A 72089-nucleotide genomic window follows, 5' to 3' on the forward strand; every position below is an offset into this window, starting at 1 on the left:
CCTGAACCTGTACCCTAACTTCACACCCCGCCACGGTGATCCACTCTTGCCATCTTTTCAAGCATCAGATGTCTTTATTTCTCATTATTCATTTAAACCCATGCTAATCTCAGCTTTATCATTACGAGTCAAGCTCTGGAGGAAGAGGGTCCGAGTTCTCTTCCAAGCATCGAGCTGCTCTGGATGACCAAAGAGTGAAGACAAAAGTGTATGTTTACAAAAAAACACCGTTTTATTTTAATTAAAATAAAGCAGAACTCACTCATTTATCTTCTGCACTGTATTTACAAACGTATAGTAAATATACCACAAAAACCGTTCATTCATTTTACAGTGATTCACTGAACACAGAGAGTCAGACTGCTGTCCTGCCTGGCACTCAAGAGTCCAGCACCTCATTTAACTCACCTGATTCAACTCAGCACCTAATCAGCAAGAGCTTCAAATTCAGAGGGGGGAACCAGCACGGCTGTAATCCTATATTCTTGTTTCTGAATTTGCACAGCATTAAGAAAAGCTCAGAAATTTCATTAATACATTTTTAAAAAATCTCCTTTTTCATTATTATTATTATTTTATATGACTGCTAGAATTAGTTAACATCTGTTCGTAGTAATGAACTGCGAAATATTGGGAAAATAAATGAAACGAGGGGAAAATAATCAGTGAGTGCGTTTTACTTGCACTTCAGGGGGAACTCTTGTTTTTCAAAATACGTGTTGTCCTATAATTCAGTGGTTACTATGGGAACAAAGTCGTTCAGGTTGTTTTGGTGTGAAATGCTCCGTCCTAGAGAAACTTTCAGGCTCAGATTTCCTTACTGATGGTGAAATAGTGGAAAATCTAGAAACAAAAACGTTTTATTGGGGACTAGCTTGGGTTAGAACACCCTACATGTATCCCTCCGCTGTGAACAGATTAAAGTAAATTGATTACAAAACGTTTAGTCCAAACATTCATCACTAAACTGTCGTAAAACAGCGTCTCAGTCATCAGGCAGTGAATTCAGAACCAGCTCATGGAGGAACTTTCTGTGAGGAGCTTTTAGAGGGACGTCTGGTTCCCATCACCACCACTGTGAGCAGCTCTGACTTGGTACGTTTCTCTGGAACAGAGTTTCACACCAAACCGCCCTGATTACATCTCAACCGTTTAACTTTGCAGAAAAAAAGATGGAATTGAAATCTCTGTCTCGTGAAACCGACTCATAATTAATTAAAAACACATTTCTAAATAAGTTTGGTGCTCCTAGTCCAATATACAGCAAATCAAAGTCAGAAATATCGAGAAATATCAGGCAGGATGGACTGATGGCAAACTGAATTCTACAAATGCTGAACTTGAGTTTCATCATCATTTACAAAGCTGTTCATAAACCACTGTGTTATATATTGTATTTGTACAAATAACAGACTTATTCAAATTTCTTTGATTTCTTCTACATTAATTACTTGATGAGTGCTGGATGAGGGAGTTACTGGCAGTAGAAGGTGAGGACATTCTGCTGGTTTCCTCTAATCAGCAGGATGGGGCAGTGCAGTCCACAGCTCAGTGCGTCCAGCCAAGCCATGTAGAGAGAGCTGGGGCAGCCGCCCTGAGGGACAGGTACCGACCTGACATAGACAGAGACAAAGTAACGTCCACTGTTTCTGCTCACTGATCTTCAGTTTGGTCTTGAGCTGAATACTGAACAGAATTCTTACGACGTTCAGCTGTTAATGAGTATGAACTGGGATCAGGACTCACACTAAGACCAGAGCAGCGTGTTTGGAATTTCTCCTGATGATCTCATTCAGCCTCACCTTTCTCTCAGACTGCAAGACAGAAAGTCCACAAGGAGAGCAACGTTCAAAAGAGGGGAAAGTACTGATAGCCACCACGGTGTGGACACAGGGTCCCTCGCTAGAGAGAGGAACCCGTGCCAAATAAAAAGCGCTCACTATTATTTTTCCGCAGTGGCGTGCAGAAGCCAAACGAGCCAAAACGAAAAACAGAATCTCTACCACAGGGTTTTCACATCGCTTGACTACTGAAAAATGAGACTGAACTCTTGTCTGAATTGAATACACTCGGCCTTTAAATGTAACAAAGGAACAACTACACTGCTTCTCACCGTAAATCAGCGTAATCCGTTTTTACTTTTCATTTAAAAGCGCTGCATTTCACGGTTTTTGTTGCTTTTCTATGTGTTTGCTGCAAATGTTTGAAGTATGAAAAGGAGGCCAAGCAACATGAAAACGGTGTATTAGGGGTTTTACTTTGCATTTTGGTACATATTCCACATGTCACCTGTAGAAAAGTACAGTGGTGTGCCTAATGTATTTCGTTGTTTTCACTATTATGCCTGCATTTCAATGAGAATCTGCTTAAAGTACTGCACCGTGGAAAGCAGTATAGCCATGTCTTCAGTGTTTTTCAATGTGGAATGGACTCAGTTGTCATTTTTAAGTGTAAATCCTCAAGCATTGTTTTTCAGTACAGAATTAAAGCCTAATAGAGGGTCTGTTTTCCATCCCGGCTCGTCTCCTGTAAGTCATGATGGAGCAGTAATGTCATGCATGCGTTTGTCCGCCGTAGCGACTGCTTTTCAGTTTGCCACAAATTCCTCTTCATACTCTTATTCACACAGAGAAACACAAACGAACCTTGAGTCTGAATGCATCCATCTGCTTGTCTGAAATTTTCCAAGGACCCTCCGTCCTTTCCTGATGCGCTGGCCCCTCTGCCTGCTGTCCTTCTCGGAGCCTGAAGCCGGCTATAGAGTCCTCAAAGCGATTCAAGCTGCACAAAGTGAAGAAATGTATTTTGGTTAAAGAAATTGTTCAGCAAAAGATCAAATTACAGTGTTTCACACAGATTTGAAACATGCTTTGATGTTTTACGTCTTCTACTTTGAGCACAAGTGGTGTATTTTTGCTCTGTGAAACTACATACAGTCATATAGATATATATATATATATATATAAAAACGCATGGTTTCGTTAGTACTGTAAAAGATTATTTAGATGTTCTTCTGAGCCTCTAATCTACAATATGTCACTAACAGTAGGCTGAGAGTCAAGCTAGCTTAAAGGGAAGGCCCTGCATAATGAAACTGAGATGTAAACCGAGCGGTTCTGAGCGGTTTGCTGTGAAACTCTCTGTTCTAGATAAACTGATCGAGTCAGAACCGTCCACAGTGGTGGTGATGGGAACCAGACGTCCCTCTAAAAGCTCCTACAGAAAGTTCCTACATGAACTGGTTCTGAATTCACTGTCTGATGACTGAGACGCTGTTTTATGAGAGTTTTTAGATTTGGTTCATTTAGATTAAAATTCATTCATGGTGCTAAAAGAGATCAAGAAAAGGATTTCCAGATTTTCCACTGTTTTCCATCATCATCATTCCATATAAACTCTGAAGACTCGTGTGTGTTCACTGGTGGTTTTGATAGTAAATAAAATGTCTATGTGTGTTGTCATGGCGATGCCTGGTTCCCATCACCTCCACTGGGGGAAAAAAAAAAAAAAAGTCATTTCACATCAAACCTCTCAGAATCACTCTACATCTCAAAAATGTGAAAAATCAGTGAAACTCTCCTTTGTAAAGCGGTTCTCTGTGAATCTGCAGATGCCTGAGCTACAAGTCGGTGCTCCTCCTCAAGCAGCTTCTTGTTAAATTAATATTCTCAACACTTGTCTGGTGAGTAAATATTAGATAAATCACTATCAGTGCATCCCTTAAAATGAAGAGAAAGCAAATGGCTTTGAATAAAATCTTTTTCCACTAACTTGCATTGAAAGTGAAGAATGTTTTGCCCTCTCCTGTAAAGTTACTGTTTTGGAGATACTTGTTTCTTTGCTTTGCTTCTTTGGACAGCAACGATTTGTGTGAACCTACGTGTGGGAAACGGTGAAAGCACACAATTTCCCACTTACTCCAGGAGGTTGTCCTGATTTGGTGTGACTATTGACTTCTAGTGTTTGTTTGCAACGTTAGGGTTGTAGCTCCAATTTAAAACTTTAGAAGCCAAATTTGGGTGCCAAATATTTCTCAGCTGATTGACTACAAGAGTGAAAAGTCGTGTATGTTTTATTCATCACAGAACCAGAAACGTACACCTTAACAGTATCCTACTGTCACGATTGGCCCCTCCCAGTCCGGTCCATGTGCTTTTTGTTTTGATCCAAGTCTGGCCCCTTGTTTGGTTACTCCGCCCCTAATTGTTCCCACCTGTCCCTTGTTTACCCTGTATTTTCCCCTGTGTGTTAGCAGGTCTTTGTTTGAGATGTTTGTTAGATGTTTGGCTGTTTGGTGTTTGTTCGGCTTGTTCTGTTCAAATTTGGATTTTGGTGTTCTTAGTTATGTCTGTCCACCCTAAGCTCGGTATCGATTATTGGAACCTGGACTGGCTCAACCACGACCCTGGATTTGCCCATAATAAAAGTCGCTCATCTCAGCACATGCGTCCGCCTCCTCGCTCCCGGGCGTTACACCTACCTTAAATTTCACCTCTTATGCAAATTGATACACGTGGACATGGTACTGAATACAATTTTATAATTGTCTCTGACTCTCTGACTGATGAAGGCTCATGCTGAAACGCATTGGGAGATTTTTTTGGTCCATAGCCATGTCATAGTAAAGGCTTCTGAAATCAATGTATGCCTTGTATCACAGTTTTATGATTGCAGATGTATTGACTAAATGCGGACTAATGCCTCTGGCTTTGAAGTCTGAGCTGAACTTCTTACTTTTTGGAAAAAGGTGGCCGTTCGCTGTCTGTTATCACGATGACATCATGGACATCCAGTCGAAATCTCCGTAGTAAAACCATCATCCTGAGGACAGAGACACATTTGTGGTCATGACCAATACAGCCCGTTTCTATAAAAGGCCAGTAAACACCTCAAACTGAACAGAAATGTACTCTGTGCGTTCATCCTCCTTGGTCTGCTGCTGGCCAATGACAAAGACTCGAACTTTGCTCCTCCTCCAGCGCTTCCTCCTCGTCAGCAGATAGGGGACCAGCAGCGTCAGGCCTGAGATGGAGAAGAAAGAGGAGGACTGAATGTGTTTGTAGGCACTCAGTACAACAGAAATGTAGATTTTCATTACTTTAAGCTCAAATCCTACCACCATCATCAGAGATCCAGTAGACGTCTATGTTCTTCTTCCCTTGTTTGTTCTGAAAAACCGTCCGGATCTCATCGTTTATGATGTGGTTTGTGTTTTCCTCTTCTGGAGAAAAAGCAGAGGAAAAACGACAGCAAACCCGTGGAATTATGATAATATACTGACAATATTATTACTCAGTAGAAACATTTTTAATAACATTCAAGCAAAAGGTTTTCAGCTCTCAAGACAGATATCACAGTAAACAGGTGTTGGGTGACCTCAGCAAAAGTGGACCACTGGACCCTTATAAAATCTACACTTTTTGGCTGGTGTGAAGTTTTTTATCCCAGGCAGGTAGAAGCACACCTGATTCCACTTGTTTAATCAGTTGGTCTCAGTCTTCAAACAACAGATCATGTGAGCTCCTGCTTGTTTGCCACGAAAACCTGCAGCCACACCGGCCCTCTGAGGACAACACTGGACACCCCGGCTATCATGAAGACAGTTCATTTTTTAATTTTATTTAGGTTTTGGCACAAAAAAGGAGGTACAGTACAGAGAAATCCTGTAGAGCAACAAAACACTGATTCACAAAAACAATGAACTGAACTGGCTTAATATTTTAAACAGGGTGGACGTTTGGCATGTTAGAAGGAACCACCCATAAGGCTTCCTCTCAGACTCAACCTGCTCTTTTTGTTCAATATTCCTTTCATTCCGTCTTCTCTCCATTGGTCCATCTTCAGAAAAAGCTCCACTCATTTAAAAAACTGCTTAATTCATTTGTTGACTTGTGAACAGCCATTCAGAGCAGTTGGGTATGTTGTGATTATGCAAATATAGCCAGTTTACTTTCCATCACAGCCACTGAACCATCACAGTCTTCTGAGCTTGTAAATGTAATGCTGATGACGTAAAATGGTGTTATTGCGCTTAACAACACCCTGCATGTACCTGTCTGCCATAAACGTGCTTTCGAAAAGGTCAAAGTTTAATTTAGGCCAAAGTTTTGTTGTCTGTCATAAAACTAGCATGTCTCAGTCATCAGGCATTCATAACCATCTCATGTAGGAATTTTCTGTGCAGGAGATTTTAGAGGTGGACGTCTTGTTCCCATCACCTCCACTGTGAGCAATTCTGAACAACAAGGTATAAAATTTTCTAACAGATCCGTCTATGAGCTTGGTGCAATCATTAGCCACGCCCATAATGATTAAATTTACGGCATTTGGCTGACGCTCTCATCCAGAGCGACTTACAATTTGATCATTTTACACAGGGAGGCCAAGATGGTGTTAGGAGTCTTGCCCAAGGACTCATAGGTATAGTGGTTACTCAGGTGGGGATTGAACCCCAGTCTACAGTGCAGAAGGCAGAGGTGTTACCCACTACACCAACCAACCACCACTTGCCATGATAATGCTATGATATGTAATGATACGTAATGGGTACTTTTGATTGGCTCGTATCATTGAAAAAGAAACGCCCACTTTAGCTGAACTCATCCTGGCTAAACCTTGTGTAGATTCAGAAAGGTGAGGTGCTCATGCCGCAAGGTTTCTCTGCACTACTGACCAAGAGCATCTTTACCTGATTCCCCCTCTGAATTTTCGCTGTGGTCTGAATTGATTGCCTCATCACTCTCAAACGCCTGGTTTGCTGTCACATAAACAGAGCAGAGCAGTTACTGGGTGAAGAACTCTTACCCATCTTTCCAAGGAAAAGCCTAGAACATTCCATGCGCACACACCTTCACACTGCAGCTCCTCTGTAATGTCAAGGCCGTCCATCATCCGGAGAATACACACTCCATAGTTGGAGTCGAAGGTGTCACTAAGAAAGAAAAAAAGAGGTTTATTTAAGTCAAATGCTTTACTTTTAATTTTACAGCCCATTACATCCCATTCTGTGAATGACTGAAGTACAAATCAACACACATGCAGGGAAATTCTACACAAATCAATCACTGATGACGATGTTGCTCAGAGTAGTTCGATGTTAAGTTGTACACTGCGACTGTTTACAGGAAGCAGGGGTCACGGTGTGCAGCGCAGATATCGCCTTTCTACTTTAATGTCTTTTGATTTTTATCCATAATGTGGATCATTTAAAAAAAATTGCCATGGATGGCTTCTACAAATGCATATTAAGACAAATATTCGTATCATAAATAGTTTCAGAGGCATCAGGCATCATATTTATACCCATTTCGTGTTACAGCCCTCTTTGCTTTTAGAGGCAGTAAATGCTCCAGTCGTTTGGGCCGTATAACAGAAACTTATCATCAGTGCCAAGTTAAGATCTAACAAGGTCAAGATAAGATCAGAAGCCAATCCTATCTTTATTATTATCTTACAACTACTTATCTCACGTAAGGAAAGCCTAATCCACTCAATAGAGGTCTATAATTGAATGGGAAGATCTGTTACCAAGCAACCGATGATCTTTCATCTACATTAACAGATGCAGGTAAAAAGAGGGAATCAGACAGCAGCCAGTCTGGGTTTTATTTTAAATCAGTCAATTGAAATCTGCATTTGAAATCTGCCCATCACGGCTACCTAGAACCGATAACACTCTTCTCAATAGAACAGCTAACAGCAGAAACCAAAGCTTAGAACAGACGTTATGACACTGTTGGGGTTTATCCTAAAGTAAGGACAGTATGTAGGAAATTTTGCATAGTTATAAGGGGGGGGGGGGACTCTAATCTTAGACGCGTGGCGATGCGCACGTGAACGATTCTGAATCGATTCACAAATATCAAAAACAGACGTTCTATATTTTAATTAATAGCGTAACGTGGACGGAACGTAAACGGCAGAACTTGGAAGCGTGAAGCTGCAGCGCCTGGACCGTGTGCGAGAAATCCGACCGGCTCCCTCTGCGTTAAAAGCCAGGTTAGTTCAGGAGTCAAAACCCAAATGTTAGAGCCTTTTTGTTCTTTCAACACAAATCAAACCACCTTGGGAGCCACAACATTTCATGTCCAGTATGTCTCAGAACGCGCTGATGTCCCAGTATAGGCTAAAAAATATAAACGAGAGTGCAGGTTTACTTTGCTCTGCTTTAAGCTTTATAGGCACTTTTCTCACCTTCTCACAACAGTTTCTTGTGAAATGTCAACGTTCGACTGGCTACGAGGCCGAAGTTGCTTCTCATTCACCAGCTTCTTGTTAGAATTTTCCCGTTCCACCTTAAATGGTGCCTGAGGTGCCAGGATGTAAATGCTGCAACATTTAACTTCACCTTCAGAACTTTTTAGTGTCTGCCCGTTTCTCACTGCAGATGTGATGTATCCTGAAACCATCTGCGGCGCTTCTATATGCGAATAAGTCCCATTCGTCTCCAAATGTTCAAGCAAGCGATGTCAGAGCTTCCACCCAAACTGGAAGTGAATTACAAACTCTGAAGGATCGGGTCTATTCTGTGTCATTGAGAACCAGGGCTTTCACGCTCAATCCAGTCCAGTCTCTACAGCGGAACCAAAACGGAAAAAGCACGCATTTAAACGGGTCGGATGGCTGTAACATGCGGCGCGAACATCCACCGTGTTTCACCGTTACTGCACATTTCATCACAGACGAGCGGCAGCAGTGTCTTCTGTGCTCCAAACAAGAGCAGTGAATGAGAGCCTTCCAGTTCACTCACCACCACATCAATTCCTTTTATTAATACAACGCATTGGAAGTAAATTCATTATGGTCTATTACAAATACTTTGCTTTAAAACGACAAAGTTTCACAGCGACAAAAAAATTCTGTATAGAAAAAAATCGTTTTCTAGCCGCATCACAGCCTCTGAATCGCAGTCGAGATGTCCACCCCTAACAGTTACGGTGCTTTATTAATACCGTTTTCTGATCTTGGGCTGAGATCATTAGATTTAAAACACGGTATTCTGTCGCAGCTACTGTAATAATTTCAGTCTTAACTTAAATTTGAAATCACCACCACTATGAAACATTTTCTACAGAGTGGTACATTTCACATCAAAGCACTTCATTTATTAAGAAATTAAGAAAAATTGGTGAAATTCCCCTATTAACATGTCTAGTGCTGACTGTACTCACTATATAGTGTTAACATAGTTCTCCACACTGGAGGGGGAGCACTCCTGCCAGTTAGTCTTGAAGCCCATGACCAGCGTATTAGGCTTCATCTTTCCCAGACCGGCAGCCTTTCAATGAATTAAAGGAGTTATATTTTTCAAATATGAGCAGAATGGGACAGAAAGCTGAGAGACGGGGGGGAGCATCTCTTAAAGGGGATTACCTGCAAGAGGTGACTAGCCCCCTCTCTTAGACTGTCTCCTTTGAAAGGGGTGTAGAAGGAGCGCACCTTCCTGCGGTTCAGCCATTTGACCAGTTTGTCTGTGTTTCGCTGCGATATGACCGACTTGTCATCGTCCTGAGAGAGACAGACATTTGTTTGAGATAATTTCAGGATATGTGGATGAATGTGGATGCAAAATCATCTTACTCACCATAAGAATGTCGCCACAGATCATCAGACTGACATTCTTAGTGAATGAGCCCACAAAGTCCACCAGAGCTGGACGCAAGTTAGGAGGACCAGTTAGAACCAGACACTGTGGCCTGAAAAGAGAAACAGGGAAATGGTATCAATGAAATTCCACTACGAATACCTACAGATACAAAAAGCAAAGTTTATTACATTAAAATTCTAATTACACCGGTCAGCCGTAACACTCTGACCACCTCCTCGTTTCTACGCTCACTGTCCATCTTATCAGCTCCACTTACTGTATAGCTGCACTTTGTAGTTCTACAGTTACAGACTGTAGTCCATCTGTTTCTCTGATACTCTGTTACCCTGTTCTTCAGTGGTCAGGACCCCCATGGACCCTCACAGAGCAGGTACTGTTTGGGTGGTGGGTCATTCTCAGCACTGCAGTAACACTGACATGGTGGTGGTGTGTTAGTGTGTGTTGTGCTGGTCTGAGTGGATCAGACACAGCAGTTCTGCTGGAGTTTTTAAACACTGTGTCCACTCACTGTCCACTCTATTAGACACTCCTACCTTGTCGGTCCACCTTGTAGATGTAAAGTCAGAGACGACAGCTCATCTGCTGCTGCGCAGTTTGTGTTGGTCATCATCTAGACCTTCATCAGTGGTCACAGGACGCTGCCCACAGGACGCTGCCCACAGGACGCTGCCCACAGGACGCTGTTGGCTGGATATTTTTGGTTGGTGGACTATTCTCAGTCCAGCAGCAACACTGAGGTGTTTAAAAACTCCAGCAGCACTGCTGTGTCTGATCCACTCAGACCAGCGCAACACACACTGACACACCACCACCACGTCAGTGTTACTGCAGTGCTGAGAATGACCCACCACCCAAATAGTACCTGCTCTGTGAGGGTCCATGGGGGTCCTGTCCACTGAAGAACAGGGTAACAGAGTATCAGAGAAACAGATGGACTACAGTCTGTAACTGTAGAACTACAGAGAGCAGCTATACGGTCAGTGGAGCTGATAAAGTGGACAATGAGTGTAGAAACATGGAGGTGGTCAGAATGTTATGCCTGACCAGCGTAAGTAGTAATGTGAAGTTTTAAAAAGTTTGTTTTTTAATTTTACCTGAAATTTTTGACATGGTCCGCTACACTAGAGAGAGACACTGAATAGGACAGAGCCATGTTGTAGGTTCCAGCCTGAACTGACGAGCCCCAGTTGACCTCTAGAATATATAAGAATACATGACTGTCATGGTCCCTGGTCACAAAACACTATATCCCAAAAGCATGTGGACACTCCTCACAACTGATGAGTTTGTGTGGTTCAGCTACTTCCATTGCTAACAGGTCTATAAAATGAAGCACATAGCCATGCAGCCTCCGTAGACAAACACTGGCAGTAGAGGGTCATACTGACAAGCTCAGTGACTTTGACCTGGCTCTGTCATAGGACATCACCTTTTCAATAAGTAAGTTTGAGAACTTTCTGCCCTGCTAGATCTGCCCCAGACAACAGTAAGTGCTACTACTGTGAAATGGAAGCAGCTACAGGCAACAACAGCTCAGCCACGAAGCGGTAGACCAAACAAACTCAGTCGGGTCGCTGGGTGCTGAAACATAAATGTCCTCTGCTGCATCTCTCACTAGAGTTCCAAACTGCCTCCGGAAGCAACATCAGCACAAGAACTGTGTATCAGGAGCTTCATGAAATGGGTTTTCATGGCTGAGCAGCTGCACACAAGCCTAAGATCACTATGTGCATTGCCAAGTGTCGGCTGGAGGTGTGTAAAGCGCCGTCACTGGACTCTGGAGCAGTGGAAACGTGTTCTGTGGAGTGATGAATGAGCTTCTCTATCTGGCCATCTGATGAAGAATCTGGACTTGATGGATGCCAGGACAACACTGCCTACTGGAACGCACAGTGCCAACTGTAAAGTTTGGTGGAGGAGGGATAATCGGCTGGGGCTGGTTTTCAGAGTTTGGGCCCCTTAGTTCTAGTGAAGGGTGATGTTGATGCTACAGCACACAAAACATTCTCTTCAGCAATAGTTTATCCCCAGCAATTTAGCCAAGATAGCAATATTATCTATTACCTTTGTTTATGTACCTTAATCTGTTTGTTCTGTGACAAAGTCAATATTAAAAAGTTTTCAACTATATTGTCATAACATTTATCCTTTTGTTTAGTGGGAATCTGGGTTTGGAAGAAAGAACCAGACCATCTCGTTCATCGTTAGTGGCTGAACTCATGGGTACAAATTACTACAGACCCACTCCAAAATCTTGTGGCGAGCCTTCCCAGAAGAGCGAAGGCAACTCCATATTACATTTACAACATGTGGCAGATGCTCTTGACCAGATCCACCTTGCAATTTGATCATTTTTACACAGGTAGGTGAAGGTGGTGTTAGGAGTCTTGCCCAAGGACTCTTATTGGTATAGTGTAGGGGGCTTCTCCAGGCGGGGGATTGAACCCCAGTCTACAGCATAGAAGGCAGTGGTGTGATGCTCTACACTAAACCAACCATTTTAATGCCCATGTTTTGGAATGGGATATCCAGAAAGCTCATATGGCTGTAACGTCTAGGTGTCCACAGAGTTTTGACCATATAGTGCATCTTTCAGTGTATTTTCCAGTGATGTAAATGTGGGTCAGACAATACTATCATACCTGGTTTCTTGTATGTAACATATCCAAACAGGAAGAGGATAATGCCAAATGTAATGAGGGCTGCCCACCAGGTGAGCAGGAACATCAGCACCACAGAGATGATGGACCCAAACAGAGCAGTCCATTTGCTGTAGTATTTGAATGATGGCCTCCAACCTACAGTGTAGAAATGGTACAGTCAAAACATAATGAAGAGAACTGAACTCACAAACGTATAAACCCGTCCACTTGAACTGAAGTTATAAGAAGGGCTTCAGCCTGGACGGCTTTTTAAGAAAGGCACAATACAGGACAGCCAATCAGAACTGAGATCATTTCCATGTGGCAGTCTTAAAGACAGTAACAAAACCAGGCTGTTTCATTCTAGAGGATAAAGAAAGGTTCACTGAGTCTTTAATGATATTCTGCACCGTAGACGATGAAAAGCAGAAGCTCTTTGCTGTTTTATGTTGAGATCGTTCTTCTTGAGTTGTTGATCTATTTGATGGTCCAGTCTTTCTCAGAGTGGTGACCCCTCCTCCTCTTTACTTCTGAAAGACTCCGCCTCTCTGAGACGCTCATTTATACCCAATCATGTTACTGACCTGCTGCCAATCAACCACCAGGTGTTTTTTTTCAGCATTACACAACTTTACCTGCCATTTGTTCCCCCGCCCCAACTTGGTATCAAATTCAAAATTGTCAAAGATTTTTCAAAAAACAATAACAGTTCTCAGTTTCAACATCTGACATGTTGTGTTCGCACTATTTTCAATAAAATATAGGGTTTAAATGATTTGCACATCATAGCATTTTGTTTTTATTTACATTTTGCACAGCGTCCCAACATTTTTGGAAATGGGGTTGCACTTTGTGGAGATATAATATCAATTTGATATCCAGTTTCATTTACAAAACATGTACAGCACAGAGAAAATGATGACCACAATGATTGGTGACCTTCTCATGTGAAGAGTGAAGACAGTAAGACATCAAACTGCAAGTCTGTGTTAAATCAAATATAAAGAGAAGACCTGTGGAGTTTCACGGCGGAGGTGTCTGCTCACCTGGGGAGTTGGTGATGGACGCATGGAAGCAGCTGAAGTTGATGAGGGCGTAGGAACATAGAAAGAAATTGGAGATCAGAGGCGCGATGACGTTCAACTGGGCTGAAAAGACAAGAGATACACAAGGAAATGTAAATAACAGGAACTGCTGGATCAGAAGTTATAATAGATAACAGTTGATGATAAAGTACATGGATGAGGAGACGCCAAACTGTTTATGTAGAATTAAAAAAAAATGGTCAAGGTTAATCATCAATAAGTAAATTAGCCATACACCAGCACAATGACTATAGGAAGAGTATGGTAATCTTTAGTAAGCGCCTCAAAATGGATCTTTCTGCTCCGTCGTTTAAGCTTTTCTCTCATTTAGCCTCCCGCCTATTTACGCTGAAGTGTTTAAGCCTAGATTGCTTTCTAAATGAGGCACAATGCAAGAATCGGAATTGAGGTCAGTCTTAAAACAGTACCAAATTAAGTCTGCTTAATTTGAATAAAATTTACATTTTAAAGTTTACTGGAAAATGTAAGGTCCATAAATATTTTGACATTATTATGTTACTGTTGTAAACACCCTCAAATTAAACCTCATATTTATTATTCAATTCACAAAATCTTTGCCAACGTCCAAAGATTAATAAACTCGACTGAGGTAACTATGAAAGTTATTGATACTAACCACATCAATATCATAAACGGACCTTGACAAAAAAATTTAAATACGAGAAAAGTGTAGGGCAGGGGTGCCCAATCCTGCTCCTAGAGATCTACCACCTTGCAGAGTTTAGCTTCAACTCTAATCAACCAAATGAAGACAATGAAGGCTTTCAGGACCACCATATCAGGGCCAGGTGTGCTGGATCTAAACTGTCCAGGGTGCTAAATCTCCATGAACAGGACCGGGCTCCCTGATGAAGGATTTATCCCTTGAATTGTCAAAGCATAGCTTGAATACTCACCAATCAGAATAAATGCCAGTGCGATGAAGTAAGTGAGGATGTAGGCACGCAGCGGCTCATCGTTCTTCCCGTAGCCCTTACCGAAGAAGCCTATGTAAGGGTAAATGTTGTCCCTGCAGAGACACTAAGAGAACAATGGACAATAGATAAGTTTACAAAATGTGCCCCTAGATCAATAAAGTCCAGTTAGAGAAAATTCTCTCAAGCGAAGGTCCAGAACATCATAACGTCCAACTTGCATCATGACTCAGTGCCACATACTGTTTACGTAAGCAGCCGAGGAGGAATATCAGCATCTTATACAGTCAAACTGAACATGAGATCAAATAAAGTCCAGTTCGGTCAGATTTCACCAACATTTACTGAACATGAGATCAAATAAAGTCCAGTTCGGTCAGATTTCACCAACATTTACTGAACATGAGATCAAATGAAGTCCAGTTCGGTCAGATTTCACCAACATTTACTGAACATCGGATCAAATAAAGTCCAGTTCGGTCAGATTTCACCAACATTTACTGAACATCGGATCAAATAAAGTCCAGTTCGGTCAGATTTCACCAACATTTACTGAACATCGGATCAAATAAAGTCCAGTTCGGTCAGATTTCACCAACATTTACTGAACATCGGATCAAATAAAGTGCAGTTCGGTCAGATTTCACCAACATTTACTGAACATCGGATCAAATAAAGTGCAGTTCGGTCAGATTTCACCAACATTTACTGAACATGAGATCAAATGAAGTCCAGTTCGGTCAGATTTCACCAACATTTACTGACCATCGGATCAAATAAAGTCCAGTTCGGTCAGATTTCACCAACATTTACTGAACATCGGATCAAATGAAGTCCAGTTCGGTCAGATTTCACCAACATTTACTGAACATCGGATCAAATAAAGTGCAGTTCGGTCAGATTTCACCAACATTTACTGAACATCGGATCAAATAAAGTGCAGTTCGGTCAGATTTCACCAACATTTACTGAACATCGGATCAAATAAAGTGCAGTTCGGTCAGATTTCACCAACATTTACTGAACATCGGATCAAATAAAGTCCAGTTCGGTCAGATTTCACCAACATTTACTGAACATCGGATCAAATAAAGTCCAGTTCGGTCAGATTTCACCAACATTTACTGAACATCGGATCAAATAAAGTCCAGTTCGGTCAGATTTCACCAACATTTACTGAACATCGGATCAAATAAAGTCCAGTTCGGTCAGATTTCACCAACATTTACTGAACATCGGATCAAATAAAGTCCAGTTCGGTCAGATTTCACCAACATTTACTGAACATCGGATCAAATAAAGTGCAGTTCGGTCAGATTTCACCAACATTTACTGAACATCGGATCAAATAAAGTGCAGTTCGGTCAGATTTCACCAACATTTACTGACCATCGGATCAAATAAAGTGCAGTTCGGTCAGATTTCACCAACATTTACTGAACATCAGATCAAATAAAGTCCAGTTCGGTCAGATTTCACCAACATTTACTGAACATCAGATCAAATAAAGTCCAGTTCGGTCAGATTACCTGGAATACTTTGGGGGCAGAGACGAGGAAGGCGAGGGCGGATGACAGGCTGGCAGCAAACAAGCCAGCAGTGATAAGAGGACCGAAGCCTGAGATCAAGTTGAGCACCTTAAAAAACAAACGTCTTATATCAAAGTGTGCATTTCATCATCCTGAAGCCCCTGACCTGTCACTTTGTTCCATTCCATGGTTTTACAACGCCGCTGAGGCATTAATATTAAAACATTGTTGAATATGGGCATTAAATCGAATTCAGCAGCTTTGGCCAGTGTAGTTTCCATGTCCTGGAGGATTTCTGAGGCACATCTAAAATGCATATTTTACCGTTTTTAAAAAGTTTAATATAGTTTAACTCGGGCTTTGTATGACGTGTTTTAAAGGACATTTCCTGGGTGCTGATTTCGAGCACTCAGCTTGGGGGCACAGGCGGAGTCGGAGGTTAAGTAAAAGTGATACTTTTATTAGTCCCACAAACGGGGAAATTCCACCTCCACATTAACCCATCCATGAAGTGAAACACCACATACACACTAGTGAATACACACACACTAGGGGGCAGTGAGCACACTTGCCCGGAGTGGTGGGCAGCCCTATCCATGGTGCCCGGGGAGCAGTTGGGGGTTAGGTGTCTTGCGCAAGGACACCTCAGTCATGGACTGTCGGCACTGGGGATTGAACCGGCAACCGTCTGGTCACAGGGCCAGGTCCCTAACCTCCAGCCCACGACTGCCCAATAATGACCAAGGTGTGGTCATTGTCGTGCTGTAGAGCTCAACAATGGCTGCAGTGGAGCACAGAACAGAGAGAGCAGACACATTCAGCTTAAGCTAGTTTAAACTAAGAGCCAGACACATTCACCAATAACAAGCGTGTCATTACACAGCGATGCTTACAGCAGGAACCTTGTGATTCATGAGTTTTACATTTCTTAGCTGTTCACAGGCATTTAAAGCCCTTCAGAAAGGCCCTTCAAGTTACATATTCTTTAGTTTAGATGTTTCCATTCAGGTGTCGAGTCCTTCATGTCTCCAGATACGCCCAGTTCATTTAGTTATGTGACATCAATAAAGCTGCAGCTGCGATGGTACAAGTATGAAGGCTGGTTGAGTGGGTGTGGCTAAAAGGGAAAATAGCCAAAACGGCAAAGACTCAACGTTCCACAATTTCTCGGACAGCAGATGTATGTGAAGTTATTCCTAACTGGGACGGTAGCATCCCGAGTCTTCGGAGCCAAACGATACGAATTCTCTTCTACTCAGGATTGATTTTACTCTAGTTCAACAGTGAAGTGATGCCCATTGCTCAGAGGCAGGCACTAATGGGAGCTGATTAAAAGTCATACCTGGAAGCTGTTGGACAGGCCGAAGGAGCAGGATTGGCTCTGTTCACACTTTGTGAAGTTCCAGCCTAACTTGCATCCCAGACCCTCACATGGTCCAGAGTAGTTCACTGGCAAACTGTCATTCAGGTTCCCAGAGGCATCGCGCAACACACACGCTCCTAACAGTAATAATCAGTCAATGCAAGAAAGATTCCAAACGTCCAGCTTTTCCAAGACATGTCCTTTCTTACCAACCTAAAACTGCGCATAAGGTATTCACAATTTGGCCTTGTTTTCATATTGACATTTGCATTTTTATAGCCTGCCAAAATATAGTCACCCTAAACAAGCAGAGACATTACAAAGGAGGAGGAGACAGTTCACTAGTTGAAAAGTGAATGGGAAAATTTTTATTGTTCAACATGGCATCTGTTTTTGGGGCAAGTCCCGCCGTTCAGTAAAAAGAGCCAATCGGCTTGCTGGAAAAGCCGTGTGCAGGAAAGTGGCCAAAACCAGCTTGTTATTTGAGCCAAGCGTTATAAAATATTAATGCAAATTTCGTCAGTTTAACACTGATTTGAAATGTGTTTGAAGAGGTAATACAGCTCTTCGTTTCAGGTTTACAGATCTCCCCCCATTGTAACAAGCAGGAGCCTGTCCTTGTATGAGTGGAAATAACTGGTGGAGTGGAAAGATGTTCCTATAAGAGCACTGACATAAGCCAGTACTGCCCTGAGATGTCTGGTTCCTATCTATTGTGCTCTCACCTGCAGTGATGGAAATCAATAAATAGCTCATTGTTGTGGAGAAGATGGCCATAATTGTTCCTTTGGGGATGGCAGTCTGTGGATCCTATCAGAAGAACAAATGCAACAGTTCAGTGCATATTTACTTCTGGCACTGCAGATATGGGTTCAGCTCAAGTGACTTCAGTATGTGTGCAGAGTTACCTTCAGGTCTCCTGAGATGTTGGCACCTGCCAGGATGCCGATAGCAGAGGGGAAAAAGATGGCAAACATCTGGAAGAAATTTCCCTCTGACCCTCTCCAGTCAGGTAACAGATTCTCCACAAAAATCTCAACTGAAAATGAGAGTTCCTCAGCTTAAGAGCAGTCCAGATACTTCACAAGCAAATCTGTCATACAAGAATTCTGTTTGGGCCAGCGGGAACTTCAGATCAAGAACGACCTGAAGCGACCTTCTTATAAAATGTATATTATACATTTGGGTTGCTGGTACCTCTGTAGCCGAAGAAACCCTTTGACTGCTTCTGTGGAGTGGCTGGAATGAATGTACCAACAAAATAGTTGGCGAAGGTCACCATCAGCACAAGGAAGAACAGAACCTGGGTCTGGGAAAGAGAGGGAGACCCTTATGCCTCCTCAAAGCCCCCAGAAGATAAAAATGGTACAAGCAATGCCCCCTTAGCCTAATACTTATCTAGTACTCATTTTCTCATTTTAATTACAACAAAAATAGGAATTAACAGCAAACAGAATCTTTCAACCACTAAATTGTTTACGTAAATAAAATAAATAAGTAATTAAATCAAATAGGTAAATTTGACATCACTGACAAATTACATGTATTATCAATGACAACACTACTAGTACTACTACTAATCATAATAGTAAAACGATATACAGTCATAAAGCCCAGGCAAATAACTTCTCGTAAGGCAACAACAAGTAAATACAAAACAAAACACAAACTACAAAATGAGCCATAACCTTAGGTTAGCAAATAAACAGCACTAAAATGTGCAGATGTGTGATCTCTGTGGCCAAATAAACAAAACAAAACACGTCATGTGACTAGGGACACACAGACTGTACAAACCTGTACTAGTGGTGCTCCTCCGGGTCCTAAGGCTGCGTTCACACTACAAGCCTCGCTGCTCAAATCTGATTTTTTGCTCAGATCTGATCTCTCTGACTCAACGGTTCTCACTTGTTTAGGTCAGTGACTCTAATCTGTCGTTAATGTGATGAACCGGCTCCTGAACTGACCCTCATGAGCTCCTCCTACTCAGTGACGTCACGTGACTGAATCACTGCATCATCAGCACAAACTAACGAGCAGAACGAGCTTCGCTGAGAAGATCATTAACTCTGATCAGCTCTCAGCTTCATTATTAGAGCCAGACAGAGGAGAAAAAGGTGAGACGAGCTGCTTTTCCACCGTTTACAGGCTTTAACGGCTGTTCGGCGCTGTTGCCGTGGTAACGGAGAAAAAGCACATGAATTCCGATCTGAGCGCCACATTAAGGTCACATGGCCATGAATCGCATACGTATCTGATCTAGGACCCCATATGAAAGAGGCTCAGGTCGGCTTTGAGAAGATCAGATGTGTGTCCACACGGCCCTGAAAAACACCAGATCTGAGTCACATTAGAGCAGAGAATCGGATTTGTGCTGCTTCCGCCTGGAAATGTGAACGTAGCCTAAGAGACTTCTTCTTACAGCATGAAAAAGCCCTGGATAAAAGTTAACCTATTGCTTCAGCTGGAGCGTTTACCTTTGACTCCCACTCCATTCCAGCCAATGAGATGAGCAGAAGCACAGTGACCGTGATGGTACCTACGATTCGCACATCATTGATTTCATCCACCATGACGGCGTTATACTCCTGCGTCATAAAAACAGTCGGAATTACTACATAAGGGCTCCATTTTCATAGTAACATAATCCTCACTTTGACCTAGAGACTCACAGATGATCTATAACAGGCATAAATTTGGGGCGTCTGAATAGTTTTGCTAGATTTTCTCTGGATCCTATTGATTATGTAATGTAATGTACAGTGAGAGCCACGCATCAACAGTCAGATTCCCATTTAGTAGCCACATTTCACTCAATTGGTTTGGGCAGCTGATTTATATCACCGTGTGGTGACTTAACGTCCACTAGGTCACAAATCCTTATATTGAGTTTTCAACGAGCCCAATATCGACTAGATTGCACTAACTTCACCTGCTAAGGTATTTCTCGCGCGTATAAGAAGGACTATTATAATCTTTTTCTTACAACGAGGAGGTCTCGGACAGACTCCGAAAATCCCACAGTGTTGAGGGCACAGCCCAGAGCATTGGCAAAGGAGAACACCATACCGATGGGGCCCCCCATTTCAGGACCCAGAGTGCGGGAAATCATGAAGTAGCCACCACCTGATGGACAGAAAAGTAGAGAATGAGAATCACAACGGCACGAACAAGGGTGGAGGAGCGGTCGTTTTTCACATTCGTCGCTCACCCGATGAGACCCTTCCATTGGTGGCAATGGCGGACACAGATAATGAAGAAATCGAGGTCACCAGGACGGACATTAAGATGATGACCCAAGTGAGAACTGCAGGAGAAATGGAGAGATAAGCGTACCGGAGAGGGAGAAGCATGAGCACTTGTACTTTGTTACTATACTGAGTCCGATTTTGGAAGATCTGTATTACATCTGAGCATTATTCAAAGAATCAGTGGAGTGCATTTGAGTTCATCGTCTTTATCACCATTATTACAACATACAATCAAATTCACTTCAATGTAAAATTAATCTGCCCACAAACATGCTGACGTGTCTTTGTGGAAGGACTAGCAGCACTGACTGTTCACCTATACCCAACAAAGAATCAAAGAATCCTTCTCATTCATGTCATAATACTTGCTTTTTACTTTTATATACAGTTTTAATGTTAAAAAGTTGAGACATTGTGAAAAATAACATCATAGCAAATGAAAAATCCAGTCCATATATCTAATATTTCTCATTTTGAGACTGTTGTAGGAATAATTCAGCTTGCTTCCAGAATTATTTCTTGAAAGATCAGAATGAGATGATTTCACTAAATATTCTGTAAAAACCTTCAGAACACACGTTGAGCTCCAGTCCTCAGGGGCCAAAGCACTGCAGACAGCACACTGCCTCATTAAACACACCTGATTCAGCTCATCAGCTACTTACTACCTGATCTAGGACGAAATCAAATAATCTCATAATTTTATAACCATTTCAAAAAAGAGAAGTATTGGATACATTGACTACAACCCCATTGGCAAAAAATGTTGGGACGCTGCGCAGAATGTAAATAAAAATAGGTTGCAATCATTTGGAAATCGTGTAAACCATATTTTTGAAGGAAAATGTTACAAAGACAACAATATTAAATGTAGAAACAGAAAAATCTGATTGTTTTTTAAAAATATCTGCCCATTTTGAATTTGAGGCCAACAACACATTCCAAAAAAGCTGGGACGGGAGCCTGTCTGGGAACGGAGGAGACGCTGCTGTAGTTTAGGAAGTCAAATGTTTTCCATTCCTACTTGATCTAGGATTTCAGCTGCGTGAAAGTTCGGGGTCTCCTAGTCATAATTTTCGCTTCATAGTGCTCTAAATGCTTTCAGTGGTGACAGGCCTGGACTGCAGGCAGGTCAGTCTAGCACCCGGCCTCTTTTAAAACAGGTGTTGTTGTTTTTTTGCATTTTCCAGCCTTTTGTTGCCCCCGTCTCAACTTTTTTGGAAAGTGTTGCTGACGTCAAATTCAAAATGGGTAAATATTTTTCAAAAAACAATAAAATTTCTCAGTTTCAACATTTGATATGTTTTTCTTTGTAGTATTTTCAATTAAATAAAGAAATAAATGATTTGCACATCATTGCATTTTGTTGTTTATTTATAGTTTAAGATTAAGTGACCCCAATTAGTCCCACAACAGGGAAATTTCACCTCCACATTTAACCCATCCGTGCAGTGAAACATCACACACACACACTAGTGAGCACACACACACTAGGGGGCAATGAGCACACTTGCCCGGAGTGGTGGGCAGCCCAGTCCGGGGAGCAGTTGGGGCAGCCATGTGCCGTCGCCTCTGGGGATCGAACCGGCTGCCTTCTGGTTACAGAGCCGGTTCCCTTTTTCCAAGAACCACTTAGATTTCTATTTGATTTCTATTAGTGGAGGTTTTACTCACGGATTCCTGCCTGAGATGTAATCCAGGACAATCGCAGGAACAGAATGACTCCCCAGATATTCAACATACAGCGAATCTGTAACCAGTAGACAATGTTAGACAGCCAATACCCAAAAGGTGTGCTCCTGTTTGTGTCCATTCACACTGCCCTCACCATAACGCCCGTGACCCAGCCGAAACGGACCGGTTCAGTCGTCTTCCCCTCAGCGCCATTCTCCTCCTCCCCCTGCTCTGGGACTGTAGACAGGCTTCCGGTTCCCGAGTCTCCCGTATTATTGCACGATTCACCATCCTGAACCGCATTCGGTCACAGAACAACAGACACATCTTATTAAACTAATGCACAGTAATGTTTCTGGCAGCTATTTGTGGTCAGAACACTTGAGCTTATTATCAGAATATTTCAAGAACTGAGCTCAAAGTCAGCCCACCAGAAAGTGACTCCAAACCTCACACCTCTTCATACAATGGGGGAAAAATAAACTTCATTTTTTTATTATGACCCTTTAAAAACAGATTTACATTCACAGCCTATACTGCCTGGTCATTTTGGCCCTAAGCCCACCTCTAACCTTGCAGTTTGGCCCACCAGGATAAAATGTTTGCTACTATTTGTGTAGCACTGCTGTTTCTGATCCACTCAGACCAGCACAACACACACTTACACACCACCACCACGTCAGTGTTACTGCAGTGCTGAGAATGACCCACCACCCAAACAGTACCTGCTCTGTGAGGGTCCATGGGGGTCCTGACCACTGAAGAACAGGGTAACAGAGTATCAGAGAAACAGGTGGACTACAGTCTGTAACTGTAGAACTACAGAGTCCAGCTATACGGTCAGTGGAGCTGATAAGATGGACAGTGAGCGTAGAAACAAGGAGGTGGTCAGAATGTTATGTCTGATTGGTGTATTTCTCCTGTTATTGTCCAGCTCCATCTCAACATCCTGAGAAGTCCTCCTCGTTATCACAAAACTGATGGCACACTCTTTATATGCGTATATTAGCTTGGGACTAACATATTAGGTTGTTGCCTGCACATTATTATTAAATGTTGCACCTTTTTAACGGTGACTGTTCTAATAAACTGAAAGGTGCAGCACTTACCTACGAATCCAAAGCAGATTTCTAGGCACTCCTAATTTCTGCTGCATGGAACTGAGACACCACTGTGTTTGAAATCATGAATCATTACACCCCCACACCATATAACTTTACTTCTGCAGTACGAATATTAAACTCGGAATTTAAGTTGACACCAGTTAGACATTTCTTTAAAACGTATCAAGCTTTAAAATGAGCTATTTTTAATTGAAGTACTTCACTCAAACATCTAAAAGTATGCCATCATGTCGAAATACTCAAAGCTTGCACACCAGGGTTCTCAACCTTTTCCACCGCCTGTTTTTTATATGTCCCACTACAAACTACTGTCTCCCCCAGAGTTCAGGCCTGTGAACCACTAGAGGTTGCCTAAAGCCCACTGGTGGTCTGCAGCCCACAGGTTGAGATACCCTTTTCTACAGCAACACCACAACATAAAGTGAGAATATCACTTTTGATTTGTTTTCAGCTGCTATATTAGCTTGATACCGACAACTATCATTACCGATGAAACATGATATCTACTACTCACCTCAAAAGCCTTGCGGAGAGTCTCCAGGGAAGGTCTGCTGCGCCGTAGCCGGCCTGTAGCGGTGGCGTTGCAGTAGAACTCCAGATGAGGCACCGCATCCATTGTGCTGTAAATGGACGGTCGTCGCCCGTCCTGCCTCGAAGCCCGACGGTCGGACTGCTGTCCTGGGATCGTTTCCATGTTAACGTTGATGTCACGGCTGAGGCTGCTGGCTTGACCGTTTCTGACGGTATCCTGATCCCCTCCACCTGAGTACCGCGGAGGCGCCTCTTCGCTGAAGGAAAAGCGGCCCTGAGGCAAGCTGTCCAGGTCGGACATTCTGCGTCTGGAGAAGCGGTGCCCCATTGATGTGGTTGAAGCCTTGGTGACGACTTGGATTCCTGGAGGGAGAACAATAATCGCAGGTTTTTTAGGATCATGCAATTTCAGACAATCCAGAGCTGTGCTGTCACTCCATGACATTTTTTATGGAATCATCTTCCACCGATGAGAGGTATTTATATGATCTTCAGCAAACTGATTGAGGGCTGATATTTTAAAACCTCTTCACCTCCTTGGAACCAACGGTGGTCCCAAACCGCACTTGGTCATGTTCTCCATAACGTTCATACTCCATAAGCTCCATTCAGAAGCTGGGCGTCGTGTGAGGCTGTAGCTCTTCTCTCCAGTCTAATAGACGGTGATGTCATTTTAAACCCTTATAATAAAAGAAGCTGAACTCCGTTTGTTTTTCTACTGAAAGTCGACCCGTTTTTCCCCAAATCTGGGCTACAAGAAGAGGGGAGCTTTTAAAATAAATAAATAAATAATATAAAACAAAAATCTGCATTTCTTTCATGCAGTTACTGAATAATGTGCCTTATGATTTGGTCACGTAAATTCAGATGGAAAAACCCAAATATACCTTGGAGAATAAGAGGTTAAAGCTTCTTTCTAATACCTGAAGCTAACATTGTTTGGGTCAAATGGACACATGAAACACACCATCACCAGAACCCTCAATAAGATTTTCGGTCCTCTCCGAACTGCATGCACTGTGTGGAAGAACATTTTGTAGCATGGGTTGTGCTTCGATCCCCTTTGGATTTGATTAAAAGATCATTAAAAGAGAACTCCGTCTAAACTTGTCGAATGGCGCATCTTCTACGGATGTGAGTGAATTATCTGCCATCAACATCACGTCTTCGTCAGCATAGTGTTGATTCTGAGATCATTTGAGGCCTAAACATCGAGCCGGACCTTCTTTTTAAGCTTGTGTATGTGATATTAATATGTTAAGACGTACAGCGTGGTGTGAAAAGCTCCCGATCCCACGCTTCTGACTTTTAAACGATTATTTCAGGCTTTACAGGCTGACGCAGCAGCATGCTCACCATGTTTTAGCCTGTTTTCATTCTCCTCACTCAGTAATAACACTTCTTACAGTTTTAACAAGAAAAATCAGGCACAGAGCAGCTTTAGTGGGCTAAATGGCATTTTAATCAAAAATTAGTTGCCTATTTAAATAATAAAATCAAATAAAATGCTATTAAGGGCATCGAGTATGTATAACTGAAGAGTTTCATTCCAAATTGCTTGGTTATCCTTTTGTTGCAAGTTTAGATATAAGGACTAACGGAAAAGACGTTTTTATTTCTCTAACAAAGCCGGTTCTAACCATAAAATATCACGGATATTTCATAAATGCATAAAGCTAAAACTTCCAACAGCTCACATCAGGGAATTCCTGAGCGGTCATTAATGTGTTTTACAGTCAATCTCTTCAAATATACTACGTGATGCAGGTGTAGCAGCAGTGCCAGTGCACTAACCTGACTGGTGTTATTTCCAGTATAAACTGCAGCACAGATCGTCCAAAACGGGCGTAATAAGCCGCATGATCTGCACGTGTTTTCAAGCATTCGGGGATGTAAAAACACTCAAGTTAACAGGTTTACATCCCTCTTCATTTTATGTACGGTTGCATCACAACCTGGTCAACAAGCCTTTAAACCTTTCCTTTCCTCCCTGTGAGTGTGTACATTATCACCGTGATGTGTCAAGGTGCAAATGCATCTGTCATCGGTCTGGCAACCGACTATGTGAGATCCATTAGTGCATTTATTTGCCTTGGCTGATACGAGCCTCTGCTCATTCCACACAGTACGTCTACTCAGCCAGTTAATGCGGATAAGTGATGCTGTTTGAATAAGCATCCGGATATTTAAAACAGGAGACAGAATAGCGGGAGAGAAAAAGGACATTCAGAGCTAATTTTATCCTCACTGAATGCAGATCACGCACTTTTGCTTTTAAAATGGGTCTTACTCAACATAAAACGCAGTTTAAAAGAGTCAATCAAGCACTGTTGTTGGTACGAACCCTCCTATCTCTATTTTAGACATAGTTTGAAAAGGCCCATATCCTTTACACTGGGTGTAAATTTTATAAAGAATGGATCGGCCCAAAATCACATAGAAAGACGCCCGGTTCCATTGACCTGCATTATAAGTAGAGTATGTTTTTTCCTCCTTCTGTAAAGTTACCGTTTCCCAGACACGATCTTCTGTCATTTTTGGTGAATTGGTCAAGAACTGGATGTGTGAACTATTCAACAAATAGGCTAAATATACATACAAAGTTAGACTACTGTACAACAAGCAGCCATTTAGATATTTTATCTTAAACAAAGCCTCAAATCTCACCGTTGTATATATGAACCTCAGCTCTTGATCCGAATCTTGAACTCTTTTGAAAACAGTTTCAAAAAGACGCCATTCCCACCTCCAAACTTCTCAAGCTCTCCAAATCTGCCTACTCTTCACGAGTTTCTGCTTTTATCTTATAACTTCACGCCTCCCAGACTTGTGGGCGTGGGCTCTCCTGCAAGTCCCTTATTCACTGATACAGCAGCCATAATCATTTATTCCCTCTTCTTTTCCTCTGTGTTGTGATGACGGTGAGGATGGTCAGGTGTTTTTTAATGCATCCAGATGACCCCAGCATCCATTTAATGCAATCTAAGGTGAAGCACATTCTTCTGTGTGTTTGCCTAAAGGTAAAACCGGTGGCTCGGCTTCGTGTGCTCTGTGTTTAATATGCATCTGTCAATTTTTTGTCCACTTGTCTAATTTTTTTCCTCTCTCTCTTCAACATCGTGGGGTCAGCGTCTGGGTCACCCTTTACATTCAATCATTAACCTCATAACTGCGTTTGACAATGAAGTGGGACAATTATTAAATCACACAGAAGGACAGGAACGCTATAAAGCGGCACAGAAAGGCGTTGCTGCACCTCTTTAAAGTGGCTTCCTCCTCTTTATGAATTTCACAGAAAAGGACGCAAGTCATAATTGTGTCCTTGACAAACGAGAAGCAGGAACAAGAAACAATGCCTTCCATTAAAAACAGCAACTGGGGATGATATACTGGCAAATAAACACCTTGAAACAATGACTGGCATCAGGCTGATGTTTGGATTTGAATTATGCTTCAACTTGATATTTAATGATGACCTCCAGATGAGCAGAAGGTTTAGGTGACTCATTTACTGTATTTGCAAACCAATTTTTGCTGAAGATAAGCTTCCATTTAAATAACTGCGTTTAACAATGTGTTTTTTTTGAAAGGCAAATAAATTGTATTCCACTGTAATGATGACAGAAACAGCTCAGGCTCAATCAAACACTATTCACTGCTGCCATCTAAGTGAGACAGCAGAGAGACGGGCGATACGGCGGAAATCAAATGTCACAATACTTCAAGGAATCTTTACGATACACTATAGATCGCGACATTACATTTCACTGGATTTTAAAAGCCAACAACCAACAGCGACATTTGTTACTCTACATGAAAAAGATCACGCTCCTCCATAACGCTAATACAACCTCATATCATTAAAGACTCTGAAGAATCTGGAGAAATCTCTGTCTGTGAGGGACGAGGCTGAACACCAGAAACACTTCTGAAAACCACTGTCTGTGCACACAGTTCATCACTGCCTCCACAAACGCTGTTAAACTCTAAAACACAAAGAAGAACCCAAATATAAACAGGATCCAGAAACACTGCCACCTTCTCTGGGCCTGAGCTCATTTAAAATGCACTGAGGGGAAGTGGAAAAGTGTCCAATCAACAACTGAAATTCCTTTAGGAAATCCTGGACACTGTGTCCTCCAGGCTGAAGACCAGTCAGCTTGTTATCAGTGCTCAGGTCTAAAGCGAGTATTTATGATGGTTTAGGGGGCATTAGTGCACATGGCCTGGGTGACCTGCTGTGAAGGCTCCATTAAAGCTGAATGATATAAACATGTTTTATCAACATCTGCTGCCGTCCAGACGACGTCTTTTTCAGGGAAGGCCTTGATTTTTTTTTTTTTTAATGTTGCACCTTCATGCCGAAGCAAATTCCTAGTCTGTGAATCCTGTTCATTGACAATGGCAATAAAACTTCTTCTGATTCTGATTCTTCTTCTGATTTCAGCAAGACGACGTCAAACCAGATTCTGTATGTATTACAGCAGCATTGTTATGTCATTATTATTCCAGATTTTTGTATTTTTCTATTTGTATATATGTCTGTAGATAGGATTTTTTATATTTCTCCTTCCTGCTATGTTGTTTTCACCTTTATTACTATACTGTTGTGTCGTGTGAGTGCTACTGGCTATCTATCTATCTATCCATCCATCCATCCATCCATCCATCCATCCATCCATCCATCCATCCATCTATCTATCTATCTATCTATCTATCTTAAAAGAGTCTGGGTGCTAAACTGACCTGCCTGCAGTCCAGACCGGTCACCATTTGCCACATTATGAAATGACAGATAAGATAAATGAGACCCTAAACTGATGAGCAGCTGAAATCCTGTATCAAACTTTCAAAACTACAGCAGCGTCTCCTCAGTTCCCAAACGCTCATAGAGTGCTGTTAAAAAAGAGGTGATCATACACAGCGGTAAACAGACCACCGTCCCAACTTTTTTGTAACGTGTTGTTGGCATCAAATTCAAAATGGTCAGATATTTTTCAAAAAACAGTCAAATTTCTCAGTTTCAACATTTGATTTGTTGTCTTTGTGGTATTTTCCTTTAATGTAATTTAAATGTGGTTTTCATGACTTTGGAAACGGGGATATATATGTTTCAAATATAGTTAAATACAGAAAAGACGGCTCTTCAAGGGTAATTTAGTAAAGAAAATGTTTTTATAAAGAACAATGAACACTACATAACCCCTTGCCTGGTGAAACAGTTCTTCAGAAATATGTTGTACATCAAATAAACCAAATAAAATTCTTCTATTGTACAGTACTACGCGAAAGTCTTGGGCACCCAAGACACATTTTCAAAATCTATTTGTGTAGTTTGTGTTTATTTGCTGAGAAACGTGTTAATATTTGAATAAACAAAATGTATAGAATATTAATTAATAATGATTTTATACACACACACATATAACTGATAACTGGCTATCTACTTATCCATCTATCTGTATTAAAAGAGTCTGGGTGCTAAACTGATATATATTGGAAATTGGAAATATATTTATTAATAAATATATATATTCCATTTCCAATTTCCAAGCCTCTCCTCGAGGAAGCCCAGCATTATATGTAGTTAAAAAGCAGCTCCTGGTTTGACCAATCAGTGCTCAGTAAATTGAGCTCATGATGTAATTGATGATATTAACGAGTCTCTGTAGCGGCTGTGAAGGTGTCCAGGAAAAATATGGACCCGAGAAATTCTCGTTACTGTTTATAGTTTTTCTGTTTATTTGAATTATGAATATGACTTTATTCTAATGTATATTGGGATAAACTCACTGCTGAGGGAAGCTGGTTAAACATTCGCTTAGATGCCTAAAACTTTCCCACAGTGCTGCGTACAAGCTTTACGTCGTAACAATGGAAGAGCACTTTCTTAAAACACATTCTCCACCAATATAAAGAGAACCATTTTCTTTACTAAAGAACCACTGAAGAACTTTTTTTTGACATGTAGTTAGGTTGTTTACTTAAGACTCAGTCTAGCAAATAATCAAACCAATCGACCAATACGAGCCTTTAACAGCACCGTGCAAAAGTCAGAGATCACCCTTCTGTTTATTGGATTTACAGATAAAATAGCTATTAAGACAGTCTGAGTGGAAAAAGCAGGATACATATCACTGCTGTCAGGAGAAAACCTCGCATAGTTTTTGACATAATTTGAAAATGCCTGTTATTCTTTACACTGTGTGTAAATTTCATGAAGAACGGACTAAACAAAATGACCCAAAATGACTTGGAAAGACGTCTGGTTCCACTGACTTACATTGAAAGTCAAGCATGTTTTTACCTTCTCCTCCTGTAAAGTTACCATGTTGGAGATCAGGTTTTCTTCTGACAGCAACGAAACATTAAACCGAAAATTACGCCTTTTGAAAGATAAATGAATAATAAAGCCTCAAGAATAATCAGTCTATCAGTATTTCATTTGTTCACGCTTTACTTTTAGCCCTCTACTCACACTCTAACACTTCCATCCTTCCAATCTTAAAGCCAACCAGTTGCAGCGGCAACAAAAGCTGCTCCTGAACATCTCACTGACATTCTGTTGCCCTCCAAAGACGAACATTCACACAAACAGCTACCCAAACTCACCTCAGCTGCCTCGCAGGTTTATTTCTCATGCACATCTAACATGGCTAAAGGTGATGATTATGAGGACATTTCTGATGCTGTGGGGGTTCTCAACCTTTCCTACCTCATGGTCCACCTATCTCTAGTTTTAGTCTGGGTGCCATAATATGCTATGTATTTCACTGAACATGAAATATCATCAAATTAGTTGAACATAAGCTTGTTTTTAGCTGAAATGAGGCAGAATGGTGGCAAAACATTTTGCTCACAAGAGGTTGTTTATTTGATGTTCTTTGTTAATCTTATATACCATTTGAAAAACATTTTACATTTCTCTCCTATTATTAACTCAAATATTTTTTCGACTACGGACCACTGACTTTCCCTTATCGTTGCAGCGCTTCCCCTTGTGGTCAAGAAACCCTGAGAAAACCCACTGGACCTACTGTTGGGAGGTTGCAAGTTCACTGCTTGGCAATAATGTTGCACTTTCCAACTGAAGCGCAAAAGCTGAGTAAATGCTCCAAAGAAAATTGGGCTCCTAACAACCACCTGGAACCCCTGGTAGACCCCCAAAACTGCCCCATCAGATAAACAGCACTGAAAGCTCTGATCTCTGAGAGAGAGGAGAAGATCAAGCTGCTTCAGATCGGAAAACATCCACAGGTGTTTCTGTCCGTCCTTCCACTGTGAGAAGACTACTCAGCGCTGTGGGTCTGAAAGGACGTGTAGCTGATCAAGAAGAACCTCACTGAGAAAAGGAGACGGACACATCAAACAAAGAAGCTGAACGATGGACTGACCACCCCAGAGTCCAGAACTCAACACCACCGAATGGGTTTGATCACCAACCAGCTTCTAAGCCTGAGCTTTAGAGGCGTGTCTGCAGGTTCTTTGAGGAGCTAAATGCCAGGCTCCTGAAGAGAATGGAAGCTGGAATGAAGGCATGGGCAAAAATGAGGTTTCTGTGTAACTTTCTGTTAAATTTGTAACTTGTATTGAGTGGCTGTTTTGACTGGAAGTGAAATTAATGAAAGGGTGGTCACTCTGACTGTGGTACTGTATTTTATAATGATTTAACGGCTCACCATTGTTTGAGAGCGGTGTCATTATCACTGGTTTGCTCATATCTCAGATTTAATATCATTAGACTGTTTTACCAGATTGCACAACCAGCACACTGTACAGACTGCGTGACAAAAGCACACTGCTCACCGGACAGTATGTGCAGCATGTCCACTCAAGGTCAATTAGCAATGCTAAAACAAACCCATCTATAAGGAAGTTTGCTCTGGTGCATTTACACGATCTTTCACCTAAAGAATGACACGCGTTTATATACGCACCTCGTGGAATAATGACCGCGGCTGTATTTACGAGCGCCATGCGCAAATAAGCGATGCAGTCTTCATGGAAAAAGTCTGTTTACCAAGATTCAAGGAAAAGAAAAAAAACGACTGAGGCCTTTTTTTACTGGAATATTCTTATCAATGAACTGAAGAAAGCAGCACTTGAACCTGTGTGTGTGTGTGTGTGTGTGTGTGTGTGTGTGTGTGTGTGTGAGACGTTTCTGTAACTGAGTCACCTGCATTGATTCACGAACAACTAACCAACATATCAGGAGAACACAATGTGCAAACCCTCATTTTATGAAGCTGAGCAAATAAACTGAAAGAACTGGCACAGGCAGAAGAATCAATATCTTATCCTATTTTTAAAGAAGCAGTTTTAAAGTTTGTTTATCATGTTTCAGGTGCTTTTCCTTCACCTGTTAAAAGCTTAGGGAATAAAGACCAACAGGGTTTGGTTTAAGGAAAATGACATTATGCACATAAATATTTGTTACAAGTAATAACATACCTCCACCCAATTTTTCAAAATTTCTGCATAATTAAACGGTTGAGATGTAACCAGAGTCGATCAGGGTGGTTTGGTTCGTTCTAGAGAAACTTACCGAGTCAGAACTGTTCACAGTGGTGGTGATAGGAACCAGACGTCCCCCTCTAAAAGCTCCTTATAGAATAGCTTTGAAATGGTTATTCATACACTGCCTGATGCCTGACACATTGATTTGTGTTATTGTGTTTTTTTAAATAGTTTTGTCTTAAAATGTATTTTTTTATGTAATTCATGGTGGAGGGATACACGCAGCGCATTGAGAGACAAAATAGTCCCCAAAGAAAACTATTTGTTTCTCTCCATCATCAACAGTCCATATAAGCTCAGAAGACTCGTGCAGGTTCTCTGGTGGTTCTGGATGGTAAATAAAGTGTCTATATCTGTGTTGTAGTCATGGCGATCCTTGGTTCCCATCACCACCACCGTAAAGACATCCGAGTGTCTACAGTGCACCAGTGTAGAGAAACACACCACACCACTCTAAATGGCTCTGTTTACATCTCATTAATTGCATTATGCAGAAACTGTGAATGTTCATGTTTACATTTATGGCATTTGGCTGATGCTCTTTTCCAGAGCGACTTACAATCTGATCATTTTACACAGGTAGGCGAAGGTGGTGTTAGGAGTCTTGCCCAAGGACTCTTATTGGTATAGAGTAGGGTGCTTGCCAGGGATTGAACCCCAGTCTACAGCTTAGACGGCAGAGGTGCTACCCACTACACTATCCAACCATAGCCTTAGCTGGCACATTTCTTACTTAAACATTTATGAATTATTCAGTCATTATGAGTGGCTTGGTGTGAAATGGCTGCCTGTAGAACTCAGACGTCTTTATAGTGGTGGTGATAGGAACCAGGCGTCGCCATGACTTCAACATAGATAAAAACATTTTATTTACCATCCAGAACCACCAAAGAACCTACACAGTGTTTATATGGACGATGATGGTAAAATCTGGAATAATACGCTTTTTCTTTGGGCACGACTTTGCCTCAAAAACCCTGCATGTACTTCTCCACCAAAAGATGAAATAAAAACCATTTTAGGCCGAAGTTTATCTACTATCTACTGCCAAGTGGGTTCATTCACATTTCTATGAAGTAGTATTTTTTTATAATGGGTTTGAATGGGAAGGAAACATCTTAAGCCTTAAGCTTATTACATGTTTTACAGTGTTTGGGGTTTTTTTTTCTGATAGTACACAACACTAATGACCAGTAAAGGCTTATAACATTACAAATATAGCTAATTATCTATAATTAGGAAGCTGCAGCACCTCAGACCGGAGGGTCACCGTTACTGAGGACTAGTTAGGTTAACTTTATAGACAGCGTTATATTTTAAAGCTGAATTACACAAATATCGCAAAGAACATCAGAAAGACACGGTTCGTTGTGTATAGTGAACAGAAAATGGGTGTCAGAGGCGAGTTTTCGCCCTTTTAACCAGGCAAAAGGCGTCAGAAGGCCTGAGGTAAACTGAGGTAACGAGCGTTAGGATGGCTAACCTGCATAGCTAGCTGGCTAACCTACCTTGCTAACTTTAGCTTGTAGCATGTCGTCTTCCTCCGCCGAGTCACTCCTGGGTTCGAGTCTGAGGAAACCCATCCTCTCCTCTGTAAAGGTGATATGAAGACAGTCAGGTTAGTTACTACAGTGGTGATACGACTGAAACAAGACATTCAGATTCCTCTCAGAGACGTTAGCTAGTTAGCTATCCGTCTAATGTCATTAGCTGGTCAGCTACGCCTAAAAATACACGCCTAAACATTCCGACGTAGCAAACAGCGGATTTTATGGTGGTTTATTGCTTCAATTTGGCCGCTTAAACCTGGTCATTCATCGTGATTATCTGTCAATTATAGGTTCAACGTCCAAACTACTCATTTACTGAATCGTTAGTGATGGGGAGTCGATTCCAAAAAGAGTCGATTCTTCGACTCCAACGCGACTAGCAATCGGGGTCGACTCTTGGCCAGTTGAGACTCGAAATTCATGACGGCGACTCTTTGATTTATCGACTCTACGTTTTATAATCCTAATCTGCTCGAGTGACAGTTTGACGTAGTGGTGGGGAGTCGATTCCAAAAGAATCGAACCGATTCATCGACTCCAGCGAAATGCTTCGTGTTTTTTCATGGGCGTCGGCTCAGGGGACATACATCCATATATAGGGACATCACACCTACAGGAGCTTTTGCGAATCCCATTCTAAATCCATAGGCATTAATATGGAGCTGGTCCCACTTTGGAGCTCTAACAGCTTCCACTTCTGGGAATCTTTCTACAAGATGTTGGAGAGCGTCTGTGGGAATTTCTGCCCATTTATCCAGGAGAGTATTTGTGAGGTCAGACTCTGATAATAGATGAGAGGGTCTGGCTCACAGTCTCCGTTCTAGATCATCCCAAAGGTGTTGGATGGGGCTGAGGTCAGGACTCTGTGAGGGCCAGTCAAGATCGTCCACACCAAACTCACCCAGTCAGGCCTTTATGGAGCTGCTTTGGTCACTGGGGCTCAGTCATGCTGGAACAGGAAAGGTTCTTCCCCAAACTGTTCCCACAAAGTTAAAAATGTCTATTATATTGTCTTTTATTACAATAATCCCACAGCAATCTCCAAATGAGAAATATTAGATATAACGGATTAAAAATGGATTTACGATGATTTCACCTGCCAAAACCGTTCACCAACCGTTCTTAACACACACTTACACAGATGATTCTTCACCAGTGTTTTCTTATTTGGCATTTGTTCTTTGGTAAGAAATGATTCTACGCACACTCAATAGCACAAAGGTGAGAAACGTTTTGTGCTTTAAAGAAACATCTCATGGCTTTTTCTGAGGACTTTTCTCAAAAACACATTTAAGAAGAAACTTAGGAAGATATGGTGCACAAGGCCCAATGATTTCAGTAGTTGCGCTTATTTAAAATGTACATCCATTCCTGTCTTTTGCCCAGGACGCCCAGGATCCCTGAGTCTGCCCATTCCCTGTGAGACACCGTGGTCATTGTCTGGCAGGGTCACTGCTGTGAGATGGAAAGATACACCTCGTGAGTGCCATGTCTATTATTAGTGCACTCGCTCTGTCCTGTGTAAAAAGAAAACGTGTGACAGGTCATCTAGCGCTGTGGAGCGACGAACCAAAGGTAAGCAGGCCTGCTATGCTTTTGCTTTTGAAGGCTGCTGAAGTGTTTTCTTCGGACTAAGATTAGGTTCTGACTGACCGGTGGTAAGTTTGAAATGCTGGATGGTTGTATGCAAATTCTGCACAGATACTAGTTGTAGAGGTGGTCGATATGGCAGATATATAACATCACGATACTTTCATGATACATGATATGCCACACGATTCAATTCTTCAGACATCTGATGAGAGAAAAAAGAGCCAGTAGTGCTACATATGAAAAAATGCTATTCAAAACTGTGAACACTGGTTTTTATTCAGTGTTTTGCACTTAACACAGTTAAATGGGGCTAATTCTGTTCTCTTTTTAATAAAATATGCAGATGATCAGTGTTTTGGAAGTACTGATGATGTACATGATATGATCAGAAAAGCATATTGTGACATAATTTATCACAATAGCAGTATATATTGCCATATCGCCCAGCCCTAATTTGTTACATGGTAATACTAGCCTTGCCCTAAAAAGCCTTGCACTATCAAGCACTGCAGCCTTCTGGTCTCCCTGGGGTCACCTTTGCTGCAGTGCAGTGCATGCCCAGGTCACGCAGTCCTGCTGATTAGTCCCAGCAATTTTCTGAAAAGGCCCAAATGTACACACAGCATGACGGAACAACTTTGGCATCATCCACACAAATTTTAAGGCCTCAAAATTTTGTCTCCTTTGTTGAAGATGATCTCCAGCGTCAGCTCTCCTCCATATCTGTTAGACGGAGTAATGATTTAAAAGCCTGCATAAGGGTCTTAATACAAAAATGCATGCAGTTATTTTAGTAAACAGAACAGCAAAGTCTGCATTTGATCCCATTTGTCTGACCACAGGTCTTTTTCCCCTATGGAAACACGTATTTCACACACTTCACGTACGGAACCGCACGTTCACAAGTAGCTACATGTGAGCATGTTGCCTTTCGAACATGTTTTCAGCTGTGATCACACAGCTGTTTATTGACATGTGGCCTTTCTGTAAGGGTTGTTTTCCGTAGTGGACGCCAGGGAAGCGGGGAGGTTTTTGAAGTTGGCGGCGCTGAAAATATAAGCAGTGTTTATGTGACGTGACCGATGACATCATGCACAGTGATTTGGCCCCCTTTTTTGTTTTATTCACAGTGACGCTCAAATGTTTGGACATCTTCTCATTCAATGTTCGTTCTTTCTTTCTTTCTTTCTTTCTTTCTTTCTTTCTTTCTTTCTTTCTGTCTGTCTGTCTGTCTGTCTGTCTGTCTGTCTGTCTTTCTGTCTTTCTTTCTTTCTACATTGTAGATTAAACTGTGAAGGAACACAGCTCTATACGCACCTATCGACCAGTGTACCAACCCTACATGCACATTAAGAAGGCAAGCAATGCCACAAATCAAGTCTTGACAAGGCACACCTGTTAAATTAAAACCATACCAGGTGATCATCTCATTAAGCTAATTGAGAGAATGCCAAGAGTGTGCAAAGCTGCCATCAAAGCAAACTCCTTTGGGTACTTTGAATTATCTAAAGTATAAAGCATATTCTGGTTTGTCTAACCGTTTGTTTGTTTTTTTCTGTTTATGGAATAATTCTATAAGTGTTCCATCAAAGCTTTGATGTCTTCAATATTAATCTATGAATATTATAAATATTAAGCAATGTAGAAAATAAACAATTAAAGCAAAAACAATTAATGAGATGTGTCCAAACTTTTGGTGCTTTGTTGATGCCAGAGGTGAAAATATAAGCATCTAACTTACGCATCAGACCACTGCTATCTCCGTTTGGACGAACTTTATGCAAATGAGCTGAGCGCCGACCAATCAGACTGTTGATATGTGATGTGGTACCAAAATCATTTTCTTTCATCCCAAAGCTAAATAACCTCAATTTGTCCATTAACATCTCCCGTTATCATACATGCAGAAGGTAGAGCTTCACTCCAAACATCTGTTACAGTCAGTGGTGTCGTATGAATATGGGGCGACTCCGGGGGCGGGTGACTCCAGTGACGGGCGACTCCAGTGGCGGGCTGATTAAAACTGAGGACTCTGTAAACTGGCCGACTCGCTGGCTGATCAGGTCACCTTGTGTATTTAAAATCAGTGATAAAATCATATTTCTGTCATTATTTTGACAAAATTTTTATCACCCAGCCGTTAAAGCTCATAACACCGGTGACGCATAGAAGATAAGAGCTGCCCGATAAACTAAATCACTCATAAATGAATGAAATATAGTGAGCGAGTGTGACTCGCCTCCTCAGGTCTTGAGCTGCTTCCTCTCTGATGAGCCTCGACCCAAAGAGGCAGTTTAATAGAGCTGAAAATACTGGGTTACAATGTAAAATTAGAGTCCTGATAACACCAGAAACCGAAACTGCTCAACTGTGTAAATGTACATACAGACTTTTGAAGCCGTATGTGATGTTTTAAGCATCTTTTAAGCCCTGAAACCTCTGTGACATGGTTTCCCCTCCAAATGGAGAATGACCAAGTAATATTTTAAGTAAAAAAGCAACAGTAGGCTGCTTGTGGACGTGTTTGAGGACACGGCCGCAAAGCGACCAACAGTTTTCGGCTCACTATAATAAAATACGCTTTATAACAAGCAGATAGGATCTATACTATACTCCGATTATTAAACGATTCGGAATGCTTTCATTGTTATTATTATTTTTAACATTTACAATCCTGAAATCAGGAATGCTGCAGCCCCCTCAGCACCCCCACTTCCCACATCCCTCAAACCAAATGAACATCATTAGCTGCTGTTGCAAACTCTCTTAGTCCAGTTTACTCGTCTCTATATTCTCTATATTCTTTTAGTCAGTAGCTAACAGGCTGGTTTGGTGACTTTCATAACTAGACTAGCTCAGGGGTCGGCAACATGCAGCTCTTCTACTGCCCCCTTGTGGCTCCACAGCTGAATCAGATCAGTAGGTAATAATAAAATAATCCTCCTCTACAGTAAAATAAAGCTCTGCTGATCCTTCAACACAGTTTAACAGTAAATGGTCTTAAACGCTGGAGTTAATGTAGAACTGCTGATTCACCCTTTAACCCTGAAGATCAGCGCAGACGGCTGGTCACCATAGCAACACAGACAACAGTCTCGCCGGGGCTAGTAGCTATGAAACGGCAAAGAGAGAGATTTAAGACGAACATCGATAATTTGGAGACGAAAGGACTGATTAGTGCTTATAATCAGTCCAGCTGGTTTCCTGATATGTTTAATCTCACTAGAAAGTCGCGAAGCTGAGGTCAGTTTCTCATTCGCCAGGCTCTCGTTCAAACTCTCTCATTCCACCTTAAACAGTGCAGCATTTACATTGTGGCACCTCAGGCACCATTTAAGGTGGAACGGGAACATTAGAACAAAAAGCTGGTGAATGAGAAGCGACTTCAGCCTCGAACGCTGTCGAAAAAGTCGAATGCTGAGAGACATTTCACAGAAACCGATCTACTCCTGAGGAAACGTTTCCTGCTGGAGATGTGAGAAAAGCAGCTGTAGCTGAGCTGAAGATTAAAGCAGAGCAAAGTAAGAGTTTTTGTTTATATATTTTTTGGTCTATATTAGCACATCAGCACATACTGAGACACATTTAGAAGATGGTAAAATAGATATAAAATGGTGTGGCTCCCAAAGTGGATTGATATTTGTGGGAAGGGCAAAAAGGCTTTTCTCTACCTTTGGGTTGTGACACCTTGGCTAGTCAAACAGTGCAGGGCTGCTTTTAAAAAGCATTGGAAGGTTGCTGCATGAATCATTTCTATGGAAGAACATAGAAATTTAGCTTCACTTTTACGACATAAACAAAACTCAAGCTTCCATAAGTCGACTGGAATCGTCCGTCCTTTATTTTACATTCTGTTAGATCCATGCTATCCCATTAGCTCATGTACGCTGAAATAAGCTGTTCTGTGAGAATCAAGGGGGGGAAATCTCTCATTTTATTATGATGATCACATTTTTTATCTCTTATAACATCTGTGAAGTCTTTCTTTGAAGACACCGTCCACTTTACGCTACCCTGTATATAAGCCTCACGCTCAGGTCCACTGAAAACTCTAATGACGTCATGTATTTGCTGCTGAAGTGCATCTTTAAGTGCAGATCTCATTAAGCAAGAGTTGTATTACATGCAGTCTCCTGCATGATTTTGTTTACCGCTCTTAAAAACTGCACTCACCAGCCACTTTATTAGGTACACCTTTCTAGTAAAAGGCTGGACCCCCTTTCACCTTCAGAACTGTCTTATTTCTTCGTGCCACACTTTCAACAAGGTGTTGGAAACGTTCCTCAGAGATTCTGGTTGGTTATTTGAGTTCCTGCTGTCTTTCTATCATCTGGAACCAGTCTGCCCATTCTCCTCTGACCTCTCACATCAACAAGGCATTTTTATCCACACAACTGACCGCTCACTGGATATTTCCTCTTTTTCGGACCGTTCTCTGAAAACCCTAGAGATGGTTTTGCGTGAAAATCCCAGTATTGTGATTGGCTGATTAGCTATTTGTGTTAACAAGCAATTGAACAGGTGTACCTAATAAAGTGGCTGGGGAGTGTATAAATGGACACTGAAGGTACAAAACCTTGTGTCTCTGAAATGGTGGCTTTACAGGAGAAGGACAAATCGCTCTCAACTTCTAATGTAAGTTAATGTAATAAGGTTTTATTTTGTGTAATCTATCACTGGGTCAGTGCCCCCCTTGTCTCTGGGGAGGTTCCCTCAAGGCTCCATCTTTAGTCAGTCCCTTTAGTCAGGGATCATAACTGAACCATAATCCACTGAAATGATGTGTTCTAAGCTGGACTGACTCCACACACCCCGCCTCGCCTCGCCTCCAGGCTTTTATTCTACTGTTCTGTTTTAAAACATTTGGTTATGAAAAGGAACAAATACCAACTTTTCACCTGGAGAACCTGATTTAAGGTTCACAGTCAGACCTTAGATCCCACTGTAGTACATTTGAGGAAATATTTACGCTGTTTGTATCTTGATGGGGCAGTCATGGGATGGAGGTTAGGGAACCAGCCTCGTGACCGGAAGGTCGCCGGTTCGATCCCCAGAGCCGACAGCGCATGACTGAGGTGTCCTTGAGCAAGACACCTAACCCCCAACTGCACTGCTCCCCGGACGCTGCAGATTGGGCTGCCCACCGCTCCGGGCAAGTGTGCTCACTGCCCCCTAGTGTGTGTGTGTGTTCACTAGTGTGTATGTGGTGTTTCACTTCACGGATGGGTTAAATGCGGAGGTGAAATTTCCCCGTTGTGGGACTAATAAGGGTCACTCAATCTAATTAATTAATGAACAAATAATGTGGAGTCCCCCAGGGGTCAGTCCATCAATGCCATCATCACAACTTGCTGCCTGTCTAGAAGATATTCAGGTGTAGATGGAACACAACTTCCTCCAGTTGAACAGTGTCAAAACAGAGGCAATCATGATTGGCACCCCACATCAGACTCAGTCAACCTCCATAACCAGTATTACATTCTCCGGCCACAACATTCCACTCTCTTCATCAGTCTCCAATCTTGGTGTGAGGTTTAACCCTCAGCTCACTTTCGAGGCCCATATAAAACACCTCTGCAAGATCTCCTGTCACCACCTCAGAAGCATCGCCAAACTTCGCCCCACTCTGACTGTATCTGATGCTGAAAAACTGGTTCATGCTTTCATCTCCTCCAGACTACTGCAGTGCACTTCTCATTGGGATTCCTGGCAAGAGTCTCCAGAGGCTACAACACAGCGCTGCTAGGATCCTGATGAGAGTGTGTAAATATGGACACATCACACCCGTCCTCTGTTCTCTTCACTGGCTTCCTATCTCTACCAGGATCCAATACAAGGTTTCCCTCCTCACCCACCAGTGCATTTACAGCAGTGCCCCTAGATATCTGAAAGAACTCCTCACCCCACTGAGTTCATCACGATCCCTTCGTTCTATGAACACCCCCCCCAGAACTAAACTCCACACCATGGGGTTCCGGGCCTTCTGTTCTGCTGCTCCTCACTTATGGAATGCTCTCCCTGACCATCTGAGGGCACCACAGTCGAGTGAGAGTTAAAACCTTTCTCTTCAGCAGAACTTGCAACCCGTGATCTTCCTATGGAGTCTTGTTTTTGTATGTTTTTGTAGCAGTTCTTTGATTTAATTGAAATGCTTCTACTGTTTAGCACTTTGAGGTGTGCTTAAAATGTAAAGTGTGTTACAAATAAAATTCATTATTATTATTATTATTATTATTATTAATGTACCTGCACAGAACCTTCATTTCTAACAGTGTACAAAACATGTTGTGTAACAGGGAGTGTTCTATCTTTTGCACACAGCTGTACACATTTAAATCAACTCACTGCTTCAGTGTTGAAAATTCAGTGTCTGTGTTAAGTTAAATTGTTTTGTCTTCTCCTCAGAGCAATGTCTCGGCGACAGACCCGCGAGAAGCAGCAAGGGAAACAGTTATCCCTCCGTCAGCAGGTGGCGCTGTTTCAGTCCACCACCCCTACCAATGAAAGAAGAGATGGAGGACATGGTGCAGGTGGGACGCAGAAAGAGAGGATGGAGACAAACGGCTCTGTCTCTTCATCTCGTCCTGTCCAAAGAGAAATCAAAGATGGTAAAGCCAGATCTCCCTCAGGCTTTAGCAGTGCTCCTCAGAGTAAAGCATACACTCCAACTGGGTTTGTTCCACCTTTAGACAGCTGCCACGACCATGAGCTCCGCCCCTTTCTCCTCCCCTCCCACTGTGACTCCCTCTTCACTTCTTTACGTGGCTTAAAAGAGGAGGAGCTACTGCTGGACTGCAGCTTACAACTTCCTAGTTGTTCAATCAAGGCTCACCGATTGGTGCTTGCCGCTGTCAGTCGGAAGGCAGAGGCGTGGCTGCCTTTGGGACAGATGGCGGTAACACAGGTGAATTTATGTGGTGTTGAAGAATCAGAATGTTCTGTATCTCCAGTAGGACTAAAGGCTGTGCTGAACTTTGCTTACTATGGAGAAATGGACGTGACCTGCGCTGAAAGTTTAGATGTGGAGGAGATACTCATGGCTTGCAGGTGTTTAGAGGTGGAGCGGCTGGCGGAGGTGTGCAGGGGTGAAACTCCACCCAGCGGGAGTGCAGAAAGAGGGAGGAGCCTCCAGGTGATCAGTAAGCTGTGGAAGAGGCATGTGGGCTATGATGTCATCATAGAGGCGGAGAGTGGAGAGCACTTCCCTGGTGAGCTCAACTTATTCATGTTTACGTAACCCCTTTATCGCTCTCTCAATTTGTTCATGTCTTCTTCTTTGCTCCCCGTTAAAGGCTCTTCATGTAACAAGATCCTCATGTGTTTAATATCTAAACGCTCCGCTATCTTCATCACTACTTTCCAAACCCACTGCAGCAGCTTCAGCAGCTGGACACTTCCTAACGCTGTTTCACACGAGTCTCTAAAGTGGACTGAACGTGACGGCCGGTCCTTAGTGATTTGCTGAGTGTCCATCGCTCAGGACAGTCAAGTTCTTCCACACCAAACTGGCTCATCCATGTCTTTATGGACCTGCTTTGTGCACTGGTGCTCAGTCATGTTGGAACAGGAAGGGGCCGTCCCCAAACTGTTCCCACAAAGTTGGGAGCATGCAATTGTCCAAAATCTCTTGGTGCTGAAGCTTTAAGAGTTCCTTTCACTGGAACTAAGGGGCCGAGCCCAACTCCTGAGAAACAACCCCACACCATGATCCCCCCTCCACCAAACTTTACACTTGGCACAATGCAGTCAGACAAGTACCGTCTCCTGGCAACCGCCAAATCCAGACTCGTCCATCGGATTTCCAGATGGAGAAGCGTGATTGGTCACTCCAGAGAACACGTCTCCACTGCTCTAGAGTCCAGTGGCGGCGTTTTACACCACTGCATTCCACGCTTTGCATTGCGCTTGGTGATGTAAGGCTTGGATGCAGCTGCTCGGCCATGGAAACCCATTCCATGAAGCTCTCTATGCATCCAATCACGGCACCACGCTGGAATTCACTGAGCTCCTGAGAGCGACCCATTCTTTCACTAATGTCTGTAGAAGCAGTCTGCAGGCCTAGGGGCTCGGCTTTATACACCTGTGGCCATGGAAGTGACTGGAACACCTGAATTCAATAATTTGGATGGGTGAGTGAAAACATTTGGAAATACAGTGTATAGTAATTGAAACATAATTAAAAGAGTTGATTAAAACCGAGCAAAATCGTCTTAACCGGTCATCACATTCACACAAGCACACATAATCTCACATGCAAGACCTTTAACTAAAACAACAGCTTAAAGAAAGAAATCAGCAGAGGTCGAGTAGAGAGAGAGAGAGAGTGGTCGGGTGAGAGCACCCATGGGTGTCTTCACCGTCCAACAAAGACTTGATCAAAACAGATATACCTTTAGGCAAGTTATATGTTAATCAGATGCATACAGTGTCTTCATCTACACATAAAGTTGCTGATTTATCATTACAATTCAAAAGTGCTGTCATGCAGATTGAATTGAATAAAATAATTGAAGGGTTTCTGACTTTTGCACAGGGCTGTGGTTGTTAGCAGCTTTAGCCTCTTGTACTGCCCTGCAGCAGAATTAAAAATAAAATAATCCTCCTCTACAGTAAAATAAAGCTCTGCTGATCCTTCAACACAGTTTAACAGTAAATGGTCTTAAACGCTGGAGTTAATGTAGAACTGCTGATTCACCCTTTAATCCTGAAGATCAGTGCAGATGGCTGGTCACCATAGCAACAAAGATAATGATCTCGCCCAGCTAGTAGCTACGAAACGGCAAAGAGAGAGATTTAAGACGGACATCGATAATTTAGAGACGAACGGACTGATTAGTGTTTATAGGTTACACCAGCTGGTTTCCTGATACGTTTAATCTGCAACCAGAAACTGAAAAAGTCACGAAGATGGTGTCACTTCTCAATCGCCAGATTATCTAATTCTCTTGTTCCACCTTAAATGATGCAGCAGTTATATTCTGCAGCCTCAGGCACCATTTAAGGTGGAACGGGAACATTAGAACAAGAAGCTGGCGAATGAGAAGCGACTTCAACCTCATATTAAATCAAACTTTGAGGGACATTTTACAGAAACTGATCTACTTTTGTGGAAAAGTTTCCTGCTGGAGATGTGAGAAAAGCAGCTGTAGCTGACCCAAAGCTTAAAGCAGAGCAGAGTAAGTCTGAGATTTTTTTGTTTGTATTATATTTTTTATCTTATACTAGGACATCAGCACACACTGAGACAGATTTACAGCCAAGATGGTGAAATGGACATTAAATATCGTGGCTCCCAAGGTGGTTTGATTTTGGTTGAAAGAACAAAATGGCTCTTCTCAGCATTTGGGTTGCGACCCCTGGCACAAATAAGGAAGCACATTTCAGCAGGCATGTCTTGACTGACTGAATACTTTCGGGGCTTGGAGAAAACTACATGTGCCAGCTTAGAAAATTTCCTTTCACATAACCCTCTGACTTACTGGCAGTAACCTTTGTTGCTCTTTCTCTGGCCGTCTTCAGTGTCAAAAGAATGATTAAGCAAAATAGATGTGATTTTTCATAAGTCAGAGGCTCGTGAACCTCTTGCAGTAAAATATTTCTGTTTGATTTTCGGCTTCGTAACAAGCTTGTGAGGCCCTTGAGATCTTCTGCAGGACTCGTATCTTTTTTAATATGTTTAGAAAAGGGCGTGTGTGTCTGTTGTGCTCATGTGATTTTAATTTTAGTGAAGAATTGTATTTCAGTTCCTGGAACATTGAGAATTCTCATGCAGTCAGACACCGCGAGCCAAAATAAATTAAGTGACAATGTCATTGATCTTCTCGAGAAGCATCACTGAGTCACTGACAAGGAAAACGAGGTATAATGTCTGTAAGACTTGGGGACGCTTGCCTATAATTGGATCTCTTGCACAAGGCAGTATAGGGGCTGCCAGTGTAGCAGTGCGTCACTGTAAAAACTGAACCGTTCAGCCTGGTGAAGAGAAAAGGAGGGCCCATATTCTACATTTCTGTTGTATTTTTATCTACTTATGATGCTTTATTTACTGGTGAAGGCCACGTTTGTGTGGGTTTATGTAAAAAAACTCAAATAACTTTACACAACCACTTTCCATCGTCTCCGTTTCGCTTGCAGTCTTAAAAAGTCAAGGGTTCTTTAATAAAGAAAATGGTTGTAAGTAGAATCATGAGTATATAGGGAGTCCGATGTCTTGGACTTCAGGACTTGAATCGAGGCTCGACTGTCTTGGACTTCAGGACTTGAATCAAGGCTCAAGTTTCTTGGACTTCAGGACTTGAATCGAGACTCGACTGTCTTGGACTTCAGGACTTGAATCAAGGCTCAAGTTTCTTGGACTTCAGGACTTGAATCGAGACTCGACTGTCTTGGACTTCAGGACTTGAATCAAGGCTCAGGTTTCTTGGACTTTAGGACTTGAATTGAGACCCTGAGAGAGAAGCGGCTTAGAAAATGGATGGATGGATGAATTCAACTGGTTAAACTGTCAAATTAAAATGAACACATAAAATGAAGTCATTAATAAAGTCTGGGTAAAATAAGAAAGGAAACAAAAAAATGACACTAAAATAAAATAGAAAAGGAGAAAACATGCAGAAAAAAGTGTGAGCAAATTTCCACTTGAAAAGTGTGGGTGACAAAATGTAAAAAATTGAAAGTATGAAAAGATCGCACGTCATTAAGGAGAACAATAAAATGTTTCTAGCTGTGCGGAACCAGAACGGTATTTTGTAAATACCCAGATTTGGTCCTGTATCCACTGTGGGGAGATAGATGGGCGCTCTGCAGTTTGATTGACGGGGTGCATGTGTGTCAGGACCTCTCGACTCTGCTGTCCGTGGTATGTTGTGACGTTTGACCGATGTGTTATGCTGTAATGGTATGATGTAATTTAAGTCATACTTATTAGTCCCACAATGGGGAAATTTCATCTCCGCATTTAACCCATCCGTGACTGTACACTGTATTTCCAAAGGTTTTCACACAAATTCAGGTGTTCCAGTCACTTCCATGGCCACAGGTGTATAAAGCCGAGCCCCTCGGCCTGCAGACTGCTTCTACAGACATTAGTGAAAGAATGGGTCGCTCTCAGGAGCTCAGTGAATTCCAGCTTGGTTCCATGATCGGACGCCACCTGTGCAGCAAGTCCAGTCGGGAAATTTTCTCACTACTAAATATTCCACAGTCCACTGTCAGTGGGATTATAACAAAGTGGAAGCGATTGGGAACAACAGCAACTCAGCCACGAAGTGGTCGGCCACGTAAAATGGCCGAGCGGTCAGCGGATGCTGAGGGGCATAGTGCGCAGAGGCCACCGACTTTCTGCAGAGTCAATCACTACAGACCTCCAAACTTCATGTGGCCTTCAGATCAGCTCAAGAACAGCGTAGAGAGCTTCATGGAATGGGTTTCCATGGCCGAGCAGCTGCATCCAAGCCTTACATCACCAAGCGCAGTGCAAAGCGTGGAATGCAGTGGTGTAAAGCGCCGCCACTGGACTCTAGAGCAGTGGAGACGTGTTCTCTGGAGTGACCAATCACGCTTCTCCGTCTGGAAATCCGATGGACAAGTCTGGGTTTGGCGGTTGCCAGGAGACGGTACTTGTCTGCCTGCATTGTGCCGAGTGTAAAGTTTGGTGGAGGGGGGATCATGGTGTGGGGTGTTTCTCAGGAGTTGGGCTCGGCCCCTTAGTTCCAGTGAAAGGAACTCTTAAAGCTTCAGCACCAAGAGATTCTGGACAATTTCATGCTCCCAACTTTGTGGGAACAGTTTGGGGACGGCCCCTTCCTGTTCCAACATGACTGCGCACCAGTGCACAAAGCAGGTCCATAAAGACACGGATGAGCCAGTTTGGTGTGGAAGAACTTGACTGGCCTGCACAGAGTCCTGACCTCAACCCCATAGAACACCTTTGGGATGAATTAGAGCGGAGACTGTGAGCCAGGCCTTCTCGTCCAACATCAGTGTCTGACCTCACAAATGTGCTTCTGGAAGAACGGTCAGAAATTCCCATAAACACTCCTAACCCTTGTGGAAAGCCTTCCCAGAAGAGCTGAAGCTGTTTTAGCAGCAAAGGGTGGGCCGACATCATATTAAACCCTATGGATTAAGAATGGGATGTCACTCAAGTTCATATGCGTGTGAAGCCAGACGACCGAATACTTTTGGCAGTATAGTGCATATTGTGCAGTTTGATTGACAGGACCATGTGTGTCGGGGCCTCTCAACTCTGCGCTCTGCAGTCTGACTGCTGGAGAAGGACAGTTCACGTCATACTGCTCTACACCCGTCTGCCCCCTTTTCGCCAGACGACACTTGTCTAATGAAAAGGGGGCAGAAGGGCTCAGAGGGGTGCGACCCCCCATTCACCGTCAGGTTTAAAGATTCTACATCCTACTGATGGACATTAAAAGCGTTGTGTTCATAAGAATCGCTAAAAGCTTTGTTAGGAACAAAACCTGTAGCACTGAATTTTGGCATCTGTCCTAAAAACACGCAAACCCCCGCTCCCCCATCACCACCACCACCTCATTTTATTTACATTTTAAGATAAAACGGTAAGTTATTTTAACAGTTACACCTTCTCAAGCCTCAATTTAGCAATATTGGTTTTTAAATCAATCATATAGAATTCCAGTCACCACAGAAGAGCTCGTCCCCACAGTCGTGTGTGAAGGCTGAGGCCGTATTTTGAAGAAAAAAAAAAAAGTCTGCCATTTTAACTGCAATAATCTCTACATGACTGTGGAATATATGAATTAAGTGACATAAAGAAACAAATGCAAAATAAATATTATAAAATATATAATAAAAGTCCCCCAGGAGTCGTGTCTCTGGTGTTACTGCGTTACTAAAAATCTCTTATTTTGAAATAAAAGTCACGCCGATGACGTCACTCGACCTCCTTTGACCTGTTGTCTGAGGATCTATGAAGAGAAGCTCATGGTGAGTCCACTGTGTCTCTCAGTTCTCAGAGATCTTCTCATTCAGCTCATGATCTCATATGAAGCTTTTAGCTGACGTCACTGGTGCGACCAACTTTATTCTGAGGTCACTGTGAAAAAATAGGAACACAAATGGATTAAATTCCATATTTTAGTGGACGTTCCCTGATGGACAGCGTGTGGTTTGATGTTCTGTAAAATGCTTTGATCATCAAAAACGTCTCTGATGTTTCCTTCATTATGAGGAACACCAGTGAGGATCGGTAACACCAGTGACACCTATGGAGAGACAGATAGAGTGGACGTTTCTGTAGAATGACCCAAATATAAGGTTGGATTTTTTTGGATTATAATGGAGTAAATGGGACCGTTGGGTCATTAATGCTGAAGGTGGTGAACATTAAGGCCTGTGGTTACATTTTTGCAACATTCACCAAAAATGACCTCAAATTTGTGTATTTTATTTGTTTGTCATAGTTTTTTATCTTTTCTATATAAATGACGAAACACTTGAATCTGATTGCGCTTGTTTACCTCTTGGGTGCATTTGAATAGATCTGTGAAAGATGTGATTGTGAGAGATCTGAAACAACTGTTTTGTGCTTTAATGGCTGGGTAATTAAAATGAAAATGTCACCTGACCAACAATGAGTCAGCCAATTTACAGAATCCTCAGTTTTACCCAAAATGTCACTGGAGTCACCATCGTTGGTGTTACACTGTATTTATATAACACCAGTGATGTGTAGTGGCACCAGTGACCAGCGGTGGACGAGGTACAGGAGCCATGTACTCGAGTTAAAGTCGAGACCCCCAAGGTAAAATATTCCTCCAGTAAAAGTAGAAGTTCCTCCCTTTAGACCTCCACTTGAGTAAAAGTACTAAAGTATTTCCCTTCAAATGTACTTAAGTATAAAGTAAAAGTACTAAAAGAGTAATTCTGGCTCTGATGTCCTGTTATCATTTTTATAACCAGACTGGCTTCATGAACTCATTTCAGGTGAAAGTCCTCCAGCGTCTCTCTTGGTAAACCAGTCTTTTAATAGAAGGTCATTAATTAGTGACGCTGACGTCTATTAAAATGATCAGAAGCACAAAACACTGAAGGTAAACAGTTTCCATCAGGGAGAACCGAGTGGCTCTGAAATCACTTTTTACACACAAGCAAAGTTTCAGTTTCAGATTTATTTACAACTTAGTTCCAAGTTTAAGTTGAATAAAAACTGGCTTTAAACTCAGGATCACAGATGAGCTCCTTTACTATGTTGATCTGTAGGCGTCTGTTCATAAACATAAACCAGCCCAAACTCATTTACTATAAAATGAAATGGTGTTTGTAGAAATTCAGAAAAAAGCCGCGTCAGTCTCGACTGCATATGTGGACATATTTCTATATTGAGCTCTATTTACACAAAGTTAGGTTAGTTCATCATTTATGTTGAACAGACTCTCCCAAAGTTTTACGCTGCTGCGCTGACGTTGAACCGCGTGCTGCACTGGGTCGGTATGACCGACAGGTCAAAACCAGCTCTGAACAAAGTGACCGCTGGGCCCTGATTGGTGCTCTGGCTTTGCGCTTCTTTCGTTTTGACATGTGACGTTTTTATACACACAGAAACCAAAAGGAACGACAGATTTCTCAAAATGTAGGAGGAAAAAGTCGGATATTAGACTCTGAAATGTAGTGGAGTGAAAGGAGAAAGTCGCCCAGAAATGGAGAAACTTCAGTACAGATACACCAAAAATACTAAAGTACAGAAACTAATTACATTTACTCAGATACTCAGTTACTGTCCACCTGTGCAAATGACTAATGTTAATGTCATCAGTGATCAGAACACTTGAAAAACTTTATCAATATTTAAATCTTTCGTTGCTCATTTGATCATTTTGCTAGCCTGGCTAGATCAGCCAATCAGCTTACTTGGCATAACAACAAGAGACGTGTCCTCCTCAGTCCTGAGAGTTGTGCTCTTTTAAAGAAATATTGGCTGTATTAAAATGATCTTACATAAAATATTACGTCATTTTTGCATTTTTTTATCATGGTAGTTCAATTTCCGTGTTTATTGTACAATTTAATACTATTTTTACAGAACTGCATATGGAGGTATGTTAAAATGGCTAAATAAGATCTATATTTTTACTGCATGTGTATAAAAGAGCTTTGGTAATATGATGTGACAAAGTTTACTGAACCTGCATTTTACAGTAAAATTAAAAATGAAAATATGTTTGGAATTAAACTCCTTTATGCATCTACACTATATTTCCAAAAGTAGTCGCTCGGCTGTCTTCACACACACATGAGCTTGAGTGACTTCCCATTCTTAATCCATAGGTGGAATATTTAGTAGTGAGGAAATTTCACGACTGGACTTGCTGCACAGGTGGCGTCCGATCACGGCACCACGCTGGAATTCACTGAGCTCCTGAGAGCGACCCATTCTTTCACTAATGTCTGTAGAAGCAGTCTGCAGGCCGAGGGGCTCGGCTTTATACACCTGTGGCCATGGAAGTCACTGGAACACCTGAACTCAGTGATCTGGATGGGGGAGTGAAAACTTTTGGAAATACAGTGCATGATAATAGGAGATTTTACTGGAGGTATTAAGACTATCTGCCACTGAGCATCCTTTTCTGGCACGAGTACAAAACTCCTTGTAAACCATGGTCTTCTGGGCTTGTGCAGCGTTTAAGTGTCTGAACTTTGTAAAAACATTAATTTTATTTGTATTTTGTCCATCCTGGCTTCTTTCACACCACAGAGGGTCTCCAGCGCCCCCTCAAGGATGTGCGTTCTGACTCTCCTACTCAAACAGCAATCAATGGGACCTCAATTCTACACAATTCTATATGCACACACCGACAGTGAGTGGACACAGTGTTTAAAAACTCCAGCAGCACTGCTGTGTCTGATCCACTTGCACCAGTGCAACACCCCATGGAGTTTTTTTTTTTGAAGGGGCATATGCTAATCACTGTTGTTGTCCCTCCCTGTCTTAGCCCATCGCGTTATCCTCGCTGCTGGAGGGGACTACTTCCGGGCCCTCTTCTGCGGAGGGTTACGTGAGTCTGAAGAGGAGGTGGTACGTCTGCGAGGCGTTGAAGCCAGCGTGCTGCGATCACTGCTCGAATTCATCTACTCCGGAGAGCTGAAGCTGGGCTGGAAAAATGTGTGGGACCTGGCGGAATCAGCCATGCAGTTTCAGCTGCAGGGGGCGCTCACGCTCTGCCTAAACTTCCTACAGGATTACATGGATGACGGCTCATGTTTGGACGCGCTGTCTCTCGCCGAGACTTACGGTCTGGAGCAGCTGGGTAGGGCAGCAGAGGACTATGCTTTGGCCCACTTTCAGAGGGTCTCAGAGGGGGAGAAGTTCAAGGACCTGTCCTGCTCCCTGCTGGAACGTCTGCTGGAGAGAGATGCACTGAGTGCAGACAGTGAGGTGAGGCCAGAGACCTAAACTTCTGCGTGGCCAGTTTATTAGATACTAGGTACATTTTATTAGATGGGCAATAAGGCAAAAATGTCATATATATTTACAGCATTTGGCAGACACCTTCATCCAGAGCAACTTACAGTTTACATTAGTGGGCCAAGTGTTCGGAGTCTAGCCCAAGGACTCTCTATTGGTATAGCCTCGGGTGTTTGCCCAGGCAGGGCGTCAAACCCTAGGCTACCGCACAGAGGGCAAAGGTCATACCCGCTACACTACAACAACCACATATACCACCATACTTAAAGAACTTTTCACAGCACGCGATATTTAGCATAATATTTTAATACGCAGACACGATTCACCAGTCATGCCACATTAAACACGGACCTCACAAACCCTGGACTCTTGAAAAAGATGGTTCTCCTGGCCATCTTTAGTAAGGAAAATGGTTCTATACAGAACCATGAACACTCAAAGAAGCTTTGCATAATTAAAGGTTTCTTTGCATCATGAGAGACTTCCATTTTCCATTTGCATACATTTTATACATCGGGTTTACCCAGAGAAACGTCTGATTGGGTCTCCAGTCTTATTCACACAGGGCCAAAGCGGCTACAGGTTTCATTCCAAACAAGCTCATGTACACCTGATTCCACTTGTTTAATCAGTTAGCCGCAGTCTTGTAGTCCTGCAGCCACACCGGCCTCTGTTAAGAAGATTTGGACACTCCTGGGTTGGAACATTATTATGAGTGCTAAGCTGTAATCCAGATATAAAAGGGCACATTGATGTGAAATCTGGAACTACTTAATCCACTTTTGTCTTACTTTCTGTTCATTTTTATTGTATTCGTTTTTGTTTGTGTTTATGCAAATTTATTTAGAGTTTTAGAGCTTAAAACTCACTTATATGGTTTTAAACATCTTGGTTAGGTGCCTAAGACTTGTGTGCGGTACTGTAAAGGTTGCGAATGGCAATATCAAGTGTAATAGATTGCACTCAGTGGACAGCAGACGCAATACACAGCTATATATAACTGCACAGCTGTGGAAGCAGAGTGACCAGTTTACAGGTAGATGTTCTGTTTGAGAGGCTTTTACCCAGTGAAACACTCTTTATTCACTCTAATGCCATATTGAAAAAAGCAAAACGTTGATTAACTGTTAAAATTTTACAATATATTTTGGGTCACATTGGATTTACCATTGATTGCGCAAGATTCCTAAAAGAAGATTTTAAAAAAACTATGAAAAAAAAAAATAAAGTTTTTAGATCTTAAATATTTACAAGGTTTATGTCCTGATCTATTTATACCCAAGGCATTAATAGAGATGATAATATATATATATATATATATATATATTGCTGTAACAGTGACTTTACAAGAGAAGGGAAAAACATGCTTTACTTTCAATGTATGTCAATGGAACCAGAATTTTTTCCAAGTGGTTTTGGGCCGTTTCTTTTAGTCCATCCTTCATGAAATTTAAAAACGAGGTACAGAACAACAGGCATTTTCAAATTATGTGGAAAAACGACAAATACAACAGATACGTGGTTTTCTTCAAACAGCAGCGATATGCAAAATCATCATTTATAGTGATCTTTCTATTGAGAGGAGTCTGTCCCAAACCCGAACGCCTAAATTTACACTTACAAAAAAAAAAAACCCTGTTGTTTGAAATATTGTTCTGTAGGGCTGGGCAGTAAGACGATATATATCATTATTGTGATAAATTATGGAACAACACAACATGCTTTTCTGATCATATCATGCGTATCGTCAGTGTGTTAACACTGACCAACTGCACGTTTCATCATGAATAGTTATTAATAACTTAGTAATAATTAGTCCTGTTTGACTGGATTTAGTGACAAATACTGGATACAATTCACCTGTTTACAGTTTTGATAGTATTTTATGAAATGTAGCACTACTGGCTCATTTTTCTCTGTTGTTATTAAAAAATTATTAAAAACAAATAAATAAATAATGTGACTTACTGTGCATCGCGAAAATTGAAGAATCGCAGTCTTATGTTTTTGCCAAATCGCCGACCTCAGTGTGGTGTATGCATGTTCTTGCATGAATGCTGTTAACGTCCTTTTTTCAGTAGATTTATAATATATTTGTGTGAATTTACACTTCTAGCACCATCAGGTACAGCACCCTCAATTTCACTGTACTGCTGTGCAGCAACAACGAAGACATTCTGTTCTGTTCTAAGTCGTATTTTCTAGGTGCACATGCTCCACTAAGCACATCTTGCTGGTGTTTATATTGACCACCTCCAGCTAAGCTTACTTGGGTTGACAGTTTCCACAAAAGCACTGTTCATGTCTAAATGGGCCCTTCACAGTGCGATTACACTCACTGCACCTCATCCGCTCTCTCTGTAGGTGGCAGTGTTCAGAGCAGCTGTGACATGGGTAGAGGAGGATAAAGCGCAGAGGTTGGGGAGTCTTCCAGGGCTTCTCCAGAGGATCCGCTTTCCCCTGATGACCCCTGCAGAGCTGATGGAGGTACAGCAGTATAAGGATCGGAATTTCAATAAGAATTCTGGTAAATCTGCCATACTGATATGAACGTAGGACCGAGGCAACTGATGGCAGAGCACCTTTTCTGAGAAGCTTGATAATATCAAATACACAGAAATAATGTGGTAACCCAGGATCTTCAAATACACATACAAAATAATGCACTACAGACTTAGTGCAGTGTTCCTTCTATTAAAAACAACTCTGTACAGCCCTGCTCAGGTTAGCGCTGTGAGATATGATGATATTTATCGTTATCGTGATTATTTATATCACAGTATGCTTTGTCTGAGCACACTGTGGATATTGTCTGTAGTTAATGGACACTAGCCAAGTTTACATGCAGCCAAATATTTCTTTAATAATCTGACTAATGGCTCAATCGGAATAGAATCCGTCCATGTAAACACCTCAGTCGGAATAGTCTAGTCTGATTGAGGCCATCCAGAATACAGCTTCTATCTGACTGCACGAGGTGGGTAATCCTGTAAATAATCCGTTAAATATAAGAATAATATCCGTGTAAACGTCTGAATCCGATTACATTCCCTATCGGAAAGTTTCAGTCCGTTCTGCATGAGCGTCGCGTCACAGTGAGAGTTTATACCGTTCAACACGGCGGAGCAGAAACTGGTCTGCAGAGGAGACGAAGTTCATGCTCTGATCTTTAAAAGACGGCGGTGGGACGGACGTCCGGCTTATGCGTCTCAGAGCACGACGTCTTCCTCTCGGCCTTCTTTAATAAGGACGTGTGAAGGACGTTTTCCTGAGTCTGACGTCATTTTAAAGCAGTTAAAAACACAATCACTGCTCACTGCTGCTCATCTCACTCTGACTGGACTCGCGTGATGCTGGTTGTTGTGGTAACGTCTACACTGAGTGGTTCTCTATGCCTGCACGTCATTTTGGATCTTGTAGTGAGCCTGTAAACAAAAATGTTCATCAGATTGTTGAGTAGAGTGAGAAACACCTCAGTCTTAATCTGAAAATCTTCGCATGTAAACACGGACACTGACCTACTGCATGGTTAATTAAAAGGAGCGCATTATTAGTCCCGTTTCACTGGATTTATTGCAGTACAGTAAATGAAAATTGAATTGAATGAATATGTTTTTTGATATTGTTGTGTAAATATGACACTTCTGGATATTTTTGGTCTGTAAACAGCTGCAAACTTGTAGAAATATATATCGTCCACCTCAATTCCAGCACACTTGATTCAAGCAGTCAGCTAATTAACAAGCCGTTTTGGTCACTAAATATTGAGTTAAATCAGGTGTGTTGGTGTGAACCTGTCGTGAACTTTAGAGATGCACTCTTGGCTTCAGCAGATTTTTGCCAAAAAACACAAATATCAGTTGGACAATATACTGTTAGTATTTTGACCCATCTGCATTGCAGTTAGGCCTGTAACTGATTTTGAATAATTGCCTGAAAACAATTAGTTGATTTTCCATTTTCCAAAGTTGTTTGCATTCACCATGGGTGCTTTTTATCAGTTGGCTTCAGGCTAATGCATGTAAATAAAAGAAAGCAGGAGGTACAGAGACTTTGGCCCAGTCCCATTTCCCCCCTCGACCCTGCCACTTAGGCCTACCCCTCAGTTTTGCCCTTTCACGTCTAGGGGTAGGGTGTGTTGGTTTGTGCGGAGATAGAGGGGCTGGGCGAAGTGTTGGGGCTACATCACCCTTCAAACAGAGATTTTTCAGAGACTCCAAACAGAGAGTTATGAGAGGAAAAGAAAAACCAGCAAGTTGGCTGAGCAAGAGACCAAAGAAACCCACAAATATGAATCATTATTGTGATAAATTATGCCACAATACAATGCAGTATCGTTTCTGACCGTATCATGTGTATCGTCGGTGTGTTAAAGCTGACCAACTGCACGTTTCATCATAAGCAGAGCAAAATTAGTCCTGTTTAACTGGATTTAGTGACAAACACTGAATAAAAATCACTGTGTTCACAGTTTTTGATGGTATTTTATAAAATGCTGCACTACTGGCTCCTTTTTCTCTGTTGCAACTGATCAGACGTCTGATCTGATGACGGTGATGATAAATAACTGCCCCCCTCTTTGAAGGCGTCTGACCCCTAAATGTAACTAAAGCCCAGCAGTGAGGAGCTGAACTTTCCCCTCCTCTGCTGTCCCTGCAGACGGGCAGGGTCGCCTACAGAGCGGCACTAGTAGCTGTTAATGAAGTGATGCTCTTTTATTAGAGGGGCTCATTTCAGAGGAAGATCTCAACCACTGCCCTGTAGCTCAGGAACAAGGGGCAACACTCAAAAACGAGGGGTAGGGGTGAGAAGAAGAAATGGGCTTGGGCCTTAGAAAGACTATAAACTGTTATCGAGGTTTTTACCAGAGCCCCAAGCTGACCTTGTTAATAGATGACTAGGGCTGAATACGGATCTCATTTCTGTATGCTGAGTATGTATTTTCAGTAGTCATATTCCGATACATCCCAAACCTTTCCTTTAATTTCAGACAGTAGGAGGACGAGTTTCACTAAAAAAACTCTGAAAACTCGCCTGTATGTTTCCTTTATTCTATAGCAAACGGGTTTCGGGCAGCAGGAGGCGGGCTTTACTGCTAGAGTGGGATGATTGATGGGCGAGCGGAGCAGCTCATTGGCTGTTTGCGCTCTCTTACGTCATGAATATACATGAGGCACCGTTTTAAACTCCTATAACTCGAGTTTAAAAGCTCTTAGATATAACAGCGGAGTTTAAATGTTTTATGCTGTTCAGGAAATTAATAAATTCTTTTACATTAAAAATGTTGAAGCATTTATAAACTACGATTTTGCTCAAGTGCTCCATATCAACACATTTTGGACTTGCCCAGGAGCGCCCTCTAGCGTTTGAGGAACCTGAAAGACATTGCAGAGTGGAAATTCTCCTCTCTACAAGTTCTCTGCTTATGCCTCGTAGCACCACTGTCACGCCCCCCAACTTAAAAACCCTTAAACCTTAGAGAACCTCCTGCGGAGTTTAGGTTCCTGCCTCAATATACACGCCTGATTCAACTCATCAGCTAATTAGCAAAGTCTCTGTATTTAGCCTGTGTATTTAGAGGGTTAGAAGAGGGAACACATTGATCTCTGAAGAGCTGTGGCCTGGAAGAAACCCTGATTTAGTATCTTCACTGCTCTTAATCTTCTTATTTAGCTACTTGGATAATATCACAGTGTGATTTGTGTGCTAGAGCAGGGAAGACACTGAGGAACTTTGAATACTGTGACCTCCCTATACTGGAACAAGCCACTGCCCGCATGGTACCACTAGTGTTTGTTCTGCTTTCATTCCCTCAGGTACAGAACTGCAGACTGCTGAGTAGGAGCTCAGAAGGAAGAGCAGCCTTGGAGACAGTGAGGAAACGTCTAGAGGGAAATCAAAGAGCTGTAGGATGTAAACCTCGAACCCCAAATCAGGTAGCTAGAGTACTGCTGACAAATTCGTTCAGAGTGGTTTGGTGTGAAGTGGTGGATTGTAGAGACACAGACGTCTTTACAGTGGTACTTTGCCACAAACAGAAAACGGACACTGTTAAGATCACATCTGACCGACAGCCGATTTGGTCCGACTCTGAAGACGAGACGACGCTAAATTCCCAAACTGTCGTCTCCACTGAGCAGCTTTTCAGTCGGCAGCTGAGACAGAAGAACAGCTGAACAACCTGGAATCAGCCAGAAATGAACCCAACACCATTCGCCAAACTAAACGGGCTGTAAGAAGCTTTACAGACCGGCTGGAACAAAACAACATCAGTACTGATCTGGACAAACTGACCAAACTGAGCTGAACCTGATATTGGCTCAGTTTTACGGCTCAGTCTGTACTTCAAAAGGCGGGGCTTACAGCAGACTGAGCAGCGAGTGGGCGGAGCTCGTTACTCTGACGTAGCAACGAGCTGCTCGTTAAGGAGCTCTAATTAGGAGGAAGGAGCTGAACATTAAAACATATTAAAGCCGCGTTCACGGCCAGTTTATTCATTTCTTACTGTATTTATTTAACTGCTGTATTAAAGCAGCTAAGAATACAGCTAAGAAGCCGTTTGGGATTCAGACACGTCCACACGCGATACATGATGCAGTGTTTGACTGTAGAGGCTAGAATTTCTACACTGCCATAGCTACAACACTATTTAGGGAGTACGGAGCCGTTTGAGGTGTGACTGGACTTCTGACTGAAACACGGACATTTGAAGTGTGTCAGTCAGTCAAGTGACACTTTTTAGACCGAAAGTGCTTTAATTCAAGCCTGTGATATTAATGATGGAGCTGTTTAGGCTGTTGGCCCTGTTAGCCTGTTAGCCAGCTGACCAGCCCAGTTCTAGTTAAGAACATAAATTATCAGCCACTCAGTTTAAACAAAAAAACAGGTTCTTACTTCATCCGGACACTCGGTGCTCCATGTGAGCAGCACTAGAGCCAAAGATTATTCCAGTATATCGTGGGGTTTACAAGGGCTTTGAACGCGGCTCAGCCAATCAGATTTTAGGACCAGAACTATCCGTTTGATAGAGTTTTAAAGGGAATGAATTGACAGACGGATCATCCATCTATCTCTTCTTTGCTCCCTCTCAGGTGTTGGTGCTGGTTGGGGGAGACAGCGTGAATGAGAACTTCGAGCGGCGAGAGCCAAACCGCTGCCTGTGGTTCGCCCGCCGCTTCCTGCGTGGAGAGGGCCTCATTCGGACTGTGGAGTGGGAGCCACTGGCTCAGCTCCCGGGGCCCTCGCGACTCCGCCACTGCGTGTGCGTGCTCAGTAATATACTGTACATACTGGGGGGCCGCAAGTACTATGGAAAACTGGACATACTGAAGTCTGCAGTGAGGTAAAGCTTTGCGTGTGCTTTATCTTCACTCTACTCTCATTAAAGTGTCATTTATCTCAGTTAGTGGTATATTTATCTCAGTTAGTGGTATATTTATCTCAGTTAGGTGTATATTTATCTCAGTTAGTGGTATATTTATCTCAGTTAGTGGTATATTTATCTCAGTTAGGGTATATTTATCTCAGTTAGGGGTATATTTATCTCAGTTAGTGGTATATTTATCTCAGTTAGTGGTATATTTATCTCAGTTAGGTGTATATTTATCTCAGTTAGTGGTATATTTATCTCAGTTAGTGGTATATTTATCTCAGTTAGGGTATATTTATCTCAGTTAGGGGTATATTTATCTCAGTTAGAGGTATATTTATCTCAGTTAGGGGTATATTTATCTCAGTTAGGTGTATATTTATCTCAGTTAGTGGTATATTTATCTCAGTTAGTGGTATATTTATCTCAGTTAGTGGTATATTTATCTCAGTTAGTGGTATATTTATCTCAGTTAGGTGTATATTTATCTCAGTTAGTGGTATATTTATCTCAGTTAGGGGTATATTTATCTCAGTTAGGTGTATATTTATCTCAGTCAGTGGTATATTTATCTCAGGTGTATATTTATCTCAGTTAGTGGTATATTTATCTCAGTTAGGGGTATATTTATCTCAGTTAGGGGTATATTTATCTCAGTTAGTGGTATATTTATCTCAGTTAGGGGTATATTTATCTCAGTTAGGGGTATATTTATCTCAGTTAGTGGTATATTTATCTCAGTTAGGGGTATATTTATCTCAGTTAGTGGTATATTTATCTCAGTTAGGGGTATATTTATCTCAGTTAGGTGTATATTTATCTCAGTTAGGTGTATATTTATCTCAGTTAGGGGTATATTTATCTCAGGTAGTGGTATATTTATCTCAGTTAGGGGTATATTTATCTCAGTTAGGGGTATATTTATCTCAGTTAGGTGTATATTTATCTCAGTTAGTGGTATATTTATCTCAGTTAGGGGTATATTTATCTCAGTTAGTGGTATATTTATCTCAGTTAGGGGTATATTTATCTCAGGTAGTGGTATATTTATCTCAGTTAGTGGTATATTTATCTCAGTTAGGTGTATATTTATCTCAGTTAGTGGTATATTTATCTCAGTTAGGTGTATATTTATCTCAGTTAGGTGTATATTTATCTCAGTTAGGGGTATATTTATCTCAGTTAGGGGTATGTTTATCTCAGTTAGATGTATATTTATCTCAGGGGTATATTTATCTCAGTTAGTGGTATATTTATCTCAGGTAGTGGTATATTTATCTCAGTTAGTGGTATATTTATCTCAGTTAGTGGTATATTTATCTCAGTTAGGTGTATATTTATCTCAGTTAGTGGTATATTTATCTCAGTTAGGGGTATATTTATCTCAGTTAGGTGTATATTTATCTCAGTTAGTGGTATATTTATCTCAGTTAGGTGTATATTTATCTCAGTTAGTGGTATATTTATCTCAGTTAGGGGTATATTTATCTCAGTTAGGGGTATATTTATCTCAGTTAGGGGTATATTTATCTCAGTTAGGGGTATATTTATCTCAGTTAGTGGTATATTTATCTCAGTTAGGGGTATATTTATCTCAGTTAGGTGTATATTTATCTCAGTTAGGTGTATATTTATCTCAGTTAGGGGTATATTTATCTCAGGTAGTGGTATATTTATCTCAGTTAGGGTATATTTATCTCAGTTAGTGGTATATTTATCTCAGTTAGGGGTATATTTATCTCAGTAGTGGTATATTTATCTCAGTTAGTGGTATATTTATCTCAGTTAGGTGTATATTATCTCAGTAGTGGTATATTTATCTCAGTTAGGTGTATATTTATCTCAGTTAGGGGTATGATTTATCTCAGTTAGTGGTATATTTATCTCAGTTAGTGGTAATTTATCTCAGTTAGTGTATATTTATCTCAGTTAGTGGTATATTTATCTCAGTTCGTGGTATATTTATCTCAGTTAGGGGTATATTTATCTCAGTTAGTGGTATATTTATCTCAGTTAGTGGTATATTTATCTCAGTTAGGGGTATATTTATCTCAGTTAGGTGGTATATTTATCTCAGTTAGGGGTATATTTATCTCAGTTAGGGTATATTTATCTCAGTTCGTGGTAGATTATCTCAGTTAGTGGTTATATTTATCTCAGGTTAGGGGTATATTTATCTCAGTAGGGGTATATTTATCTCAGTAGGTGGTATATTTATCTCAGTTAGGGTATATTTATCTCAGTTAGGGGTATATTTATCTCAGTTAGTGGTATATTATCTCAGTTAGGTGTATATTTATCTCAGTTAGGGGTATATTTATCTCAGTTAGTGGTATATTTATCTCAGTTAGGTGTATATTTATCTCAGTTAGTGGTATATTTATCTCAGTTAGGGGTATATTATCTCAGTTAGTGGTATATTTATCTCAGTTAGTGGTATATTTATCTCAGTTAGGGTATATTTATCTCAGTTAGTGGTATATTATCTCAGTTAGGTGTATATTTATCTCAGTTTAGGGGTATATTTATCTCAGTTAGGTGGTATATTTATCTCAGTTAGGGTGTATATTTATCTCAGTTAGTGTATATTTATCTCAGTTAGGGGTATATTTATCTCAGTAGGGTATATTTATCTCAGTTAGTGGTATATTTATCTCAGGTAGGTGGTATATTTATCTCAGTTAGGTGTATATTTATCTCAGTTAGGTGTATATTTATCTCAGTTAGGGTATATTATCTCAGTTAGTGTATATTATCTCAGTTAGGGGTATATTTATCTCAGGTAGTGGTATATTTATCTCCAGTTCGTGGTATATTTATCTCAGTTAGGTGTATATTTATCTCAGTTAGTGGTATATTATCTCAGTTAGGTGTATATTTATCTCAGGTAGTGGTATATTTATCTCAGTTAGGTGTATATTTATCTCAGTTAGTGGTATATTTATCTCAGTTAGGGGTATATTTATCTCAGGTAGTGGTATATTTATCTCAGTTAGGGGTATATTTATCTCAGTTAGTGGTATATTTATCTCAGTTAGGGGTATATTTATCTCAGTTAGTGGTATATTTATCTCAGTTAGTGGTATATTTATCTCAGTTAGTGGTATATTTATCTCAGTTAGGTGTATATTTATCTCAGTTAGTGGTATATTTATCTCAGTTAGGGGTATATTTATCTCAGTTAGTGGTATATTTATCTCAGTTAGGGGTATATTTATCTCAGGTAGTGGTATATTTATCTCAGTTAGTGGTATATTTATCTCAGTTAGGGGTATATTTATCTCAGTTAGTGGTATATTTATCTCAGTTAGGTGTATATTTATCTCAGTTAGGTGTATATTTATCTCAGTTAGGGGTATATTTATCTCAGTTAGATGTATATTTATCTCAGTTAGGGGTATATTTATCTCAGTTAGTGGTATATTTATCTCAGTTAGTGGTATATTTATCTCAGTTAGGGTATATTTATCTCAGTTAGTGGTATATTTATCTCAGTTAGTGGTATATTTATCTCAGTTAGTGGTATATTTATCTCAGTTAGGGGTATATTTATCTCAGTTAGTGGTATATTTATCTCAGTTAGGGGTATATTTATCTCAGTTAGTGGTATATTTATCTCAGTTAGTGGTATATTTATCTCAGTTAGTGGTATATTTATCTCAGTTAGGGGTATATTTATCTCAGTTAGGTGTATATTTATCTCAGTTAGTGGTATATTTATCTCAGTTAGTGGTATATTTATCTCAGTTAGGGGTATATTTATCTCAGTTAGTGGTATATTTATCTCAGTTAGGTGTATATTTATCTCAGTTAGTGGTATATTTATCTCAGTTAGGGGTATATTTATCTCAGTTAGTGGTATATTTATCTCAGTTAGTGGTATATTTATCTCAGTTAGGGGTATATTTATCTCAGTTAGTGGTATATTTATCTCAGTTAGTGGTATATTTATCTCAGTTAGGGGTATATTTATCTCAGTTAGGGGTATATTTATCTCAGTTAGGGGTATATTTATCTCAGTTAGTGGTATATTTATCTCAGTTAGGGGTATATTTATCTCAGTTAGGGGTATATTTATCTCAGTTAGTGGTATATTTATCTCAGGTGTATATTTATCTCAGTTAGGTGTATATTTATCTCAGTTAGGTGTATATTTATCTCAGTTAGTGGTATATTTATCTCAGTTAGGGGTATATTTATCTCAGTTAGTGGTATATTTATCTCAGTTAGGGGTATATTTATCTCAGTTAGTGGTATATTTATCTCAGTTAGTGGTATATTTATCTCAGTTAGTGTATATTTATCTCAGTTAGTGGTATATTTATCTCAGTTAGTGGTATATTTATCTCAGTTAGGTGTATATTTATCTCAGTTAGGGGTATATTTATCTCAGTTAGATGTATGTTTATCTCAGTTAGATGTATGTTTATCTCAGTTAGGGGTATATTTATCTCAGTTAGTGGTATATTTATCTCAGTTAGTGGTATATTTATCTCAGGTAGTGGTATATTTATCTCAGGTAGTGGTATATTTATCTCAGTTAGGTGTATATTTATCTCAGTTAGTGGTATATTTATCTCAGTTAGGGTATATTTATCTCAGTTAGGTGTATATTTATCTCAGTTAGTGGTATATTTATCTCAGTTAGGTGTATATTTATCTCAGTTAGTGGTATATTTATCTCAGTTAGGTGTATATTTATCTCAGTTAGGTGTATATTTATCTCAGTTAGGGGTATATTTATCTCAGTTAGTGGTATATTTATCTCAGTTAGGGGTATATTTATCTCAGTTAGTGGTATATTTATCTCAGTTAGGTGTATATTTATCTCAGTTAGTGGTATATTTATCTCAGTTAGGGGTATATTTATCTCAGTTAGTGGTATATTTATCTCAGTTAGGGGTATATTTATCTCAGGTAGTGGTATATTTATCTCAGGTAGTGGTATATTTATCTCAGTTAGGTGTATATTTATCTCAGTTAGTGGTATATTTATCTCAGTTAGGTGTATATTTATCTCAGTTAGGTGTATATTTATCTCAGTTAGGGGTATATTTATCTCAGTTAGGGGTATGTTTATCTCAGTTAGGGGTATATTTATCTCAGTTAGTGGTATATTTATCTCAGGTAGTGGTATATTTATCTCAGTTAGGGTATATTTATCTCAGTTAGGGGTATATTTATCTCAGTTAGGGGTATGTTTATCTCAGTTAGGGGTATATTTATCTCAGTTAGTGGTATATTTATCTCAGTTAGGGGTATATTTATCTCAGTTCGTGGTATATTTATCTCAGTTCGTGGTATATTTATCTCAGTTAGTGGTATATTTATCTCAGTTAGTGGTATATTTATCTCAGTTAGGGGTATATTTATCTCAGTTAGGTGTATATTTATCTCAGTTAGGGGTATATTTATCTCAGTTAGGGGTATATTTATCTCAGTTAGGGGTATATTTATCTCAGTTAGTGGTATATTTATCTCAGTTAGGTGTATATTTATCTCAGTTAGTGGTATATTTATCTCAGTTAGGGGTATATTTATCTCAGATAGTGGTATATTTATCTCAGTTAGTGGTATATTTATCTCAGTTAGTGGTATATTTATCTCAGTTAGGGGTATATTTATCTCAGGTAGTGGTATATTTATCTCAGTTAGGGGTATATTTATCTCAGTTAGTGGTATATTTATCTCAGTTAGGGGTATATTTATCTCAGGTAGTGGTATATTTATCTCAGTTAGGGGTATATTTATCTCAGTTAGTGGTATATTTATCTCAGTTAGGGGTATATTTATCTCAGGTAGTGGTATATTTATCTCAGTTAGGGGTATATTTATCTCAGTTAGTGGTATATTTATCTCAGTTAGGGGTATATTTATCTCAGTTAGTGGTATATTTATCTCAGTTAGTGGTATATTTATCTCAGTTAGGGGTATATTTATCTCAGTTAGTGGTATATTTATCTCAGGTAGTGGTATATTTATCTCAGTTAGAGGTATATTTATCTCAGTTAGGGGTATATTTATCTCAGTTAGGGGTATATTTATCTCAGGTAGTGGTATATTTATCTCAGTTAGGGGTATATTTATCTCAGTTAGGGGTATATTTATCTCAGTTAGGTGTATATTTATCTCAGTTAGGGGTATATTTATCTCAGTTAGGGGTATATTTATCTCAGTTAGGGGTATATTTATCTCAGTTAGGTGTATATTTATCTCAGTTAGTGGTATATTTATCTCAGTTAGGGGTATATTTATCTCAGTTAGGTGTATATTTATCTCAGTTAGTGGTATATTTATCTCAGTTAGGGGTATATTTATCTCAGTTAGGGGTATATTTATCTCAGTTAGGTGTATATTTATCTCAGTTAGTGGTATATTTATCTCAGTTAGTGGTATATTTATCTCAGTTAGGGGTATATTTATCTCAGATAGTGGTATATTTATCTCAGTTAGTGGTATATTTATCTCAGTTAGTGGTATATTTATCTCAGTTAGGGGTATATTTATCTCAGTTAGGGGTATATTTATCTCAGTTAGGGGTATATTTATCTCAGTTAGTGGTATATTTATCTCAGTTAGGGGTATATTTATCTCAGTTAGTGGTATATTTATCTCAGTTAGTGGTATATTTATCTCAGTTAGGGGTATATTTATCTCAGTTAGTGGTATATTTATCTCAGGTAGTGGTATATTTATCTCAGTTAGAGGTATATTTATCTCAGTTAGGGGTATATTTATCTCAGTTAGGGGTATATTTATCTCAGGTAGTGGTATATTTATCTCAGTTAGGGGTATATTTATCTCAGTTAGTGGTATATTTATCTCAGTTAGGTGTATATTTATCTCAGTTAGTGGTATATTTATCTCAGTTAGTGGTATATTTATCTCAGTTAGGGGTATATTTATCTCAGTTAGTGGTATATTTATCTCAGTTAGGTGTATATTTATCTCAGTTAGGTGTATATTTATCTCAGTTAGGGGTATATTTATCTCAGTTAGGGGTATATTTATCTCAGTTAGGTGTATATGTATCTCAGTTAGTGGTATATTTATCTCAGTTAGTGGTATATTTATCTCAGTTAGGGGTATATTTATCTCAGTTAGGTGTATATTTATCTCAGTTAGGGGTATATTTATCTCAGGTAGTGGTATATTTATCTCAGTTAGGGTATATTTATCTCAGTTAGGGGTATATTTATCTCAGTTAGGGGTATATTTATCTCAGTTAGGGGTATATTTATCTCAGTTAGGGGTATATTTATCTCAGTTAGTGGTATATTTATCTCAGTTAGTGGTATATTTATCTCAGTTAGTGGTATATTTATCTCAGTGGTATATTTATCTCAGGTAGTGGTATATTTATCTCAGGTAGTGGTATATTTATCTCAGTTAGTGGTATATTTATCTCAGGTAGTGGTATATTTATCTCAGTTAGAGGTATATTTATCTCAGTTAGGGGTATATTTATCTCAGTTAGGGGTATATTTATCTCAGGTAGTGGTATATTTATCTCAGTTAGGGGTATATTTATCTCAGTTAGTGGTATATTTATCTCAGTTAGGTGTATATTTATCTCAGTTAGTGGTATATTTATCTCAGTTAGTGGTATATTTATCTCAGTTAGTGGTATATTTATCTCAGTTAGGGGTATATTTATCTCAGTTAGTGGTATATTTATCTCAGTTAGGTGTATATTTATCTCAGTTAGGTGTATATTTATCTCAGTTAGGGGTATATTTATCTCAGTTAGGTGTATATGTATCTCAGTTAGTGGTATATTTATCTCAGTTAGTGGTATATTTATCTCAGTTAGGGGTATATTTATCTCAGTTAGGTGTATATTTATCTCAGTTAGGGGTATATTTATCTCAGGTAGTGGTATATTTATCTCAGTTAGGGTATATTTATCTCAGTTAGGGGTATATTTATCTCAGTTAGTGGTATATTTATCTCAGTTAGGGGTATATTTATCTCAGTTAGGGGTATATTTATCTCAGTTAGGGGTATATTTATCTCAGTTCGTGGTATATTTATCTCAGTTAGTGGTATATTTATCTCAGTTAGTGGTATATTTATCTCAGTGGTATATTTATCTCAGGTAGTGGTATATTTATCTCAGGTAGTAGTATATTTATCTCAGTTAGGGGTATATTTATCTCAGTTAGTGGTATATTTATCTCAGTTAGTGGTATATTTATCTCAGTTAGTGGTATATTTATCTCAGTTAGGGGTATATTTATCTCAGTTAGGGGTATATTTATCTCAGTTAGGGGTATATTTATCTCAGTTAGTGGTATATTTATCTCAGTTAGTGGTATATTTATCTCAGTTAGTGGTATATTTATCTCAGTTAGGGGTATATTTATCTCAGTTAGGGGTATATTTATCTCAGTTAGTGGTATATTTATCTCAGTTAGTGGTATATTTATCTCAGTTAGGGGTATATTTATCTCAGTTAGTGGTATATTTATCTCAGTTAGGGGTATATTTATCTCAGTTAGGGGTATATTTATCTCAGTTAGTGGTATATTTATCTCAGGTCTAACCCTGCCACATTGATGCATCACCCATAAGTCACCAGTGACATCCCCGAGCCCTGTAGTAATGCTTAGTCTAATGTATAAATCCTCATAAAGAATGTGCAGACAGAACAAAGAGGTTGAGAAAGCTTGAAATGGATTGCATGTTTTCAGATACGACCCTGCCCAGGGAAAATGGGAGTGTTTGCCAGATATGGCCAGTCCCAGAGACTACTTTGCTGCTGTGTGTAAAGGGGGCAAGGTGTTTGTCCTGGGTGGTAACTACGATGACATGAATTGCCTGGATTCTGTGGAGTACTACACACCTGAAGATAACACCTGGAGGTATAGTCCCACTTCATGCTTTGATGAACCGCTACAATGTTGAAGTGCTGTGTAGGAACAAAGCAGCTCAAATTGGTTTTAGAGAGATACTCCAGCATTTTCAACCTAACATGACGTTAGTTCTGCTAACGCCTGGGTTGCCACCTTGAACGATGGCTCAGTCGGATCTTGCCGTCATACAGAATACCTTGCTGCAATAGTGTGAACAGACATTTAGGCCTTCACACATCATCATTACATTATTGAAAGTACAATATTTGAAAGAAATGCGGTTTGTATTGTTCCAAGCTAAAACTAAGTAACGATACAATATAATCTTAGACGCTGCGACACAATTTGATAGAGCAAGTTAAATTGACATGAATGACATGAATTTCGAGAAAAAGTTAGTAGTACATGACGATTAAGGATACTGCAGTTTGGAGCGTATTGTATCCAACCGTCTCACAACATATTAGATTACACCCATCAGACATAACATTCTGACCACCTCCTCGTTTCCACACTCACTGTCCACTTTATCAGCTCCACTGACCGTATAGTTCCACTCTGTAGTTCTACAGTTACAGACTGTAGTCCATCAGTTTCTCTGATACTCTGTTACCCTGTTCTTCAGTGGTCAGGACCCCCATGGACCCTCACAGAGCAGGTACTGTTTGGGTGGTGGGTCATTCTCAGCACGCAAGTAACACTGACGTGGTGCTGGTGCGAGTGGATTAGACACAGCAGTGCTGCTGGAGTTTTTAAACACTGTGTCCACTCACTGTCCACTCTATTAGACACTCCTACCTTGTGGGTCCACCTTGTAGATGTAAAGTCAGAGACGACAGCTCATCTGCTGCTGCACAGTTTGTGTTGGTCATCCTCTAGTCCTTCATCAGTGCCCGCAGGTTACTACTGTCCCTGAGCGCGTACGTAGAAATTTAAGGCTTGACTTACTGACAGTACATTAAGTAAAGTGCTGTGTTTTGCCTGAACGTTTGCTGCCAGGTATCAGCAACTGCCCTGTATCTTCTACTGGAAGCGAGTCCGTCAGTGTGCTTTCCGTGGGGAAATGTGCTGAAATGATTGGCCATCAGCCACTGTATTCGGGTGTGACAGATAAAGATTGGGTTGAAAGATGCTGGGGTATTCCTTTAACGGCAAACATAATAATTATTTCTTTGTTTAGCATTTATTTGTACTGCGTTTATTTTATGCTGTCCAAAATAATTTTTTTTGGCATTTATATCTTCTACACCACTTTTCTTGATTTTTAATAAGTAAAATTAGTAATAAGCCAATAAGAATCTCCTCACAGTATAACTTCTGTTAAACCCAAAGGGCAGGTTTGTTGCCATTTTATAGATACTTCTGTTTTTAAAGGTTGAATTTTTCCTTCTCTTCATCTTCATCTCTGATAGCTTGGCTCACTCTTTAGACACACCCGTCTGTGGCCATGCAGCTGCGGTGCTGGACGGGGAGATCTACGTTTCCGGTGGTTGTGACTCTCGTCTGCGCTGCCTTCCTTCTTTATGGCACTACGACCCCGTCTACGGCTGCTCTAGCCGCGCTCCCATGGCAAGCGGAGCAGGGCGTGCAGGTCATGTGATGCTGGCTGTGGGAAACCAACTGGTCGTGGCTGGGGGGCTGCAGCCCATGTGGGTGGGGTATAGCGACCAGTTACAATGCGAGGCTTACGATCTGCTCAGGAATTCCTGGACACCTCTGCCCCTCCTGCCTCGGCCTCACCTCTCCCCTGCCGCCACTTATCTCGATGGACAGCTGTACATCCTGGGCGGGTCTTCGGCTGACTCTGCGCGAGACATGCCATGGGTTCATCGCTACGATCCTCGGCAAAACTGCTGGGACAAACTCGGAACGATGCCCCGACCTTATGCTGACCTTGCGGCATGTGCGCTTCAGTTACCCATAAGTCTTCAGGGTGAAAGCCATTAATTAGGGGAGGGCGATGTGGCAGAAATGTCTCGTGATACTTTAAGACATTTTCGCAATACACAATCTTTAGTAGCGTTCAAAATAACAGACAAAACATAACCAGTAATGTTACCTTTTAAAAAATATAAATATAAAAACTTTGATTTTAATTCCGTGTTTCACTAATTGCACTGTCCAGTCCAATTAAACAGGGCTAATTGTGCTCTGTGTAATAAAAAAAAGATGCTCAGTGTACTTTCAGTACTGACGATATTCATGATACTCTCAGAAAAGCATATTGTGATGCAATTTAGCAGAATAACCATGAAATATTGTCTTATTGCCCACCAATGATCAGACCGAATCAGCTTCAGTGCATGAAATCAAGCGCCAGCCTACCAGCGCCTCATTTACATGAAGTTATTTATGCAGACAATGCCTTTGCTCATAGGTGGAGTTTAATGTCAAGCGACGAGTGCACTGCTCCCCCTACTGGCCAAACTTCACAGTGTTTAAGTCACAACTAGTGGAAAGAATAGAACCAAACAAAGAAACAAGCCGTCTGGGTTCTTTTAAGGCGGTGGAATGATGTGATGAGTGTTATACGCTGTGTTATTGCAGTATGTATGCTGCTTCTGCTCTGGCTGTGCTGTTATTGCTTATTTTGTGGGCGGAGTCAGTAGTAAACAACTAAAGCTCGGTGTCTTTATAGCTTCTGTTTACGCCAGTGCGCGTGTAAAACAGGTGCATCCGCTTCGTATTGGCACAGTATTGTTGTGAGTTTGATCGTACAGATTCGCCGAAGGTGAAATCAATGAAAAACGGCACCCACAGTTTTGTTAATGTTCTTGTTCATACGCAACTCTCTGCACCGCTCCACACCAACATTTCATAACATCTTATTTCTCCCTCATTGCTCAGTGAAACTGGGAGTGTAGATCCTAAACTTTTAATAATACCACGTTCATGTTTACGTGACCAGAGGTGGAGTTAAAGTCGAGACCCCCAAGGTAAAATATTCCTCCAGTAAAAGTAGAAGTTCCTCCTTTAGACCTCCACTTGAGTAAAAGTACTAAAGTATTTCCCTTCAAATGTACTTAAGTATAAAGTAAAAGTACTAAAAGAGGAATTCTGGCTCTGATGTCCTGTTATCATTTTTATAACCAGACTGGCTTCATGAACTCATTTCAGGTGAAAGTCCTCCAGCGTCTCTCCTGGTGAACCAGTCGTTTAATAGAGAGACTCGTTCAGTCGTTATGCTTCACCTTCTTTCACCTTTTGTTATTTTTTATGCTCACTTTTTATGAGACAGTCAGGCTCAGAACTCACTTTTAAGAAGCATCTAAAAACACATCTCTCTGGCTCAGCATGTAATTAAAGCTCTACATGTCGTGGGTTTGATCTCAGTTTGATCTGTGTCATTTTCTTATGACTCTAAATTCATACTCAGTTTTTTCTGTTTGTATTAAGCTTTATCACCTGACTGTAACGATGAGATAAGATAGGGCTTTATTATCATTCACATCACATGTGGTACATGAGGTGGAACGAAACATTGGACTCACGGTCCAGTCAACTCCCAAAGTAATAAACAATAAATAGAGTGTGCAAATAAAGGGGAGGACAGATAACAGCAGCATGGACCACAGCAGCGTGAGTACGAGGTAGGAGGTGTACATCTAAATACCGGTAATGTATAAAGTGACGTGTGGATGGTACAGTGGAGGCACTGATTCAGTACAGCAGCAATAAATAAGTGGACATGAAGTGCCGTTGCAGTGATTGTCTAATTGGAGTTTAAGAGCACTTTGGTGTGAAAATAAAGATATTATTATTATTATTATTATTATCATTATTATTATTATTATTATCATTCACAGTAAGGCCGTGTATGTAAAATGATGCATGACACACGAATCCCGTTTTATGGAGATGATGTACACAATCAAGTCAAGGCGGTTCAGTGTACCACTTATTTTAGTGTGGAGTGCGTCAAAAGTATCAGGACAGTCGCTCATGCACTCACACTGAGAGCTCACAGTGAGTAGACCAGGTATCTGTATTAATGAATGCCGACATGCAGGTTATGAAGAAAGT

General features: G+C 40.9%; 2 protein-coding genes across 4 annotated transcripts; one reads left to right on the forward strand and one right to left on the reverse strand.

Moving 5' to 3' along the window:
* Positions 1 to 231: 231 nt before the first annotated feature.
* slc12a10.1 (solute carrier family 12 member 10, tandem duplicate 1) lies at positions 232 to 33888 on the reverse strand. Of its 3 annotated transcripts, none has more exons than XM_017724684.2 (28): positions 33767 to 33888; positions 23725 to 24104; positions 22812 to 22844; positions 22241 to 22378; positions 22087 to 22162; positions 20373 to 20468; positions 20148 to 20287; positions 19639 to 19749; positions 18359 to 18470; positions 18070 to 18200; positions 17887 to 17971; positions 17141 to 17298; positions 15799 to 15906; positions 14252 to 14375; positions 13296 to 13397; positions 12250 to 12405; positions 10702 to 10801; positions 9584 to 9695; positions 9373 to 9507; positions 9171 to 9277; positions 6849 to 6931; positions 6689 to 6757; positions 5117 to 5221; positions 4911 to 5022; positions 4735 to 4821; positions 2646 to 2781; positions 1747 to 1814; positions 232 to 1613 (listed from the first exon to the last, which is right to left on the reverse strand). In XM_017724684.2, the coding sequence occupies exons 2-28, from the start codon at positions 24067 to 24069 to the stop codon at positions 1475 to 1477; spliced, it is 3168 nt and encodes a 1055-aa protein (XP_017580173.2). In that variant the 5' UTR covers positions 24070 to 24104; positions 33767 to 33888; the 3' UTR covers positions 232 to 1474. The 3 variants fall into 3 exon arrangements, with proteins under 3 accessions (XP_017580173.2, XP_037388508.1, XP_037388509.1); XM_037532611.1 differs by lacking the exon at positions 33767 to 33888 and adding an exon at positions 26409 to 26455; XM_037532612.1 differs by lacking the exon at positions 22812 to 22844.
* Positions 33889 to 35329: 1441 nt separating this feature from the next.
* LOC108443824 (kelch-like protein 33) lies at positions 35330 to 71012 on the forward strand. The gene is made up of 8 exons (XM_017724685.2): positions 35330 to 35383; positions 41807 to 42609; positions 51370 to 51812; positions 54207 to 54329; positions 57659 to 57778; positions 58934 to 59184; positions 67905 to 68075; positions 69479 to 71012. The coding sequence occupies exons 2-8, from the start codon at positions 41811 to 41813 to the stop codon at positions 70011 to 70013; spliced, it is 2442 nt and encodes an 813-aa protein (XP_017580174.2). The 5' UTR covers positions 35330 to 35383; positions 41807 to 41810; the 3' UTR covers positions 70014 to 71012.
* The last annotated feature ends 1077 nt before the right edge of the window (positions 71013 to 72089 follow it).

Source organism: Pygocentrus nattereri, chromosome 22 (assembly GCF_015220715.1).
Source record: "Pygocentrus nattereri isolate fPygNat1 chromosome 22, fPygNat1.pri, whole genome shotgun sequence".
Taxonomy (NCBI): domain Eukaryota; kingdom Metazoa; phylum Chordata; class Actinopteri; order Characiformes; family Serrasalmidae; genus Pygocentrus; species Pygocentrus nattereri.

What these genes read in the sequence shown, in the direction of transcription:
- slc12a10.1 (XM_017724684.2), bottom strand. Translation starts at nt 24,069, where the DNA reads ATGGGGCACCGCTTCTCCAGACGCAGAATGTCCGACCTGGACAGCTTG. An exon ending in GCTGGGTCACGGGCGTTATG is followed by an intron (nt 22,163 to 22,240) that starts GTGAGGGCAGTG and finishes TACTGGTTACAG; the next exon opens with ATTCGCTGTATGTTGAATAT. An exon ending in AGAGGAGCTGCAGTGTGAAG is followed by an intron (nt 6,758 to 6,848) that starts GTGTGTGCGCAT and finishes TTTATGTGACAG; the next exon opens with CAAACCAGGCGTTTGAGAGT.
- LOC108443824 (XM_017724685.2), top strand. Translation starts at nt 41,811, where the DNA reads ATGTCTCGGCGACAGACCCGCGAGAAGCAGCAAGGGAAACAGTTATCC. An exon ending in AACCTCGAACCCCAAATCAG is followed by an intron (nt 57,779 to 58,933) that starts GTAGCTAGAGTA and finishes GCTCCCTCTCAG; the next exon opens with GTGTTGGTGCTGGTTGGGGG. An exon ending in CCTGAAGATAACACCTGGAG is followed by an intron (nt 68,076 to 69,478) that starts GTATAGTCCCAC and finishes CATCTCTGATAG; the next exon opens with CTTGGCTCACTCTTTAGACA.